The 72,089-nt window shown below is 43.7% G+C and overlaps 1 long non-coding RNA gene across 1 annotated transcript; it reads right to left on the bottom strand.

Moving 5' to 3' along the window:
• Positions 1-13,265: 13,265 nt before the first annotated feature.
• Positions 13,266-71,603, bottom strand: LOC141098460 (uncharacterized). Its single transcript, XR_012234244.1, has 5 exons — positions 71,165-71,603; positions 20,663-20,800; positions 20,421-20,577; positions 18,456-18,551; positions 13,266-13,578 (listed from the first exon to the last, which is right to left on the bottom strand). It is a non-coding gene; the product is annotated as an uncharacterized lncRNA (long non-coding RNA).
• Positions 71,604-72,089: the final 486 nt, after the last annotated feature.

The raw sequence follows: 72,089 nt of genomic DNA, 5'->3' as shown, positions 1-72,089 counted from the left end.
GGGGGACTCCCAACCCCAGCTTCATGTTTGTCCAGCATGGGTGGGCTGGAGAGGAGGAGGTGGAGGAGGAGAGTCAGTGTGAGGAGAGGATGGGTTTTGTTCCTCCTTCTGGGGCCACAGAACATTTGCCTCTTTGCAGTTAGACATGAACTGTGCCATGTGTGCCAAACTATCTGTCCCAAGACCCTCGCATGATCCACATTTTCAACAGCAACCTATACTGGTTGGCCACCTTTCTAGACCCACGGTACAAGGACAAACTTCCTTCACTACTGTTGTAGTCATCGAGGGGTTTCACAATTGAATCCTTCAAGATGGCCGTTGTTGATCATTTCATGAGGCTGCGCAGCTGACGTCACTGATGCTGCGCAGCCTCCCGGCCTGACCTGCAATGACCTCTGCAGTGTGGGAAAATGAACTGTCACTTAGCCACACTCAAGAGTTCACCTTGGGTCTGGCTGGGAGGCTACGCTGAAGTTACTGATGCTGACGCCGGCAGCTTCTCATTTATTCTTCAGTGGTTTACAGCCGGGAGGTAGCATTAGCACCGCTCCCGCTTGTAAATAATTTAACCCCCAGATATGAATTACGCCATGGGACTGTTCGCCGGACAGGTATGGTATATTGTTGTTTTTTATTTTTTATTTGTTACATGAGATCGTGGGCATCGTTTGGATTAGCAGAAGAATAAAGATGGCAAAACTGTGCGTACTTTAATTTCATTAAAAGACTTTATTCTGCATGTGTGTGTGCGTTTATTTAAGCCTTTACAAACTTTAAGATTAGTAATGGATAGATGTCTTATTGACACCTATACAAAGGTGACATTAACCCCTCATTACCTCATATGCCACCGCTACATGGCAGTGGGAAGAGAGAGGCTGGTTCAAAGTACAACTTTGATTTGAAGCAGTATCAGATATCCATGGAAGGCAATTGTAACGCAGCAAAGATAAGGAATGCCTTTAGTATGTTTGCTAGGAAAGGAAAGAGTTTAGTTTTTGCAGTCAGCTATGATTATCTGTTATATGTGTTTTGGAACCCACCACTCTGCCCCCTACTCGGTATCAGCATGGTGATTTCCAAAGGGGGGGAGAAAGGAGGGAATCCGCCATTTTGTCCGCCACTTTGATATCTGCCATCTTAATAGTAGATCATAATTTCCATTTTATTTTTAAAAATACAAGAAGGGTATCTCTCACTAACCCAGATGTTGAGTTTCTTTTCGGAAGGTCCAAGAACTTGGATATATGGTGATCACACAGCATGAGATAGTAGAAAGCAGAACCACTCCTCCCTCATAACTCTACAGGGGAGATGGAGTTGATGGCACTCATCAAAGCGTTTAGGGGGCCTTAAGGTAAGCAAGACACTACATATACAAGTTCCAGATATTGTTTCAGGTGGACCAACAACTACGGCCCCATATGGGGAGGAAAGGTTTTTCTTTCTTACATCAGCAGGCCCTGAACGAGGTTGCCATAGTGAAGGTGAGGGTACATATGAAGAAGAACCAATGGAGCACGAAGCAAAAAAGGCAGCTGGGAACCAGCCAGAGAGCCAAGACACTGGGAGACCCCTGAGGCACCTCCACTGGTCATGGTGAGCATTAAAATAACCAGTTAGGCTTAAGTATCTTACAGGCTCTGACTCGGCCACCAACCGGGAAAGAGACTGAAGTCTGGTAGGAAGCTGGAGCTCAGAACCGTGGATTGCGGGACAGCGGGTATGTTCTGCCAAAATCCTTGTACCTTGTGATGGCTCTTGACTCAACGCACGTGAGTGAAGAAGAAACTGTGTGCTCTGCAGATAGATATTGGGTCGCACCTGCTTAGCTTTACACTGACAGAGATTAGACGCGCACAACATAGATAGAATAGAGAGATGTCATAAATGCACACGCACACCTGGGCCCTTCTACATGTTTCAATGACTGCAGATTGACTTCATACAAGCTACCCGAGGTAAAATGTATGAGGTATGTGCTCGTGTGTGTTGATCTCGTTTCAGGGGACTGGAAGCCTTTCTGATGTCAGAAACTACTACAACTGAGGTACTCCTTTGTCCCCACAGATGTTGCCACTATGCGACAACCTCTTCAGCAGGTTCAGGAAAGAGATTCTCATTTGTGTATAAATAAGTGTTTGATTCTATTCCAGACATTGGTTACTGACCAAAAGACACGAGGACCACTGGAGCCACTGGTTGATGGTCCCTGCTAAGCCACGTCCATAGAGCCTAAAGAAAGACCAATCCATGCAAGTCACTCTGAGGTCCTGGAGCGGAAGAATGAGGGTCCTGCTCCTGATAATGCTGGCAGCTTTACTACAAGAAGGACAGACGGTTGAGATACCTCAAAATAACACGTCAGTAATCTTGTGGTTTAACAGGATAGCAACAGCTACATTTAGGGTGGACTTGTGTCAGATAGTCAAGTGTCAATGGAATCTTAAATTTGGGAAAAAGAGTAGTAACCCCAACTACAAATATCTAACAGGAACTGAAGGGGCGGTGGTATACACTCACTGGCCACTTTATTAGGTACACCATGCTAGTAACGGGTTGGACCCCCTTTTGCCTTCAGAACTGCCTCAATTCTTCGTGGCAGAGATTCAACAAGGTGCTGGAAGCATTCCTCAGAGATTTTGGACCATATTGACATGATGGCATCACACAGTTGGCGCAGATTTGTCGGCTGCACATCCCTGATGCGAATCTCCCGTTCCACCACATCCCAAAGATGCTCTATTGGATTGAGATCTGGTGACTGAGGAGGCCATTTGAGTACAGTGAACTCATTGTCATGTTCAAGAAACCAATCTGAGATGAATCGAGCTTTATGACATGGCGCATTATCCTGCTGAAAGTAGCCATCAGATGCCTGTTCTTAGCTGAGAGGAGTGGTACCCAGTGTGGTCTTCTGCTGCTGTAGCCCATCTGCCTCAAAGTTCGACGCACTGTGCGTTCAGAGATGCTCTTCTGCCTACCTTGGTTGTAACGGGTGGCAATTTGAGTCACTGTTGCCTTTCTATCAGCTCGAACCAGTATGCCCATTCTCCTCTGACCTCTGGCATCAACAAGGCATTTCCGGCCACAGAACTGCCGCTCACTGGATTTTTTTTCTTTTTCGGACCATTCTCTGTAAACCCTAGAGATGGTTGTGCGTGAAAATCCCAGTAGATCAGCAGTTTCTGAAATACTCAGACCAGCCCTTCTGGCACCAACAATCATGCCACGTTCAAAGGCACTCAAATCACCTTTCTTCCCCATACTGATGCTCGGTTTGAACTGCAGGAGATTGTCTTGACCATGTCTACATGCCTAAATGCACTGAGTTGCCGCCATGTGATTGGCTGATTAGAAATTAAGTCTTAACACACAGTTGGACAGGTGTACCTAATAAAGTGGCCAGTGAGTGTATATCTGTGTGACTAGACCTGGAAATGAGAACTGTAATTCTTGGTCAGATGCAGCTTGGAACATGGGAACTCCATGGGGGTATAAGCCAGAGGAAGCCATGATTTGTGTTAGCCTATCAGGTAAACCTCTTCTAAAAAGGATGAAGATTGCTGCACCTCTTCCAAAATTGGCTTGTGACCCAGAGGTTTTGGACTGGAGATTCTCTTGTAATCCTCTCCTCATAACTCTGGACGAACCCTCTTTTGGAGATGAAGGTCTCTATGTATTAGGAATATATATCCCAAATAGACAAGTTCAGCAATGAGTATTTTGGATAAAGGCTTGGGATACAGATACACAACATGGGAAGGACAAACCCCAGAGGTCAGGGGAAATGTTGGATGTTGATGGAATTGGGGAACTGGGCCATGAGGAGAAGTTAGCCATAGAAACGGGCTACACAGAGAGGAATGAATGGTTGCTATGGATGAAGTACACTACAGAGAAAAATAACAAATTTGATTGTATTGCATGTGCAACTGCCAGGCCCCATTTAGGGACTATTCCCCTCAGGTATTCAGAACAGGACCAAGTAGATTTACAGTGTATTCTAGCTCTGTATAACACCACATATGACCCTAGTGATAATGCTCTGTGCCAATCTCTATCAGCCCGTTGTTATCCAATAACAAAAATTGATCAAGTGCCACCTAGAGTTTACGCATATCCAGGTGACTATACTTGTATCCTGAGGACAGGACCAGGAAGATGGGTAGGAAATCTAACTTCAGCATTTTGTCAAATCACCATCCCCATAAATATAGATACAGGGTTTTTTAAAGCCAGCTGGTTTCATAATCATACTATAGCAAGGAGTGATATATGGTGGTTATGTGGAGATATGAAATTAAGGCCCAGGTTGCCACCAAGTTGGATTGGCAGCTGTGCTCTAGTCCAGGTGCTTATGCCATTCAAAATAATTTCATCAGAAGAAATAAAAGGAGGTGGAATGAATATTGAAACCCTACACAGAAGTAGAAGGTCGGTACCTGCTGGGTCCTTCGATCCTAGAGTTTACATAGACAATATAGGAGTACCCAGAGGGATACCTGATGAGTACAAAGCTAGAAATCAGAGAGCGGCAGGTTTTGAATCAATTTTCTTCTGGTGGGTGACAATTTATAATAAATATAATTTATCCAATCCACATTTTTATTATCAGCAAAGATTTATAAATTACACGAGGGATGCAGTAAAAGGGATAGCTGAGCAATTAGGCCCAATGTCTTTAATGACGCACCAGAATAGAATGGCTTTAGATATGTTGCTAACGGAAAAGGGGGGCGTCTATAAGATGTTTGGAACATACTGTTGTACGTTTATTCCCAACAATACTAGTCCAGATGGTAGCATCACAAAGGCGTTAGAGGGTCTTACATCCCTGTCCGAAGAACTGGCAGAAAATTCTGGCATCAACAATCCGTTCACGGACTGGCTGGAATCCTGGTTCGGTAGATGGAGTCACCTTGTGTCCAGCCTGCTCATCTCTCTAGCAGTAGTAGCAGCAGTACTTTTGACCTGTGGATGCTGCTGCATACCGTGCATCAGAGAACTACTTCAAAGATTGATTGATGCGTCTATTACAAAAGCTATGTACATTGGATTCAAACCCCATGGTGATGAATATGAGCAAATGGTGTAAGGTTGAGAATAAGATATGATCTCCCTTCCATATGGGGAATTCGGCAGAAGAAAGGTTAGGAAGTCCGACACTGGCATTAGGCCTTTGAATGTACCTATACGCGAAGGGTAGAGTCATATCTGTTCTCAAAAGGGGGGACTGATAGGGAAACCCTGATTCTATGGGGTCCCTTCATACACTCTTAGGGTCTTACTCTCCATACTTCTATGATATTAGCTGACAGAGAAGAGATCAACTCTCACCTAATCTTGTATTTCACCTCTATACCTCTTATGATTCATGTAACTGAAGAACATATCACGAGTTCCACGTAGGCCTAATGTAGATAATGAGTACATAGTCTTAGAATCAGATGAATCACCATAGATAAAGGGGCTATGAACCCTTATTAGGACAGGAATGAGGCTAATGTTAGGGTATTGTATAACCAATACCTGCTTACACCTTTTTCTGGAAATTCCCGAATGTATCTAATGATTAACAGCCGACGACAATCTGATTGGTTACCGAATATGAATATGATTGGTTGAAACCATTTATGTTTACTGTTGAATAATCAACTGTCCAATGGAATACGATGATGTAATGTAACCGCCTACTCAAAAGAGTATATAAACTTGATCTGATTAAAACAGCCGTGTGACATTTGCAGATACATAACCTGTCTCTGTGTATTTGTCCACCACTACTCGAGTAGGCCTCAAACCGATAATCTGGCAACCCTCCAGTATATCGATCTCCCATTGAGAGATAAAGATCAAATATCAAACTCATCAATCAGCTCCAAACTTTGCTTCCCAATGGTTTGAAAGTTGTGGTAGAGAAAGTCTGAATAATACTGTAGAAGGGACAGTATAATGGTTTTGATATTGGTTGAATACTTTTTATGATGATTATGTTATTATAAATATTTGATTGTTTTTGAGAAATTGAAAGGAGACAGAAAAAGGAAAAAAAGAAAAAGAGCAAAGTTAAGACAAAGAAGGGATGAGTGAAAGAAAGGAAAAGTAAATTTTTTTTGGGGGGGTTAAAAAATTGAAAAAAATGTATGCCTTTTTATTTTTATGGTATTTTATATGGTAGTTCCTTATACACAGTGTATATACAGACACAAGCAAATTAGTGCATTAATGAGAACATGTCCTGGGAGCATTTGTCCCTTCGGTATAAGGTTTTTTTTTTTTTTAAATTTATCTTTAGCGCTCCCCCAGTACTAAACCCTATTTGATCCTTTGAAAGTTAAATGTATAAAAAGAAAGTGTGGCTGATCTTTTCATATTATTTATTTTTTGAATGACCTGAAGAAGACTCCAGGGTGTAGGAGTTGAAATGCGTTGTCCTGTAATTTTTTATTACCTCAGTAAAGCAGATATTTATATATAACATTTATGAGAGTCTCTATATGGGAGCACCGGCTACATACTGGGATTTTCCTAGCTATCTATTGTTTTGCCAGGATGTCTAAGGGCCTTTTTCGTGTGACAAGTCAGCTGAGCTGCAGACCGTTCCCCTTGGATTCCCCATCAATGCTTCATTTTCGCCTTTGACTAGGTGAGTGCAATTATACAAGCGTGCAATTTACACCTAGTTTCTCCTGCACTTAGATCATGTGCGGCATTGTTCCCTTTTTTCCCCTATCCTCAAGGTCATTTGGATTGAGGTGACTTGATTCATACGTCCTTAACCAGCCTTGCTTAAGCATCCCCAGATCATCACTGATCCTCCACCAAATTTCACAGTGGGTGCAAGACACTGTGGCTTGTACGCCTCTCCAGGTCTCCATCTAACCATTAGATGACCAGGTGTTGGGCAAAGCTGAAAATTAGACTCATCAGAGAAGCTTACCTTACTCCAGTCCTCTATGGTGCAATCCTTATGGTCTTTGGCAAACTTCAGCCTGGCTCTCCTTTGCTTTTCATTGATGAAAGGATTTTTTGTATTTATACATGACTTGAGCCCTGCCTCTAGGAGCCTTTTACAAACTGTTCTTGCAGTGCACTTCACCCCAGCTGCCATTTGCCATTCCTTTTGTAAGTCACTTGATGTCATCCTGTGGTTGCTGAGTGACATTCGAATAAGATGACAGTCATCCTGGTCAATGGAGAGTTGTTTTCGCCCTCTACCGGTCTGTAGCTTTGTTGTCCCCAATGTCTGTTGCTTGATCTTGTTGTAATGGACTGCCGTCTTAGAGGGATACAGTGAAAGTCATGTTGCCTCCATTCTTAAAATTTCTGCTAGTAAAGCCAGAATTGGGCCCTTCTTTCCTCACTCAAGACTTTTCTTTTCAACTCCTTTGACATGTTTAAAAGTTAGTTTTTCATTCTATTACTTTTCTGATGTTACTAGCACTTGTTTTGCCATCCAGCTTATCCTATTGCAAGAGGATTGTGAACACCACAGCAGGGTTTTTTATACTTTCCTTCATTAAATAAGATTTGGTTCAGGTGATCACCTAATCAGTAGCACATTAAGTAGAATGAGATGTAGTCTGGTTGGAATTCAACTGACACTGGAATGGAAAGGCTGTCAGACATGTAGAGAAGCTGACTTTTATAAAACTGTGCTGTGGTCTCTTTGCCAGTGTTGTATATATATGCAATTTTTTCTCACATAGCACTTGTCCATATTCCTCTCTAGTGTGACTCCAGCCATAGCTAGAGATCCGTAGATTGGGATCCGTAGACTGGTTAGGAACACACTTGCTATCCTGCAGCCTCACAATGACAACATCTGTGTACATTATAGTTTATAATTACTTTGTTAATGCTGTATTAAGCCATGGACTGCAGCCATGGTAGAGATAGGATAGCATACTGTAGATCTAGTAATATATTGAGGTTAATCAGCCGAGAGGGCAGGTTCTAGAATTTGTAATCTTATTTAGCATAGAAATAACACAAGCTTACTACAGTAATTTTAATTAGTATATACCATTTTTTAAATAAACACAAAATTCATGTTTTAATACATCCTTTACAGCAAATCTGTCAGCAGGATTTTGCTAAGTAACCTACAGACACTGTCAGGTTGGCAGTGTCAAACTTATTAAAATGATACCTGCTGTGAAAAAAAATCTGTGTTGTGGTTGTTGTGTAATCAGTGTTAGAAGTTTGTAGCTAATGATTAGACTCTGCCTACAGTACCGCCGCAAAGCACGAGCATATCTTCCTGGTGTATTGCCCCTACTTCGGAGACATGGTATCCAAGGCGTTCCTCAAATGCTGGTCTTGTGGGCTGAGTAAGAGCCCTGAGCAGTGGGCTCCTTTCCAGGTCAATCGGATGTTAGCGCCCCTAGAGATCCTGATGATTGATTATGTACAGATTGGGTATACTGCCTCCGTGCACTCCTAAAATGGTCTGTCATGACCGGACAGTATAATATATGTGGTGGCCGTACCCATAAGGGATCAGATGGCAGAGTCGGATGCTGAGGCGGTCTGCAAGCCTTTTATACAAATGACTGAGCTGTACCAGCTTTACGGCATTGAGCACTCCCGTGTAAGCGGAAGAGATTCTTTGGATGCAGTGAAGAGCCGGAGGCAGAGAAGAGGTTAACAGGATTTACTGAACAGGTTATTATACAAGGAATACTCCACGCAGGGAGACAAGATCAGTAACGGCAACAATGGGAATTGCATACAAACGCAGTGCTTGAGAACAAGATATACAAAAAAAGGTAACTTATCGCTTGCAGTTCTTGTTGGAAAAAGGCTGGAATATCTCCCGAAGGCGTTGCAGATCGTGGACAATGTCTCTGGCTCTGTTACGGAGGAACGAAAAGCACCATCTCCCGACGGTGCCCATGTATCCGGTCCTGCTTGGCTTTGGTGCGCTGGAACATAGCAACAGTCCTTTATGTAGATTCCTCTGGAAAGGCGCTGAACACGAACCATGAGCACGCTCACATACCGCGGCAGCATGCGGTCCTCTGGAGTAGTCTCTAAGAATGGAGCAAGTCAGCTTATCTGCGACTGCAGGCAGGAATGAGCTGTCCAGCTCAGTAGTGACACAGTCAAGTTTAAAGTCAGAGCTCTGGGGGATGTATGATGTGGAGTTAGCAGTTGGAGCAGTGGGAAGGGAGTCTACCTCCTCCTTGTTCTCCTGTCGCTTTCCCACCAAGTCTCTCCCGTTCCCGTGCTCAGTCCCTTTTATCTCCCCCGTGTCCCCAGCTGTCCAGTGCAAAAGTCCTCCCCTCCAAGAAGAACCTTCCCCCCGGCAACAGTGGTGACAGTCCCTATAGTTCTAACCCCAAAGTGCACCGGAAACCGCTGACTCTGTCTCGGCTCATCTTCTTACACCCGCATGACCCCGTACCACCCCCAAAGGGAATGGCGAATGTGAGCGGTTCAACAGCACTTTGCTCCAGATGTTGCATACACTGGAGGATAGCCAAAAGACCTTGTGGCCAGAATATCAACCCAAATCGATGTTGGCCTATAACAACATGGTACAAAGGACCACCAGCTACTCACTAAATAAGCTAATGTTGGGAAGGGCAGATTGGGAGATCAGCGATCTCCATATGCCTGATCCACCACCGAAATACCAGTGCATGGGCAGAAGAGCACCGCCAGTAGAGAGCAGTGCACAAGGTTGTGGGGGAGCACCTGAAGCAAGTGGTTCACCTCAATCCGAGACCAGTACAGAAGGTTGAGCATGCTACGGGCGAACAGGTGATGGTCAGGGCCAAGGGGCCGTACATGAAGTTAAATGGGCGGTCGGAAGTGGCCTCAAACATGGAGAAGAGAAGGGTGTACTCTGGCATTCTGGTTTACGAGTTGGAGTCAGTAGGGGCAACGGGATCCTCGCAGAGCCTACATCGTAACATGTTAAATTGCTGCACTTTTGAAGAGCCCCTGGCTGTGAAGGACGTGCCTACCCATACTTTGAGTACAGTGGAACCCCCCATACATGGTGAATGATGGATTTTCCCAGTGCAGACAGCAACGAAGATGCCGGCTTTGGTAATCTTGCCACCTGGGGAGGTAGTTACACAGCTGGCAGCCTCTCTCAAAATGAATGTGCCTAATGTCCCGAATCCTACAACTCTGCATATGATGGGCAGGCCCAACACTGGTGTACCTCCACAGTGTTATGTGCAAGACAAATTTGTATAGGGAGGGTTGTTGAGGACGCCATCCTCTACTGGGGTGGCATGTGAGGTGATGGAAAATATGCTGTTGACCATCACCCACCATTAACTGTTTGCATGTAATTTGCTGCTGCTATTCTGTTTCAATAGTAATGTACATGGACATTGGGAACACTGATTGCCTGTGACGCGCCACAGAGGCCGTGGGATACTAGCCGCCGGGCCCGTTAACTTCAATGGGAAATGTCACAGTGGCGGTGACCCGGTCCGTGGCCTCAGGCGGTCATGTAAAAGGGGTTGAATTGAGTGGGAATAAAGTCTATGAAGTGATTCGTGACGCCACCTGTGGTTTCTGGTCAGATTGACCAGCGCTGCGGTGTTGCTTCTCTGGGACAGATGTTGGGTGCAGCTGAGATGTTGAAGCCCTCCACAGGTAGAGCTGTAGTCCCAGGGCAGATGAGTTGAGAGGAAGATGTAGCAGTGCTGGATGAGTGGCGCAGAAAGAATGCTGAGGACACAGTGGCATGTAGTTCAATGGGCTTTACTCACAGTTCTGCTGTACACACAGGTGCCCGCTTCAGTGCTGCATCCTCCAGGTGAGGGGTCTAGCCAACTTCCAGATAAGATGAAATGCACATTTCCAGCTTTCCCAGTCAGTGTGTGCCTTTCCTGGCCATCTCCAAACAATATGCTGCTTAAACTCCTTCTTTCCACTCCAGCACTGCACAGTTATCGTTCTGGGCCAGCAGCTGCGAATCCTGTTCAGACAACGCCTCACCGTTACTGTGACTCTATATAGCTGCCTTTCCAGTCAGACTAACTGTGGTAGGGGCGATGGTCCATAAAGTAACCAAAGCTATCGGCTTGCTAGTGGCACCCTGAAAAATACGGTCTAGGCTAGGGGCCGTTCCCTTTGCGACCAGTTTCTCCCTCCACCTGACCTGTAGTCAGCATGGATAAGGGACCCACCGGGAGTTCGCTCCAGCCGTGTCCCAGAAGAACCTTCTTTCCTAGGGAGCTTCCCTTGTATTCCAATCTGTCCAGCAGTCTCTAAGCAGTAGAGACAAGTCCTTCTGCTTTCCCTCCCTCAGAGAGATCTGATCTCACTTTCTATCCTGCTCCCGCTCTAAGCTAAGCTCCGTCCACCTCTCAGCACTCTTCGTGTTCCAAGCAGGGAGCCATGAAGGGTGCTCTGCTACACTACTAGTGTGTGTGGGGTGTGGGTGTTGGAATATGGTCGGGTGCACTCACTTACCTGGTAGTGGGGTACCACACCTCTGGGTGAGGTGCAGTACCTCTGTGGCGACTGGACCCTCAGGGGCACCACACCTGCAGTGCTAACTACCATCCACAGAAGGCCACTGTTTCCCTTGTAACTCATCTATGACTCTGGCTGAAACTTGGGTGCAGGAAATATATAGAATTGCATGTACCCATTTCTGTGAGGAGACATAGAAACAGCTCCTCAGTTGGCAAAGACTTGTGCCATGTTAAATGGACTCTGGTCTTCTGGTTCAAACTGCATTTTGACAGAACCAAATGGAGCCCCATGGCAAGGCTTGGGGGTGGTGCAAACAATAAGAAGGTAGTAAAGAACAGGAAAGGAGTTGTTTGGTGGCCATCTTGAGGGAGAAGGCGGTGAGAGCTAGAAGAAGGAGGACGTGTTCTGTCTCCATCTGAGGGATTTTGGTGAAGTGTACACACACACAGTTAGTTTGGTGCCAAACTCAGACAGTTACAGGTACTTGAAGGCATCAGTGCCCAGCAGAATTAGCTATTTGAACCACAAGTGCCTCATAGAGACCACAGCATGGTGGCTCAGTGGTTAGCACTGCAGCCTTGCAGCGCTGGGGTCCTGTGTTCGAATCCCACCAAGGACAACATCTGCAAGGAGTTTGTATGCTCTCCCCGTGTTTGCGTGGGTTTCCTCCGGGTACTCTGGTTTCCTCCCACACTCCAAAGACATACTGATAGGGAATTTAGGTTGTGAGCCCCATCGGGGCCAGTGATGAAAATGTGTGCAAACTGTAAAGCGCTGCGGAATATGTTAGCACTATATAAAGATTAGTATTATTATTAACCCTTTTCCGACATGTGACGTAGCAATACACACATATCGGACTCCTCCCAGAGCTCTCACCTTTTCCTGGGAACATAGTTTGGTATCTACAAACTCGAAATGCCCTGGGGAATCATAATGGCAGGTCAGTTTTAGCATTTAGTGAATATGGTAAATAAAAGAAAAAACAACAACTGTGGAAGTATACTTTCTTTGCAATTTCACCACACTGGGAGTTTTTTTTCCCATTTTCCAGTACACGATATGTTAAAACCAATGGTGTCATTCAAAACTACAACTTGTCCCTCAAAAAACAAACCCTCACATGGCCATACTGACAGAAAAATAGAAAAGCTATGGCTCTGGGAAGAAGGGAAGCAAAAAAGAAAACGTAAAAATTGAAAATGGCCCAGGGGTTAATGGGTCAAATAGGAATCTCCCGAAGTGTACAGATGTGTTCTCAGGAGCGTCCATCGTGGTCCTTAACACAATGGTGTATAATTCAATAACTGGGTTCTATCTAGTGAGCTTTAGTCATTTTGTTAAGTTTGTGAGCTGCTGTGTTGCATCACCAATAGGCCACATTCATTTGATTGTTCCAGAGTTCCAGGCAAACACTCGGTAACCACACTAGGCGGGTGCACGAATTGTTAAATTATAGTATTTTAGCCACCATTTCCTTGCCTACTGAGTGATGCAGCACAGTGGTCCCGGTCAGTCCTGACTAGGTCTGTGTGTAAATTGTTTCATTTTGTTGGTTACCAAAAACACACTAAATTTAGCAGTAAAAGTTAATTTGGCAAGTTTGGTGTTGGCTGTTTTCTTTGTACACGGCTTTGCTGAATCCTGGGGAGTGCACCCCAGTACACGGCTTACACCTGAACTAAACTTACTTTTGAATGTAAAAATAGTGCATAGCAAAATAACTTGCGCATAGATACAAACTCGCCATGAACGAACTTTATTGGTGAAAAGCAGTTTGATGCTAGATACCTAACTTTGTGTGAACATTATTATTATTTTTTTATCATAGTTTTTTCATAGTAATGGTAAGCTCGGAATACACCAGGAAAAGTTCTGTATTAGTACTCCATTAAATGTCAAAACAACATTGCTGTTCACATGTTCCGACTTAAATCACTTCTTTTATCCATTTTAGGGTTCGGAAACATTGAAACTGTTTTTTGCATTCAAAAAGTCAAACGGTGCTCCTTCCTTTCCAAGCTCTGCTGTGCGCCCAAACAGTGGTTTTCTCCCACATATGGGGTATCGGTATGCTCAGGAGAAATTTCACAACAAATTTTGGGGTCCATTTTTTCTGTTACCCTTGTGAAAATAAAAAAACATTGGGTCTAAAGTGAAATTTTTGTGAAAAAAATGAAATGTTCATTTTTTCCTTCCACATTCCAAAAATTCCTGTGAAGCACCTGAAGGGTTAATACATTTCTTGAATGTGGTTTTGAGAACTTTGAGGGGTGCAGTTTTTAGAATGGTGTCACTTTGGGGGACTATATGAAAGAAAATTCCCAAAGTAACTTCAAATGTGAAGTGGTCCCTGAAAGAAAATGGTTTTGTAAATTTTGTTGGAAAAATGAGAAATTGTTGGTCAACTATTAACCCTTATAACTTCCTCACAAAGAAATATGTTTCAAAAATTGCGCTGATGTAAAGTTGACATATGGGAAATGTTATTTATTAACTACAGTCATGGCCAAAAGTTTTGAGAATGACACAAATATTAATTTTTACAAAGTCTACTGCTTCATTTTTTCTAATGGCAATTTGCATATACTCCAGAATGTTATAAAGAGTGATCAGCTTAACAGCAATTACTTGCAAAGTCAATATTTGCCTAGAAAATTCACTTCATCCCCCAAAACACATTTCAACATCATTGCAGCCCTGCCTTAAAAGGACCAGCTAACATCGTTTCAGTAATTGCTCCATTAACACAGGTGTGGGTGTTGATGAGGACAGGGCTGGAGATCAATCTGTCATGATTAAGTAAGAATGACTCCACTGGACACTTTAAAAGGAGGCTGGTGCTTGGCATCATTGTTTCTCTTCTGTTAACCATGGTTATCTCTAAAGAAACACGTGCAGTCATCATTGCACTGCACAAAAATGGCCTAACAGGGAAGAGTATCGCAGCTAGAAAGATTGCACCTCAGTCAACAATCTATCGCATCATCAAGAACTTCAAGGAGAGAGGTTCCCTTGTTGCCAAAAAGGCTCCAGGGCACCCAAGAATGACCAGCAAGTGCCAGGACCATCTCTTAAAAGTGTTTCAGCTGCGGGATCGGGCTACCAGCAGTGCAGAGCTTGCTCAGGAATGGCAGCAGGCAGGTGTGAGAGCATCTGCACGCACTGTGAGGCGGAGACTCTTGGAGGAAGGCCTGGTCTCAAGGAGGGCAGCAAAGAAGCCACTTCTCTCCAGGAAAAACATCATGGACAGACTGATATTCTGCAAGAGGTATAGGGAGTGGACTGCTGAGGACTGGGGTAAAGTCATTTTCTCTGATGAATCCCCTTTTTGATTGTTTGGGACATCTGGAAAATGGCTTATTCGGAGAAGACCAGGTGAGCGCTACCACCAGTCTTGTCTCATGCCAACTGTCAAGCATCCTGAAACCATTCATGTGTGGTGTTGCTTCTCAGCCAAGGGAATGGGCTCTCTCTCAGTCTTGCCTAAAAACACAGCCATGAATAAAGAATGGTACCAGAATGTCCTCCAAGAGCAACTTCTCCCAACCGTCCAAGAGCAGTTTGGCGATCAACAATGCCTTTTTCAACATGATGGAGCACCTTGCCATAAAGCAAAGGTGATAACTAAATGGCTCAGGGAACAAAACATAGAGATTTTGGGACCATGGCTTGGAAACTCCCCAGATCTTAATCCCATTGAGAACTTGTGGTCAATCATCAAGAGACTGGTGGACAAACAAAAACCTTCAAATTCAGACAAAATAAAAGCATTGATTTTGCAAGAATGGACTGCTATCACTCAGGATTTGATCCAGAAGTTGATTGAGAGCATGCCAGGGAGAATTGCTGAGGTCCTGAAGAAGAAGGGTCAACACTGCAAATATTGACTTGCTCGATTAACTCATAATTGCAATCATATTATGAGTAGCAAAAGGTTATATTGACAGTTAGGATATTTCTGTATGTGATAAAAACATCTGACAAACACACATAAAAACCAGAGGGCAGCAGATCATGTGAAAATATAATATTTGTGTCATTCTCAAAACTTTTGGCCATGACTGTATTTTGTGTCACATAACTCTGGTTTAAGGGTATAAAAATCAAAAGTTGAAAATTGCAAAATGTAAAATATTTTCATCAAATTTCCATTTTTTTCTCAAATAAACGCAACGCAAGTCATCTAAAAATAATTATATCACTATCATGAAGTACAATATGTCATGAGAAAATGATGTCAGAATCAGTGGGATCCATTGAAGTGTTAATACCACATAAAGTGACAGTGGTCAGAATTGTAAAATTTGAATTTGTCATAAAGGTGCAAACAGGCTTGGTGAGTAAAGGAGTTAAAATAGTTATTTAATAGGGATTACAAGTATTTTGTAAATCAGAACATCTGGCAGTGTTTATTTGAAGCGAAAACGTAATCTTTCCTAATGTGTCTAAGTCAATAGGAAAATATGAAAAAGTATAGACAATGTGTTTTTTGTGCCATTTTTGATGTTTTTGGTGAGTTTTTGCTAATGGTGTTATTTCATATGTTTTCTCATAGGCTTCCTTATAGAAACAAATAACTAAAAATGCGTGTGCATTTTTCACATCTTTTGGGGTCATGCATAATGCTCTAATGACCTATGAAAAATCGGTTTTGTTCCTGACGTCGTGATCGGGAGCAAAAAATTGAAGTGATCAAAAATTGTAATTATGAAAACATAATGCTTGCTTAATGATAAATAAAAACATTTAAAGCTTCAGTTATAGATACTGGAATATAGAGGTATACATTAGGGATGCAATATTACTTTCTCTATATCTATTAAAAAGCTATGTGCACTGACTCATAAGGTAGATTATAAACAATAATTAGACAAATAATTTCTAAAGTGCCGATGCATATAAAGATAGGTGTTTATTTAAACCTTTTTTTATTAACCTGTTTTAAGTGCTAATGTTGGTCAAAACTAATTAATTTCAGGAATAACCTGATTAAATGAATCAATAGTGTCAAAAAGAAACACAAAGTGCTATTTTAGCGATTGACCTCTAGATGCACTACTATACCATTATTCTAAAATAAAACGAGAATGTGGAAGCCACAAAATATTGCCACCAAAAATCCATATTGCTGAATATATAAATCACTTTTTTTTTTATTAAACAACAGACAAAATAGGACAAATGAGGGACTTGTGCAAACAGCAAACAAAGTGCAGCAGTGCAAAAACGCACAGGACTTAGCCACGGTTAAACATAGGCTGTAAACATAGCTATTACCAAGATATTCAAATCTATTAAAGAGGCATATATTGCACCCAAATGGGCTAAGAAGATTTAAATAAATAGTTAAACAGTGTAAAGGATGAGCTACCATACATCACTAGGACAGCTGCGCATGTCCAATTCAATGATCATCCCACTAAGAGAACTAATCCCCATCAGATATTATCCACATGTGCTGTACACATCAACCGGCTAAAAGCCAGAAAAAATCTAATACTGCTGCCACAAGGCACGACCAACTATAACATTGAAACACATGTTAACAGAGCAGCTCATTGTTCCTACCACGGAGGGGATATATGCATAGCCCACCCAGATGGGGTTAATACCCCGAAAAACCATTCCCGGGCGGTCCGCTCGTGTCCCCGCAGCTGTCCTAGTGATGTATGGTAGCTCATCTTTTACCATTTATTTAAATCTTCTTAGCCCATTTGGGTGCAATATATGCCTCTTTAATAGATTTGAATATCTTGGTAATAGCTATGTTTACAGCCTATGTCTAACTGTGGCTAAGTCCTGCGCGTTTTTGCACTGCTGCACTTTGTTTGCTGTTTGCACAAGTCCCTCATTTGTCCTCTTTTGTCTTTTTTTATTAAACAACAGTGATTTATATATTCAGCAATATGGATTTTTGGTCGCAATATTTTGTGGTTTCCACATTCTCGTTTTATATATTATAGCGATTAATCCGTGATTGTCCAATTGAATAAGCACCTGTGTGTTAATTCATGACATACAGGATGCGTTTATATACCGTTGCTATTGTGTTTTATCATTATTCTAAAATGCAGGCGCATGAAATTTCAGAAATTTTGGAAATAGTATGAATTAATCAAAGTTGTGATCTAAGGCCAGGGTCACACTAGCGTATGGCATGTGATGTGATAGCATCGGATGCGACATGGTAATGACCCTCAGCTCCTGTTCTGCTGCGAGCGGGAGCCGAGTGTCATGCGACTGTGCTCCGAGCCTCTTGCACAGAGCGGATCAGTGCACAGCTGCGGAGGAGGCAGAGAAACTAATTTCTTCATCTCTTCCATTGCCAGGGTCGGCGTATATCGCACAGCACTCAGATGATATCCGAGTGATGTGCAATGTCTCCCTCGCACCCATAGACTTATATGGATGCGAGTGAGCCGAGACTCGGCCAAGTGTCAATGACAATCGCAGCATGCTGCGATTTCACTCGCATGTAGAATACGGCCGAGAAAAAAACGGTGATGAGAGCTGTCCCGTAGATGAATACTGACCTGAGTGTTATGCAATGTTTTATCGCATAGCACTCGTCCGTATTCATCGCTGGTGTGACCCTGGCCTAATGTAGGACCTCCTCATCATAGGCTAGACTAAATAAGACATTATAGTTACAATACATGAATACTGTGGGCCAGGAGGTTATAGCTTCACAACATCTCTATACTGCAGCGGATTTGTGGTATTGTATGCTTTCCCATTTCAACTTTTTAATAATGGCTTTACACAGAGTTTATTTCCCCCTAAATTGACTGCTATAGACATAAGTATTATGTATGGATAATTTGTGATATTCTTCTAGTGATGTATTGTTTGTTTGTTTTTTTTCCATATTCAAGGTTATGAGAAAGTATCTAAAAAAGCATAAAAATCAGGGTTTTTTTTAGCCAGAAAAAACACTCCAAAAATCTATGTGTGAAGAATTCATAAACAGTAGCCCAATTATTGCCCTCTATACTCACCTTGAGAATATATTTTCCTGGGGGCACATCAGTAATATCAATCCACTGACAATCAATGTTGGCGTGATAAGTGTCATAACATCCTGGACTCAGACCCTGGAACATAAATGTGATATTTTACTATTAATATTTTTGGACAGTATATCAATTAAAAAATGAAATTCCTAATTTTGGCTGTGTATGTACTGTATGTACTATTTTATCAGTGGATTTGGTTAAATATGGTCAGGAATACTGAAATCACACATTGAATCTCCATGAATGTTTCAAGTTGAAAGTCTTTACATACATAAATTGTGTACATTTTTAAGAATAAAATGACATATGAATAGTCAACAGAAACCAAATAATCAAATGATGGCTGCATTCCAAATAACCCTGAAAAGCAAAGTAAAAATGTAGTGTGTACGATCATCAAATGAACTCCAAAAAATGTCTGGGTATGCTGGTAATGGAACAAAGGATGGCTTTCTGGAGGATCTTCTCCCTGACTTGGATCAAGGCATCAATGAGCTCCTGGACAGTCTGTGGCACTACTTAGTTGCATCTCCCAGGGGTTATCAATTGAATTTAGGTCTGGGGATTACGAGGGTCAGTCAATGGCATCAATACTTTCATCAAAAGACTTGGGTATACTAATAGATCACAGACTGAATATGAGTCAACAGTGTGATGCAGCAGCAAAAAAGGCAAATGCAATTTTAGGATGTATTAACAGAAGCATACAGTCTAGATCACGTGAAGTCATTATTTCCCTCTACTCCTCTTTGGTCAGACCTCATCTGGAATATTTTGTCCAGTTTTGGGCACCACATTTTAAAAAGACATCAACAAACTGGAGCAAGTTCAGAAAAGAGCGACCAGAATGGTGACCGGTCTGCAAACCCTGTCTTATGAGGAAAGGTTGCAGGATTTGGGATTGTTTAGTTTGCAAAAGAGAAGACTGAGAGGAGACTTAATAGCTGTCTACAAATATCTAAAGGGCTGTCACATTGTAGAAGGATCAACTTTATTCTCATTTGCACAAGGAAAGACTAGAAGCAATGGGATGAAACTGAATGGGAGGAGACACAGATTAGATATTAGAAAAAACTTTTTGACAGAGAGATCAATGAGTGGAACAGGCTGCCACGAAAGGTGGTGAGTTCTCCTTCAATGGAAGTCTTCAAACAGAGGCTGGACAGACATCTGACTGGGATGATTTAGCGAATCCTGCTTTGAGCAGGGGGTTGGACCAGATGGCCCAGGAGGTCCCTTCCAGCTCTACGATTCTATGATTCTATGATTCATTCAGGAACTGCCTATACACTTGGGCCATAAGAGGTCAGGCCATTACCCTACACCAGTGTAAAGTTTGACAGTCCCTTCAAGGATATGCCTCGATGGACCATCACCATCAGGCAGCATAATGTTTATCGTGGCATTCCCAGATACTTTCACATCTGTCACATGTGCTCACTGGGAACCATCTCTCATGTGAAGAGATAGGGGTGCCTAACGCCAACTGGTGTTCTCTGGTGATGCCATTCAAGCTGCAAAATGCTGGTCTGTAGTTCCCACTACAAGACATCAGGAACTTCTGCTCCTCCTCACTCAAAAGGAGAAGAAATTGATCCTGCTGCTTGGCTGATGGACTTTTATGGACCTATCTGACTCTCCTTGTATAATGACCCATGTTTGGGATTTGTTCAATGCTCTTGAGACATGATTGATTTCCACAACTGAGCACATCCAGAGGGCACCAGGAAAAGGGGATTGGTGGGGGTGTCAGGTGCTGCACTCACACAGATCAGGTATTTATGAATTACCCGAAGAGTCATACATCAATGTAAAAGTCTTGGACAACCCCTTTAAGTGTACACTTTTTCATGTAATTTTTGATTCAATGCAGTAATTTTATTACATACACAGCGATTTATAATATGTAAAATATTATATGTACCTTCTTCTACTATTAATAATCACCTGGGTGTGTGCCGTACAGGCATAGCGCCTCCTCACTCCTAAATCACATGAGGTATCCTCCAAGCAGAAGCTGGCCTTGTGTCCTTCTGCCACCTTTCTATTAGTTGCTGAGTCCAGGAGATCATAGTGACTAAAGGAATCCATACTATGATAATGCCTTTAAATGGATAAAATAGGAATATAAATGAGCAAATTGATCAAATGCATATAATACTATATGTATAACAAAAATCAGTACTTACTGGTGGCAGCTGTGCCATTCCCATGTATGCCTTGGCTTCACTGGTAAGAAGTCTGCAGTGCCACGGTTTTTAACTCTTTGAGGGAAACGGAGTAAAACTCTGGAACTTATTTCTGAAATACCGGGTGAATACGCTGATCTAGAAAATTGGAATGAAATGTTTTCTTTTCCCCTCACCCATGACAGCAAACAAGAGATCCGCCCTTATTACTGGTTAGGACGCACAGAGCACAAAAAACAATCAACTCTCATTTCCTCCTTTAATGTGGTTTATGTCCTCTGGATGTAGGAGCTTTGAGCACATGGCTGGAGCAGTTGTGAATCAAGGAACACCATAGTGTGTTCCATAGCAACCTTTAGTAAGAAGGTAGTGAGTACAGGGGTCCATTTGGGCTCTGAAATGCTAACATCAGTCTGCAAAAATCTACATTTATAGCTTCAGTGCATACCTATGTTTGATGTTTGGCCTAGAGCTTGTGATTTGGTAACACAGCCTGGGAAGGTGGCTTACAGCCTGCCGTTTCTCACTTAGACTCTTTTAGCCATCTAAGCCAAAGCACTTGTCTTGTCAACAGAACCTGTGTTCAATTTTTGGTAATGTCTTGCATAGCCTCATCTGTAGCTTCATATCTTGTGCATTCAGCCTGCCACCTCATTACTGGCCTCATAGCTTTTGTATTGATCCTCATGACTGGCCTAATAGCTTGGGTATTGAGCCTCATATCACTGAGCCTCAGTACTATGAGCCTATATAATGAGACTCATGGCTTGTGCATTGAGACTGACGACTTATCGCGGCCTCATGGCTTGTGTATTGAGCTTGTCTGGTCTCAAGGCTTGTGTATTGAGCCTTGTGACTGGCCTCATGACTTGTGTATTGTGTCTCGTGACTGGCCTCATGGCTTGTGTATTGGACCTCATGACTGGCCTCGTGGTTTTGTGTATTGGGCCTCGTGACTGGCCTTGGGGCTTGAGTATTGGGCCTCGTGACTGTCCTCATGGCTTGCGTTTTCGGTCTCGTGACTGGCCTCGTGGCTTGTGTATTGGCCTCAAGACACGAGTCCAGTCACGAGGCCAATACACAAGCCACGAGGCCAGTCACGTGTATTGGGCTTTGTGACTGGTCACGTGGCTTTGATATTGGGCATCGTGACTGGCCTTGTTGCTTGTGCATTGTGCCCTGTGGCTTTGGTACTGGGCCTCGTGGCTTGGATATTAGTCCTTGTGACTGATCTCGTGGCTTGGGCATTGGCCCTTGTGACTGGCCTTGTGGCTAGGATATTGGGCCTCATGACCGGCCTCATGGCTTTGGTATTGGGCCTTTTAACTGGCCTCATGGCTTGGTTATTGAGCCTCATTTCTCATGTTTGGTGGTTGGCCTGCCACTTCATGTCTGGCCTTATGTCTCATGGTTAACATGCCACCTCAGGTCTCGTGTTTAGCCTGACTGAAGGTTTTCAGGCCGCTTCATAGTTGTGGAAGAGCCTACCAGGTTAGGTCTAGGATTAATCTCGGGTGTGTGCCTCATGACTTGATGGGGGCCTTCGGTGGAGTATGACTTTCAGTGGTACAGGTGCATCTCACAAAACTAGAATATCATCAAATAGTTAATTTATTTCAGTTCTTCAATACAAAACTTTAAACTCATATTATATAGAGTCATTACAAACAGAGTGATGTATTTCAAGTGTTTATTTCTGATAATGTTGATGATTATGGCTTACCTCCTAACGCAGGTGCGAGTCGGACTCACCAATATAAGGGACTAATAAACCACCAATTGTCCCAATTTCTTCTCATGGTATGGAGTGGTAAGGTATTTGATCGTGCCAAGTGGGATGGCACTATATTGGACTGCCCTCCTAAGGGAGGTTCGCGTTATACTCTTAGGCTGGGTTCACACGTAGCGGAACTCTCGTGGAAATTACCACGAGAGTTCTGAAATTCCATTCCGCGGGGAAATCGCATTTTAAATTTCCGCGATTTTCCCGCGGAAAAACTAGCATTTTGCAAGCGCAATTACCTTGCAAAATGCTAGCGTTTTCCAAGCGATCTGTAGCATTGCTTGCAGAACTGATTGACAGGTTAGTCACACTCGGCAAACATAGTGTTTGACAAGTGTGAACAACTTTTTACTACTGAGGCCGCCTATGCCATCTGCAATTGTTCTGCTTACTTTTCGCATGGTGTGCACACAATGATCATGCTGCGGTTTTTACCGCAAAGCAATTGCGCCGCGGTAAAAATCGCAGCATTAGCACAGCGTTGTGGAATCCCATAGGAATGCATGGGATGCTTATTTTTCGTGGCAAAATCGCGCGGTTAAAACGCGAAAAATACGCCACGTTTGAACTCAGCTTTAAAGATACATGTTATCCTGAGGAAGAAATTTGAAACGCGCGTCAGGGGGTACTTTGTGGCGGCCTCTGGACATCTGGTAAATATTTGCACCTCTACTTTACTTTTTGTATAGCACTTAGCATTATTTATTTGTTCCATTTGCATGGATTTTCCAAGCATGTTAGACCATGGTGTGCAAAAAAAAAAGGGACTTATAGGCTGTGTACTATATTTATGAATAACGATTGGTGCAATCTTTATTTTGCAAATCTGCATAGATATTGAACCTTTGACCCTCTTGGATTGGTTTTGTGCCCTTAGCTATGTTTCGTAATTTTTAGACTTCAAATGTCTGTATTTGCATTATTATATACTTATTGGCAAAAAATTATTTTGGATTTTGATATCTATCAGCACATATAGGGCAAAAAAAACATTTCCTCTCCGCACAAAGTTTTGCATTTATTTTTTCTCTGTATGTCATCATCCCTTTTTTAACTTGTGTAATGACATTGTTCAATAAAAATCTATTATTAAAGTATAAAACTTCTTGGAGGGCCTGTTTCCTTATATAGGTTGTTTGTTGTCCATGGTCCTCTGTGTTGATTCTTTGGGGCAATTTCCTCTGTCCAGTACCATATGAGGTCTATATCTCTTTTTGACTGAGTTGCTTCCTCAGGGAAGAAAGGGAAGGAAAAAAAAGTGGTGTATCAGAGATAATGGTTATAATTTGGCTTTCTTAGATGGCATCAATTCTGCAACTTAGAATTTATCCTATTCTCTATAATAGTATCCATTTATCATCCCTGTATAAATATTGGTTCCTGATTCTTCTTTATATGGAATAGCTTAGATATGTGGTTTGACCATTCTAATTGTGTCAGCTCTTAGTACTTGGCTAGGATGGGGTATACGGAAATTTCCAATGATGGAAATCTCAAACTATAAGTGATCATTTGGCCTAAATACATTTCTTGGGTGATCTTAACATTACATCCTAAAGGATATAACAAAGTAATACATTTTTCTGCTGGTTTCTGGAACCCCTTTGTCATTCTGGCTATGTGCGCATGTTGAGTATTTGCTTGCAGAAATTTCTGCAAGATTTCTGCATCTCTTGGCAGAAAAAACACATATTTTTGGAGCGTTTGCATTTTTATGCTTTTTTTGCATGTGTTTTTGTACAGCAATGAATGTTTTTTTAGCTAAATAAAGATATTTCAACAAAAAAAATTTTGATGTAATTTCTTGGTTCAACACCACCTTTTTCATTCTAATGCAGTATTTCATCAGGGTAATGTGATTAAGGCTTGGTGTCAGCAGCTGTCATTGACATCAACCCTAGGTTTAGTAATGAAAAGGTGTCAGACCGACACCCTCATTACTAAGCCAATAAATAAACACAAACACATATTATCACCAGCCTATGTAGGAGCATAAACAGAACGAACCTACATAGGCTGCAACTAGGGATGAGCGAGCATATTCGTGGGTATTCGGTACTTGGCGAGTAATGTGGTATTCGGTACATCACGAGTATTTCACTACTCGCCTCGCACTATTCGGTTCTCCCGCCCAGCAGTTGCCAATCACAGTAATGCCGCACCCTTCTTGGTCGGCATTACTATGATTGGCTGGCCGCCCAGTGTCCTATGAGTCATCATAGCCTAGCACTAAGCCCTGCCACCGCCATTTTCTGCACATTGCATGCAGAACACAGCTAGTGTAGGGATAGTGTGAGCAGCTGCTAGGGAGAGTTGTGTTTTTTGGTGCAAATCATCCAGAAATCCTTTGTGAAATACCTTCAGCTCTGAAAAGAGCTTTTGGGTAAGGTCAGGGACTGAGTACTGACCATTTTCCCATCTTTCTGTGAGGTCACATTTACCCCTGCAGGGCATTTTTTTTTGCTGTTGCGGTGCTGTGTTCACAGCGAATAGTACGCACGCACGGTACTGCACAACTGACACGCAGCCAACACCGCTGTCTTGTGTGGTGTCTGGGGTGCGTATTCTTGCCTTAAACCTCAGCACCGCAACAGCACAAAAAAATTGCCCTGAGGTTTAAGGCAAGAATACGCACCCCAGACACCACACAAGACAGTGGTGCTGGCTGCGTGTGAGTTGTGCAGTACCGTGCATGAGTACTATTCGCTGTGAACACAGCACCGCAACAGCACAAAAAACCTGCCCTGTGTTCACAGTGAATAGTATGCACACACGGTACTGCACAACTGACACGCAGCCAGCACCGCTGTCTTGTGTGGTGTGTTGTGAGCTCATTTTCTCCATCACCTTTGATGTCCAATGAACTCCCTCTGCTGGTGAAAGGAGGTGGTGAAACTGATTTGGATGGGAGAAACCTGTCATCTGAACAGGTGGATTGCGATTGGACATCCGGAATCTGAGTGGATATAAGGCTGCCGACGCCCTTGTAAGGTTGCTGGTGATTTCTCTGCTCTGAGCTCTGGCCTCCAGTTCAGTTCCTGTCTTCTGAAAGCTAAGTTTTGCTCTGTTATTGTTTCATGAGATTTTGTCTGATTTGCTTAGTTTTGTGTTCAGCATCCCCGGCTAGGGCTTTGCTGAATTTCCATTTTTGTCCCTGATCGGTTAAGTCTCTTTTGCTCTGTCTTCAGAATATATTGGAGTGCTGATATGGGGATTTTGAAGTCTGGTGACTTCGGGGCCGTTTTTCTTATCAGACGTGTTGGGACATTTTTGGTGGGGTTTTTGTGGATTGCAGCTAGCATCTTTTCTGTCCTTTCCTATCTAGTTAGTTGGGCCCCATCGTTTGCTCTGTCTTTCTGTCTGTGTTTGTGTTTTCATCTGTTTTCACTGACAGTACATGTTGGGGGCTGTCTATTGCTTTGGGGTCTGCTCTGGGGCAGTTTAGATTTCCCCTTTCTTTCTTTAGGCTTATGTAATTCTCCGGCTGTGACGAGGTGTCTAGGATCACCGTAGGAACACTCCACGGCTACTGTTCGTTGTGTGAATAGGATCAGGGGTCTGCAATCCGTTAGCTACCAACCTCTCCGGTTTTCTGGACTTAGCTTGCATTTTTTGAGTCCTCCGGTGACTCATTCATAACAGTGGTGTCTGGGGTGTGTAATCTCACTTTAAACCTCAGGGCAATTTTTTTCTGCTGATGCGGTGCTGCTTGTGGAAGGTAGCACTACAGCCTAGTACTGCTTTGTGTTTTACAAAGCACTAACTGCTTCTGATTTCTGCATCTGAACATCTGCAACTATGGCAGAAAAATCCAAAATTCCTAAAAAGGCTGTTGTGAAGGGACAGGGACGTGGACGTGGGGTTGTTGGTGCCCAACAAGGCACATAGTCTGGGAGATCGAAGAAGGTTGATGCATCTAGGTTACTGGTGAAATTTCTGGAACATAAACTGGCCTGGAAGCTAGAAGAACAAGAACAGATACTGTCTTGGATGGCTGATAAGGCCTCAACGAAAAGTTCTAGCAGCACCCAATCATCTATGAAAAAACAGTCTACTGTCCATACGCTGGGTCATCCTATTCTCAACCTGTTCCTAGTTCATCACCTGGTCAGGAGTCACAGGAAACATTTGACCCCAAACTTAGATCAAACAGATCCTCGGAGTGACCATTTCCTTGCATTGCCTCTGGTCTCTCACCCCACAACATTGAAGAGGAACGTGAGGGGGTATCATCTGTTGATGATGGCCAAATATTTGAAACCCCACGTCCAGAAGAAAGCCACTTTCATTCATGTGATATACCGGGTGAAGAGGTGGTGGCTGATGGTGATGACACACAGTTGACATCTGGCCAGTCGCCAATATCAACACCTAAGGAGGATGACATGGACGACGAGGTGGTCGGTGATGAGACCACCGATCCGACATGGACCATTGGCACGCATAGCCAGCACAGCAGCAGAGAGGATGATGGTGGATACGTATCCACCAACATATAGTCCACGTGTCTGTTGTAAGATGGACCTAACTTGTGGCCAGGGACGATACATCTCTGTCCCGGCACACTGGCTCAACCTGGTGGAAGGTGTGACAAAATCTCAAACTGTACCATCAACACATATCCTACCCACGCCACGAATAGCGGGCCCAACCTCAATCAGGGTTTCTGCCTCATCATATACGTCCAGTCTCCCCTCTTCCTCCTCCACCTCATCATCCTATGCTGAATTACCCTCCACATTACTCCCAAGTTGGGAGCTGTGCAGCAGCGCATCGGCAAAGCAGCAAAACGCTCTGCTGAAGCTGATCTGCTTAGGTGAAACACCAAATAAAGTCCGTGGAGCCTCATTTAAGAGTCTCAAACACGGGACTAGCCAGATCTTCCTCCAGGAAAGGACCTAGCCAAGGAGTGGCTCCTTTCGGAAACCACCACCACCCTATCAAGTGGCCCTTTAAGTAAACATCCAGCTCTAGGCATTGCTCCCACCTAGCCAGAATCCTACTCCACACTGATGAGGGGCAACACCATGAAACAGTTGTCTGATGATGGATACCTGGCCTTGGTATTTCCCTTGTCATATCTGTGGACTCGTAGAGAGCTGGATGTTGACTTAAAGGGCCACTTGATATGGTGGTGGTGGTTTCCGAAAGGAGCCACTCCTTGGCTGGGTCCTTTCCTGGAGGAAGATCTGGCTAGTCCCATGTTTGAGACTCTTAAATGAGGCTCCACTGACTTTATTTGCATATTCGTATTTCCCAGGGAGCAATGCACCTAGGATTTCACTGATTGAGCGCCTTTGCCGGCTGCCGCAGTGTTTTCTTTGACTGGTCTCCCTGAGGTCAGTGATTGTTTTGTGATGTAGGTGAAACACCACACACTGCAGCAGAGCTGTGGCAAGGAATAAAACAGACCGATCAGTGGCTCTCCCCACTGCAACTCCAACCTGGTCTGGTTGTCTGCGACAATGGGCGTAACCTGGTGGTGGCTTTAAAGCTCGGGATGCTGGTACACGTACCATGCATGGCTCATGTGCTGAACCTGGTGGTGCAGAAATTTATAAAAACATACCCTGACTTGCCATACCTACTTGAGAAGGTGCGACGTATTTGTGCCCATTTCTGCCACTACTCAACCGCTGTTGCCGGTCTTGCAGCGCTTCAAAAGCAATTTAATTTGCCAAACCACAGACTCATTTGCGACCTGCCAACACGGTGGAACTCAACATATCATATGTCGGCAAGGGTAAGTGAGCAGCAGAGGGCACTTGCTGAATACCAGCTTAAAATGCCCGTCACATTGAGACTCAGCCAAGACACATAACAACTGTTGAGTTGTTGTGGATCGCTGATATTTGTGAGGTGCTTGATAACTTTGAGTACTGCACCAAGCTTGTGAGTGGTGATCAGGCTATTATCAGCGTAACCATCCCTATGCTATGTCTGCTGAAAAAAATCGCTGCAGAATCACAAAATGGAATCTTTGTGTGCCCAGCAGCTGGGTATGGAGCAAGATTTCACAATTGGTGATCCTACCCTGCCCAGCCAATATCATCCGGTAACATTGGGGGATGAAGATGATGATGAAAATGAGGAAGGAGAGGACTTCTTTTTCAGTGGTACAGAGGGGACACCTCATGCTACAGAGGGGAATCCCAACCATAGCTTCATGTCTGTCCAGCATGGGTGGGCTGAAGAGGAGAAGGTGGAGGAGGAGAGTCAGTGTGAGGAGAGGATGGGTATTGTTCCTCCATCAGGGGTCACAGAACATTTGCCTCTATGCAGCTTGGCACACATGGTACACTTCATATCTGACTGTCTGTGCCAAGACCCTCGCGTAATCCACATTTTCAATAGCAACCTATACTGGTTGGCCACCTTTCTAGACCCACGGTACAAGGACAAATTTACTTCGCTACTGTTGCAGTCACTAAGGGGTTTCACAATGGAATCCTTCAAGAAGGCCGTTGTCGATCATTTGATGGCAACAGCACCCTCAGACACCACTGCTAGCAGAGATACCAGCTCTGTGCAACAGCATGCATTAATGGGGAGAGATACGCCAAGCAGGTCCAAAAGAGGTGGTGGTAAAATGTCCACAAACTGGGCCATCTTCAATTAACCGCCTCATCACCATGGACTAGCTGGAACAGTAGCAATGTCAAGGAGGGAGAAGTTGAACAAGATGGTCAATGACTATCTAAGTGTCCATACCTGCGTTCTTCCTGACGCTTCTGTACCATTTAATTACTGGGTATCCAAGCTGCATAGTTGGCCCGACCTCTCCTTCTGTGCCTTGGAGGTGCTGGGCTGCCCTGCTGCTAGTGTGATGTCAAAGCGTGTTTTCAGTGCCGCTGGGGCAATCATTACAGATAAACACACACGTTTGATAACAGAGAATGCAGACAGGCTGACTCTGATAAATACTGTTGCGAAATCCAGTCCTTGTTAAATTTTAAGCCCTCCAGATGACAGTATCCCAACCTAAAGTCACCCAACATGTATGGGAAGGGATGGATGTGATCACCAATTTAAAAAAAAACAAAAAACAAGTCCCTTTTCTTCTTCTTACACATGTTTTCAAAACCTGCTTCTGACACATGTACCTCATGGTCAATAAGCTAAAAACAATGTTACATTAATATTTCCCATCAGAGGCACTTGTGATGAGAGTGAGACCCTTCTTCCTTCATCAACTATGATACAGCCCCTTGGGCTAATTTTTTGAGACACTATTGCTATGCCTGGACACTGGGCACTGCCACCTCTATGGTAGTACTCCTGGCTTTATCATAATTGTTTAGCCCTAGGGGCTGTATCATGGTTGATGAAGGAAGCAAGGCATGTCTGAAGGGCCTATGTTTTGAAGACACCATATCTATGCCTACACATTGGGCAGTGGCACAACAAGGTGTAACGCTCAAGGGATTGACTAAGTCCGAGAGTGGACCCTCTGGGTCACGGATCTGGAGCCCCTGGATCGAGCGCGCCAGGTGATGACCGACCCCTATACAGGGATCGTTAGGGGCAAAACCACAGAGGACAGAACCACAACAGCCGGTACCAGGAGGGACGGCTCAAGGACAGAAACCAGAAGGTGGCCAGGTCACAGGACAGAGACAGGAGTGCCCGAGCAGGTTATAGGAAGCGGGGAACACTCAGGCGGCAGAGGCAAGTGGGGAGAGCAGGAATAACCACGGGGGCAGGAGGTATGCAAACGAGGGAGACGCCAGGGAGGGTAAGGGTGACGATAGGCTGGAGGAGTGGAAAAACAGGAGAGAAGGAGAACGAGGGAGGAAGGCAGGACAACACGGGAGCTGACAGGAGGAAGCAGGAGAATTAACTGGAGTAACTATAGAGGCTAGAGCGGCCAGGAAGACGTGGGTTAGCACAAAAATCCTCAGGCGTCCTCTCAACAGAGAGGACGCCTGAAATACCTTAGGAACCGGAAGGAAGATGACAAGCGCCGCCCTCAATGTCGCCCACCACCAGCAGAAGAGGAAGCGCTGGCGCGCGCCCGCGGCTTAAGGAAGGGGCGCAGGAGCGCCGTAGTGCTGGAGGCAGGACGGGAGTGCGTGCTGCGGCGGAGACGCCGGTAAGGGGAGGCGGCGGGCGCCGCTGCAGAAGACGCGGCCGCCGATGTTACACAAGGACAGTAGTCAAAGCTTTATAATTGTGAATCCCTTGTGATGAAGATTATGATGGGTGGCTTCTTCCTGCGTTAACCATAACACAGCCCGTAGGGCAGATTGCTCTCCTTACACCACTTACACACTTAGCTGTCAGAAGATCGCCTCCATCATCACTCGCTCTTACGCATTGCCATTGATATATAAGAAGTGCCGTAAGTGGCGTATGAGTCCCGCTCTTCCGGCAGAAAACCACAGGACTTCAAATAGTGTTTTTACACCACTGCTTCACTAGAATGTACAAACAATCGTGCAGCCCCTGACCAGGTGCCCCCATGTTATATACATTTGTTTACAGCATACATTTTTTAACATTTACACATTTATTAGCCTTTTCCTCAGCCCCCAGACCGCTTTGTAGGGTCCAGCAGACAATTAGTCAATGGAAAATGCGAGTATCATTGGACTCGCTATTCATTCCGAATACCCGAGTATTAAGGTATACTCAGTACGAGTATAGCGAGTCTGAATACTTCAGTACTCGCTCATCCCTAGCTGCAACCAAACAGCAACTGTTGCTATAAAAGAAAAAATGTAAAAGAAATTGCGTGGGCTTACACATAATTTTAATAACCAACAGAGGGAAAGCCGATGGCTGAGGAGGGCTGATGTTAATATTCTGGGAAGGAGCCAATAGCCATAAAGGTTCCCAGGATATTAATATAAGCTCACAACTGTTTGCTTAGCTGTCATTGGCTAAGCATTCTGGGGTCCCACTGTAAACTAGCCATCATTGGCTAGTTTACAGTGGGACCCCAGAAAAAAATTTACATAGGGTTCCACTATGAAGTCTAACCAGCAAACACTAGGCAGACAGCTGCAGGCTGATGTTTTTAGTCTGGGAGGGGGCCAATATCCATGGCCCCTTCCTAGGCTATTTACATCAGCTTTCAGCTACCCCAGAAAAGGTGTACCTGTAAGATGCGCCAAATCTGGCACTTAGCCTCGCTCTTCCCACTTGCTCTGTAGCGGTGGCAAGTGGGGTTCATATTTGTGGTATTGATGTCACCTTTCTATTGTCAGAAATGACGACTTATAGACGCCTCTCCATTACTAACTCCATTACTAACTGGTAGGCTTGATGTCACCTAACACCATAGTGATATTGTATGAAAACACACACACCCAGAATAAAGTCCTTTATTGAATCTTGTCATTATTTCAAATAAAGGAGTCTAATTAAACTCACCGAATGCCTAATCCACTGACGCCAACGTCTACAAAAATAAAATAATAAACCACAATATTCCTCACCTGTCCACAGAGAAGATGAACCATAATGTCCCACAACCATCCTGATGTGACTGCTCTCAAAGACAGCTGGCGATACACTGACAGGAGGTAATCGCTCCCATAGTGTAACACAGCTGCTGTTAGAGATTCATCGGAGTTCATCAGCTCCAGTGATCTCCCTTACACAGCGGTGCTGTAAGTGAGAGCACTGGATCTGCTGATGAACTCTGGTGAACTCTCTCATGGCAGCTTAGTGATACACTGCAGGAGTGATTACCTCCTGTCAGTGTATTGCCAGAAGCCAGATAGAACGGTCACATCACTCAATGTGACTGTCCCACAGAAATCTTACCTGTAGAACAATCGGGATTACGTGTGTTAGGCGTCGAGTTTCCCCCACTGCACAGGGGGAATCTCAAGCCATGTCCTCTGTGGTCTCCCATTCCTCTGCAGCCACAGAGATTCCTGCTCAGCAGAGATGTTAGTCTCACCATCTTTCCCAGGTTGATGCTAGTCATCTGGTTGCTCTTTCAGGCTCTGCTATAACACCATGCCTGAGTCCGCAGCAAGCAGATGCTCCTGGGACTAAGTCCTGTCTTTTGTCTACTGAGCATGCCCGTGGGACGACCTCTCCTTGGAGGTCAGAGGTCACATGCGTAGGTCCCATTCCTGCTCAGATTGGTCCACTGGGAAGGTCCCGGAAGGACGCCACTATAAAAGGGTCGCATGGCCACTTAGCCTTAGAGTTTATATTAGCGCATGGCTGAGTTCACACGTGGCGTTTTTTTCGCGTTTCCGCGGCTGTTTTAACCGCGCGATTTTGCCGCGAAAACGCGAAAAATAAGCATCCCATGTATTCCTATGGGATTCCGCAATGCTGTGCTAATGCTGCGTTTTTTACCGCGGCGGAATCGCTTCGCGGTAAAAACCGCAGCATGCTCATTAATTTGCGGAATCGCGGCGATCCCGCACCCATAGGAATGCATTGTTCCACTTGTGCACAGCCACATGCGGAAAGTAAGTGGAACAATTGCGGATGGTACCCACGGTCCGGAGGAGAGGAGACTGTAAAAAATATTTTTTATTTTTAAATTCTATTGTTATTCTTACCTTCCGGCGTCCCGCGCAGTCTTTCCGCTTCTCTTCACGCTCCCGTTCCCAGTAGTCCTTTGCGAAAATGCCCGCGATGGCGTCCGTTCTCGCGGGATCGCGAAGTCTCGCGGTCATTCGCGCGACGTCATCGCGAATTACCGCGAGACGTCGCGATCCCGCGAGAACTGACGTCATCGCGGGCATTTTCGCAAAGGATTACTGGGAACGGATGCGCGGGACGTCGGAGGGTAAGAATAACACTATTTTTTATTTTTTTTTACATTCTATCTTTTACTACTGATGCTGCATAGGCGGCCTCAGTAGTAAAAAGTTGGTCACACTCGTCAAACACTATGCTCCAGATCGCTTGGAGAACGCTAGCATTTTGCAAGCTAATTACGCTTGCAAAATGCTAGTTTTTCCGCGGGAAAATCGCGGGAATTTAAAATGCGATTTTCCCGCGGACTGGAATTCCGGAATTCTGGCGGTAATTTCCGGGAGAGTTCCGGTACGTGTGCACTTAGCCTTATGGGTAGTTGTGTGTGTGTAGATGGATGCATGAGACTGGTGACTGATGCATTATGATCACCTCCCTTTGGTTTTGTATGGTATAGGGGTTACTGAGTCAGAGTCAGCGCCAGTAGTGGCTTAGTCTATGTGCCACAGAGCATCCCATTCTCCACATGAGCGTTAGCATCACACAGTGCCATCCAGCATAAGGCACCTTTGCACCGCACTGGCAGCAACGTTCCTTATAGCGGTGCCGTGCGCTAGCTAAGCACTTTCCTCCCTGCTCTGGGAGGTTAGTGGCGTCTGCCGGAGCGGTGCAGTGCGTACTCGGTGCGATTAGTATTAATCCATTCTCTTGCTGGCACCGCAGCTGCGGCACCGAGTGCTAGCGGTCTAGAGGGACTCCTGTGTCTCTGGAGCAGAGTTCTGTGACTGTTGCTAGTGCTCACCCAGCCGAGCTCTGTGAATATTAACAGGCTCCGTCAGTTGTTTCAGCGGCTCTGTGAGGTAACAAAGTTCGCTCCTGTGCACACCAGGCCAACGGATACCCTGCCGGTGTTCACTTAAAACTGCTGCTCGGTAATGGCAGAGAACTACCATCTCTGAAAGGTGGACACCGGGCTGGGAATGCACCTTATACCACCTTTATTATTCTGTGTGTTCCACAAGCCCCTAACAACATGGACTACGACAGACAGGTAGGTATCTTGTGGTTTATTACTTTGGATTATTTCGAGGAGATGAGGGCATCGGGGATTGGGCATTAAGGCGAGTATATAGTGTTTTTTTTTTTATTTTACATTTTTTCTAGGAGACGAGGGCATCAGGGATTTGGTGCTAGGTGAGTATAATGTGTTTTTTATTTTTATTTGACTGTGGATATAATTTTATTACATGTTGTGTTTTTTTAACTGTGAGCACAGGTGCCGGCTGATGAGACTATACCTTACATCAGGCTATCTCTGCTGTCACTGATAACAGTGATGGCAGGAGCTACTGAAGGGAGATGTAGTCTCTTAGGCTCATGCCTGCTGACCTGCAGTAAGCTTTTTACTGTGGGTCACAGCTGTGGGTCACAGTCACAGCTGTGGGGTCATGCTGACATCTGACAGCATGAACCCGCAGCGCTCTGACCGAATTTTGGCCCACTCATCTTTGCAGAATTGTTGTAATTTAGCCACATTGGAGAGTTTCTGAGCATGAATTGCTATTTTAAGGTCGTGTCACAGCATCTCAAAAGGATCAATGTCAGGACTTTCACTAGGGCGATCACTGTTCTGCTGCATAACTCGTGTGCTTCAGCTTGAGGTCACGAACAGATGGACGGACTTTTCTCCTTTAGGATTTTTTGGTAGACAGCAGAATTCATGGTTCCATTTACCATGGCAAGTCTTCCAGGTTCTGAAGCAGCAAAACAGCCCCAGCCCATCACACTATCACCACCATACTTTACTAATGGTATGATGTTTCTTTTTTTTAAATGCTGTGCTACTTTTATGCGGATGTAATGAGACATACACCTTTCAAAAAGTTCACATTTTGTCTCATCAGTTCACAGAATATTCTTCTAAAAGTCTTGGGGATCATCAAGATGTTTTCTGGCAAAACTGAGACAATCCTTTATGTTCTTATTGCTCAACAGTGGTTTTTGTCTTGGAACTCTGCCACAATTAGAGTCATGAAAACTGACCTTATCATATAAAAGAGACTGGGCAAAAATGGCTTGCATGGCAATTGAGGCCTGCAGTTCTTTGGATGTTGTGGGGTCTTTTGTGACCTTTTGGATGAGTCTTCATTGCACTCTTGGGGTGATTTTGCGCCATGTTTTGTCCCATGTTTTCACTATTTGGAACTCCAGCGAACCACAGTGAGATCTATTATTCACAAAGCTTTAGAAATGGCTTTATAACCTTTTCCAAATTGATAGATCTCAATTAATTACTTTCAGTCTCATTTGTTCCAGAATTTCTTTGGATCATGGCATAATGACTAGCTTTTGAGGTTCTTTTGGTCTACTTCACTTTGTCAGGCAGGTGCTATTTAAGTGATTCCTTGAATACTACCACACCAGGTTCTCAATCAGCTCTAGGTGCGGCTAGGGAATTTGAACTCAGCTTCCCGAAGATGAGACAAACCACAGTTAATGTTTTAAGGGGGTGGGCAATCATTTTTTCACACAGGACCCTGTAGGTTTGGATTTCTTTTTCCCTTAATAATAAAGACCTTCATATAAAAACTGCATTTTGTGCTAAATGTTTCAAATCACCAAACAAGCGTGTTATCTTTGTCACACTTAACTTGTAAATATTTTACAAACATTCAAAAGAATAGGAAATCAGAAGGGAGAAAACACTTTTTCACACAACTGTATGTGATCATTTATACTAGAAGGGTTTCTTATGCACCAGATCTTGGCCTTAAGAAGGGTCTTCAATGGAAAACGTCAACAATATTAGTGTAAAAACCCTATTCAAAGTCTTGTTAAGGTTACCAGGTTCTTTGAATCACTTAACTTCTGCTTCCATTAGCATGCTCAGTCTTAGAACCAGTTCCTATATACTTCAGTTGTTCATTAGGTGAATTAAGAAGAACAGAATATCTAATCATATCTGAGGAAGATAACCAACCATACATTTAAGTGAAGTCTCTAAATGTAGAACCTTTATGGAAAAAAAGAGGAAATAGTGGTAAATAGTAAAAGTATTCCTTTTTTTTTACTCAGGTTGGTGCTTTTTTGTTGGAACTCCAAAACGATAGATATTATTCAATCAAGATAATGTTTCTAAAACTTTCACAATCTTCCTTCCTGAAGCTCTCTCTATTATACTTGGATATTCTTTCTTCAGGTGTAAGATCTTATTGGGTTGCCCCCTCCCTATTAGATTATCATTTTTCCCCTCACCCATGACAGCACGAGACACGATAAATATTTATTCTTTGGTCACCAGTGATTTGATTTTCCTGGAACCCATGACAGCATCTTAATTTTCCCTCCCTCTGGCTTGTGGTTGGCAATTCTCAATCTTCTCTTCTCACAATGAAGAATGGGCTTAAGTGAATGTATAAATAATAATAACAAGAATAATGATGATAAATTGGGTGACTCTTACTTGAATCCTTGGAAACCACATTAAAGGAAGAATTGGAAGTTGCCTTTTTATTTTGTGCTCTGGGCTTCCTGTCAAGTAATAGGGGCAGATTCTACTCTCTCATGAGCCGTCATGGGTTTCAGGAAAATCAAGTTACCGGTAAAGAATTGTAATTTTTCCTGGCAAAAAAGCAATGAATTCCAAAAAGCAATCTTGAAAGGGGTTGCCCAATACTAGTTAACCCCTTTCAATGACACTAATGTGTCTGCTAAAATAAAAAAGCATTCTTCCTCCCCTGCTCTGAGTCCTGTGTCTCCTAATGATCTGGTGCATTGATTATGTCACTTAAGGTTGTAGCCGTTGAGCGCTGCAGCCTATCACCATCTCTTAAGGGTATGTTTCCACGCTTCTTAGTAGCAGTGCTTTAGACGCAGCGGAAAGCTCACTCCGCCCAAAGCGCTGCCCCCTTTTTTTACGTGCTGTGATAACGCATATGTTCATTGAACACATGCGGAATCACCGCATCCTATCCATGGACTGGGCTATTTATCTTGCGGAGACCGAGCGTCTCCACAAGATAAATAGACATGCCGCTGTAATAACACAGACGCCGGGGGTAGCCTCATCAGCCACTCCGGTACTCACTGTGCTGGAGGCTGCTTCATTCCTGGTACACTGCTCCCTCTTGGGGTTCAAAAGAATGGAGGCAGAGGCCGGAATAAACTTAAACAGTTCAACTTTATTTTCCTCAAGACACAGCACATCCATCACACCCTTAGGAATCTTGACACGGTACCAACAATACATCTTCCACAGCAGCACCTTGCTTCTTCAGCTACAGAGGAGTGGACCACAAAATGACAACGCAACGAGGACCCTGGTGAAAACAGCACTTCAACCTCTCTTCCTGCAACCGACTTCAGCCCACGAAGGTACCGTCTACTAGGTCGTTCACCCCCTTTTGATTATCCTGTCCATGCACTCGGCTGATGGCCCACTCTACTACTTGATCAGTTTCCACACTCTGGCTGTCATCTCCACAGGGATTCTTCTACTGTACACCCTGTCTCAACAACTCCCAGATACAGGCTGACATCTTCCACAGACTGGCTTCACTGTCAGATCAGCTTCCAGATACAGGATGACGGTTCCCCAATGACTCTCCCACTGGCTTCACTAGATCATCAGCTACTAGTCTCAGACTGACGGCTCCCAAGTGGCTCGCCAACTGGCTGCTGCTGTAGGCAATACACTCCACTTCTCTACTCAGGATGGCTGAGGGACTCTGCTGCACTCCTTGTCTGTCTGCTAGGCTTGTCAGGAATTCTGCCTCCTCACCAGTACCAGAGGCTACCCCCGGCTGAACTGAACTACATCCGGAAATCTATCTCCCCTTTGTTCCCAGATAACCACTCCTCTAATGTCCCCCTTATTAACCATCTAGTGTCCTCCTAGTGGCCCCAATATGGATGTGATCAGTGGCCCCATCTTTTGTCCATTCTCTATAACTACTCCATCTCTGCCAAGTATATCTATATAATGCCAAATGGCCGCAAACACATATGTACATGTTACATATAATGCACACAAACATGTCAATTATAACAAGGTAAACATTGACAGCAATATCTACAGAGTTAAGCCCTGGCACCTTCTTACACTGCGGTCTATAAAGACGCGCCGCATGTCCGGTTTCGTGGGTGTGTCACTCGCATCTTTGTATGCATAGTGGAGCCGGGATTTCATAAAATCCCCTCCACTATGCTGTAACATCTGGACGCTGCGGATTGAGCGGTGTGACTGTACGCAGTGTTCAATCTGCAGCAAATCCTGATGTATTATGCCACGTGGAAACATACCCTTTGTTCTAGAAATATTTAATAAAACTGTCAGGCTGCAGCCTTCACAGCTCCACCAATCAAGTGGCCACTAAATGATGTCAGGAGATTGCCTGAGCCAAACAGATTGGAGCAGAGGAGTGGTACTATTTTGGGAGGTAAGTATAATAATTTTTTTTAGTTTTACTAGGTATGTTACAGACAACCACTTTATGGACACTACTGTACATGCTTATTATATTTAGCATATTCTTAACAGGAGGAACTACACTATGTCTTAACCCTGCAGGTATGGACCACTGATTCTGGGACAGTTTCTGTTATTGTTCCGTACCCCTCCATTCCAAAGATGCAAAGAAAAAGAAAATCTGTTCCATAATGAATGGAAATTGGAGGAGGTATCCATAAAAAGATCCTCTTTAAATGTGGCTTGAGACGCAACATGCAAGGTTCTCCTGTAAAATTTTAGACTGTGCATTGGCATTATTGTATTAAAGGGAGTATTTTACCAGGTTTTTACCACCTAAACTGAGAGTAAAATAAAGTAGAGACTGATCCTGATTCCACGAATAAGGATTTCCTAGGCTTTGGAAAAAAAAACTGTTCTACAATACCAAATACAATTCAAGTAGTTATGCTTTTAGGCAGAAAGCATACACTTTTCTTGTTTTTTACAGTCCTTCCAAGGATAAGAAGTTTATTTAATAGTTCATATATAAATGTGTGCATTTATCATATTTAATCTGCTACTGAAGTAGGGATTTTATATGATTTATTCCAGAGGTAGGAAAGGGGAAAATGGTTGATCAGCAGTTTGCTTGCTTCTTGCAGGGGTGTACACAAGGAGGTTACAGGTGAAAAACTCACCCATAATTTGTGCCCTTAGTGTCTCCACATCACAACTAGCTGTCCAAGATTTGCCTTGCTGATCATTCTGCTGCTCAGTAATCATATCTACCTTCATGGAAAAAAATCCAGTAGGTAAAAGTAGGTGTTTAACCTCTTTACTCCCAAGGGTTGCATGTTAATGCCTGGGCCAATTTTTACAATTCTGACCAATGTCCCTTTATGAGGTAATAACTCTGGAACGCTTCCATGGATCCCAGTGACTCTGACAATGTTTTCTTGTGACATATTGTACTTCATGTTAGTGGTAAAATTTCATTTATATAACTTGCGTTTATTTGTAAAAAAAATGGAAATTTGGCAAAAATTTTGAAAATTTCACAATTTCCAACTTTGAATTTTTATGCTCTTAAATCACAGAGATATGGCACTTATTAAGTTTTTTTTTTATTAAGTAACATTTCCGACATGTTTAATTTACATCAGCACAATTTAGGAACCAACATTTTTTTTTGTTAGGAAGTTATAAGGGTCAAAAGTTAACCAGCGATTTCTCATTTTTACAACACTGTTATGAATGGGTCACCGAGGAGGATAGCAGGCCTAGGCTAAGCCACAGAAAACCAGAGAGGTTGGTAACTAAGCGGATACAGACCCCTGATCCTGTCCACATAACTAGCAATAGCCGTGGAGCGTACCTACGATGATCCTAGACGCCTCGGCACAGCCGGAGAGCTAACTAAGCCTAAAGCAAGAAAGGGAAAATCTGAATTGCCCCGGAGCATACCCCAAAGGAATAGATAGCCCCCAAACATATATTGTCATTGAGACAAGATGAAAACACAAACACAGGCAGAAAAATAGACTGAGCAAACGATGGGGCCCACACTAACTAGACAGAACAGGAAAGGAAAGACACTGTCTGCAATCATGCAGAAAACCCTGCAAAAACAGTGAAGTCGCACGACTTCACCCCCACTATATCAGCACTCTGGTATATTCTGAAAGCAAAGCAAAAAGACACCAATACAACAGGGGACAAAACAAACTGGCACATGCAGTAACATATGGGTGGTGATTCAGCACAGCCCCAGCCGGAGCTAGCTGACCCGCACAAAGCAGAGATAAACAAAACCAGATCAAATGCAAACAGAATAGAAAATGAACCACCTAGCTGAACATGCAGGGAAAGAGCAGGCGACAAGAGACCTCAGACGTCAGGAGGCACAGGAAGAAAATCACCAGAAGGGATAGAGGGAGTCAGCTGTCTTAAATCCCGATCAGAAACCCCAGATCTCCAATTGTCTTCCTCATTATCAGGTGGCAAGCCTCTGTCAATCAGATCAGCTCCACTACCTCCAGTAACTACCAGAGGGAGCCCAGAAAGAGAACGCTCAATCTGACCTGCTCCACTATCTTCAGTAATCACCAGAGGGAAGCCAGAGAAAAAATTCACAACACAACACCATTTTATTTTTAGGGACCACATCACATTTGAAGTCACTTTGAGGGGTCTATATGATAGAAAATACCCAAAAGTGACACCATTCTAAAAACTGCACCCCTCACGGTGCTCAAAACCAGATTCAAGAAGTTTGTTAACCCTTCAGGTGCTTCACAGGAATTTTTTGAATGTTTAAAAAAAAAAATTAACCTGAAGTAACTTTTTTTGTGCAAAAAAAGGTAAATGTTCAATTTTTTTGTTTTACCAAGGGTAGTAGGAGAAATTGGACTGGAAAAGTTATTGTGCAATTTCTCCTGAGTATGCCGATACCTGATATGTGCGGGGGAACCACTGTTTGGACGCATGGCAGAGCTCGGAAGGGAAGGAGCGCGGTTTGACTTTTACACTGCAAAATTGGCTGGAATTCAGATCGGATGCCATGTCAAGTTTGGAGAGCTTCTGATGTGCCTAAACAGTGGAAACCCCCCCACAAGTGACCCCATTTTGGAAATTAGACCCTCCAAGGAACTTAGATATGTGGTGAGCACTTTGAACCCCCAAGGGCTTCACAGAAGCTTATAACGTACAGCCGTACAATTGAAAAATCATATTTTTTCCACAAAAATTATCTTTTCACCCCCAATTTTTATTTTCCCAAGAGTAACAGGACCCCAAAAGTTATTGTGCAATTTGTCCTGAGTACGCTGATACCCCATATGTGGGGGTAAACCACTATTTGGGCGCATGGCAGAGCTCGGAAGGGAAGAAGCGCCATTTGACTTTTTTGGCTGTTTGCCAAAACAGTGGAAACCCCTGAATTCTAACTCCAACCCTAACCCCAACACACCCCTAACCCAGCCCTAACCCTAGCCCTAACCCTAAACCTAGCCCTAATGGGAAAATGGAAATAAATAATAAAATAAAAAAAATATATTTTTCCCTAACTAAGGGGGTGATAACGGGGTGTTTGATTTACTATTTATAGAGGGTTTTTATTTTTGGCAGCTGTCGCACGCTAAAAGATGCATTTTATTGTAAAAATAGTTTATGCATCACCACATTTTGAGAGCTATAATTTTTCAATATTTTGACCCACCGAGTCATGTGAGGTCTTATTTTTTGTGGGACGAGTTGACGCTTTTATTGGTACCATTTTTGGGCACATGACTTTTTTGATCGCTTTGAACAGCGATTTTTGGGACGTAGAATGAACAAAAACCAGCGTTTCATGAATTTCTTTTGGGGGGTGCGCTTACAGCGTTCTGCATGCGATAAAATTGATAAGGCGGGTTTATTCTTCAGGTCAGTACAGTTACAGCGATACCTCATTTGTCGTTTTTTTATGCTTTGACGCTTTTATGCAATGAAAACAATTTTATATAAAAAATAATTATTTTTGCATCGCTTTATTCTGCGAGCTATAACTTTTTTATTTTTATTCGCTAATGATGCTGTGTGGCAGCTCGTTTTTTGCAGGACAAGATGACGTTTTTAGCGGTACCATGATTATTTATATCCGTCTTTTTGATCGCGCGTTATTGCACTTTTTGTTCGGCGGTATGATGATAAAAAACGAAGCAAAAAATTAAGCTTTATTTTTATTTTTTAAGGGGTTCAATAAAGGGGTTAATTAGTGGGACAGTTTTATAGGGCGGGTCGTTACGGCCGCAGCAATACCAAATATGTGTACTTTTATGTTTTTTTTATTTTCAAAAAATGAATTAGGGAAATTTTTTTTTTAAATTTATTTCGCGATTTCTTTAAAATTATTTTCACACTTTTTTTTAACTTTATTACATTGTCCCAGGGGGGACATCACTGTCATGTGACAGATCGCTGATCTGTCACATCAGCACTGCCTGTGACAGATCGCTGATTTGTCACAGTGATCTGTGGAGGCTTCCTCATACCGGCGCTTTGCAGGCATGAGGAAGCCGGCTCCCTGCAGGCCCCCGAAGGTCCCCGCCTCCATATTGGATCTGGTGACCTGCAGGGAAGGAGGCCCCCACAGCAGCGTTGCACATTGCGCTGCTGCAGGGGTCTCAGGGAAGTACGGAGGGAGCCCCCTCCCTGCCGATGCTTCCCTAAACTCCCGGTACACTGCGATCGTGTTTGATCGCAGTGTGCCAGGGGTTAATGTGTCGGGGGCGGTCCGTGACCGCCCCTGACACATAGCTGATTATCACAGCTGACACCCGGCACTGACACCTGGCCGCGATCAGCTGCGCTCCCCCTGTGAGCGCAGCTGATTGCGCTAGACATACTATTCCGTCCTTGGGACTTAGTTCCCAGGTCACATGGTCAATAGTATGTCTAATGTAGGAAAGGGGTTAAGGGGGCACTACTCCACATTGTACCTTTGGTGCCCCTAACATAATAATCCATGTGAACTGAATCTTATTATTAATATGCTCTTGAACTTGCTGTCAGGGAGTAGCAAACTGGCTTATATTGTTATGCTGCCAATGCATTTTGAGGCCAATAAGTCATTTTCTTGTGTGCTGTTTTTTTGTGGGTGTATCGCACCTTTTGATGCTTGCACTGTTTCTAATGGCCACTGACTTACATGTGAGTGCTGTAGCCTATTGTGCAGAGCAGATGCAGTAACAAGTAGCACCGCACAACGTCCACAGTACTGTAATGCAATGTAATATTTTGTCAGGCTAAAGAGAAGTGTGTCATGTGGAGACAGTGAGGTCTGAGACTTTCTGTGAGTAGTGAGCTATGGAGACTTCTTGGATCAAGAACTGCCATTCTGCTCTGACTAGGGTAGGTACATGAAACAGCTTGAGTGAGTGAAAGTATTAGATTCTGTGCATCTAATCTGCAAAACAGTCTCTGGGGGGTACTCTGCAAAACAGCCTCTAGGGAGGTACTCTGCTAAACAGTCTCTGTGGGGGAGCCACTCCTGGTTCGTTTTAATGATTGTGAGCTTGTGCACATAGACAGGCTGTGGACAGTTGCATGCACCTGTGATCACACCTCTTGCCGTGCTAACACACATTCCAACAACACACTTACAGCAGGGCAAGCCAGCACCCCAAGGCGTAAATGGAAAGCTCAGGTCATGTGTCCAATTTGGAGACCCAGAAGTTAAATGTGGCAGAACCATCACTTAGCATGTGGAGATGTGTGCACACCATGTGGTTGAAATTCTTCCTCCTGCTAATATTTGTAATGAATAAACAGTTCGTGGGGATGCAGTGAGTAACCGGAGACAGAGAAGGGGTTAACAAGGATTTACTCATACCTCCCAACTTTTGAAGAAAGGAAAGAGGGACAAGGCTGTGGTGCAAATTTTAGGCCACGCCACCGACCACACCTACAATATTTCAACAACTAGTCACACCCATTTAGCACTGCTGATCACACTGACTGGTACTGAGGGCACAGTGGCTGGCATTATGGGCACAGTGGCTGGTACTGAGGAAAAGAAAGAAAGAACAGAGAGAGAGAAAAAGAAAGAACAGAGAGAGAGGAAGAAAGAAAGAAATAACAGAAAGAGAAAGTAACAGGGGAAAGAAACAGAAAGAAATATTCTATAAAGATACTCTTTCTCTATAGCAGCTCGGCTCCCTTTGTAGTGCCCACCTGAGCCTCCTGGTGCAGGACATATCATGATGTGCTCACATGGCTGGCATCCCTAATTCCAAGGTGATCACGCTGTGCGCGCTGTCGGAGGAGGATACGGTGATGGATCTGAAGCATTCCCTAAAGTGCCTCCATGGTTCCGTCACAATCTCCTCCCGAAATTACCTCATTTCCGGTCAGCTTCCATCACATCACTTCTGGTGGAACGTCACGTGCATGTTTTAAACTGCTCCTCAGGGCTCCCCCATGTACTCCTGTATCTGCGGGAAAATTAACCTCCTGGCCGGGACAGCGGTGGCAGACTCTCAAAATCGGGACTGTCCTGCTAGATCCGGGATGGTTGGGAGGTATGAATGCTCCCCACCATACACCTTGTACACGCACTGCTCCGCATACCTCATACACACAAGGTTCCGCTTTATATGCCTCGTACACACATGGCTCCACGGCATAACCACCTTATCTGGAGTGTCAATTTTCTTCAGCAAAGATACATGAAAAACTGAATTAATTTTCCAGGACGAAGGAATGTCCAATCTCACCGCTGCCAAGTTGACAATCTGAACCACTTTTAGGCTATGTGCCCACGGTGCGTGTTAAAACGCACACCAAAAACCGGACTCCTTCCCAGAAATTGCGTGTTTTTTTCTGCGCAATTTCACCGCGATTTTACCGCGATTATGATCGCGATTTTGCAGCAATTTTCGTGTGCGATATTCAAGCACTTTCCAAGCGATTTGAAGCATCGCTTGGAAAGTGATTGACAGGTTGGTCACACTCGTCAAACATAGAGTTTGACAAGCGTGACCAGGTTTTTACTATTGAGGCCGCCTATGCGGCCTCAATAGTAAAAGATAGAATGTTAAAATGCTAAAAAAAAATAAAAAAAATCGGTGTATATTTACCTTCCGACGTCCCGCGCTGCATTCCCGGGCCACAGCGTTCCCAGTAATGCCTTGCGAGACCTGTGATGACGTAGTCTCGCATTGCTATAGCGATCTCGCGAGACCGCTAGAGTCACGCGAGACTACGTCATCACTGGACTGTGCTGCAAGGCATTACTGGGAACGCTTAGGCCGGGAATGCAGCGCGGGACGCCGGAAGGTAAATATACCCCGCTTTTTTATTTTTTATTCTTTTTTTTACAGGGGTATGGTACCCAGGGCCTGGAGGACAGTCTCCTCTCCTCCACACCGTGGGTACCAACCGCACATGAGACGCTTAACTTCCCGCATGGTGGGCATAGCCACATGCGGGAAGTAAGCGATTATTATGCATTCCTATGGGTGCGGAATCGCCGCAATTCTTTGCGATTTCGCACAAAAGAATGAGCATGCTGCGATTTTTTCCGCGATGCGATTCCGCCGCGGAAAAAGCGCAGCATTAGCACAGCATGTGCGGAATGCCATAGGAATGCATGGGTGGCGTTCTGTACACGATTTTTAAACGTTTTCGCTGCGTTTTCGCGCCGAAAATCGCGGCAAAAACGCTTAAAAATCGCTACGTGGGCACAGGATTTCATTTTTGGGATTTATCTTATCTCCATCGACTATTGAAATGGACCCGGCCAAGGTACAGGCCATTTATGATTGAGTTCAGCCTACTTCTTTAAAGGTCCTCCAGAAGTTTTTGGGTTTTGCTAACTTCTATCGTAAATTTATAGGTAATTTGTCTGGTATTGTCAAACCACTGACTGATCTGACCAAAAAGGGAGCTGATGTGCTGAATTGGTCTCCTGAGGCTGTCTCAGCATTTCAGGAGCTTAAGCAGAGATTTACTTCAGCTCCAGTTTTACGGCAACCTGTTATCTCACTTCCATTTCAGGTGGAGGTAGATGCTTCTGAGATTGGTGCAGGAGCTGTTTTGTCCCAAAAAGACCCTGTGACTTCTAAGATGAATCCCTGTGCCTTCTTTCCTCGAACGTTCTCCCCATCTGAATGCAACTATGATGTGGGGAATCGGGAATTGTTGGCCATGAAGTGGGCATTAGAGGAGTGGAGACATTGGTTGGAGGGAGCTAGACATCAAGTTGTGGTCCTCACCGATCACAAGAATTTAATTTATCTGGAGTCTGCCAAACGCTTGAATCCTAGACAGGTTAGATGGGCCTTGTTTTTCACGCGTTTTAATTTTGTGGTCTCTTTTCTTCCGGGCACTAAGAATGTTAAGGCAGACGCCCTTTCTAGAAGTTTCTTTGCCGATTCTCTTAGTGTGACCGAGCCTACTACCATCCTAGGCGAGGGGGTAGTTCTTCCTGCCATTTCGCCCGATTTGAGATGTGCCCTGGAGGAATTTCAGGAGGATAAAGCTGAGCGTTGCCCTATGGGAAAATTGTATATTCCTGACCAGTGGAGAAAGAGAGTGATGTCTGAAATTCATTGCTCCGCATTGGCTGGTCATCCAGGTATTTTTGGTACCAGAAATTTGGTGAGTCGGTCATTTTGGTGGCCTGCCTTATCTCGTGACATCAGGAATTTTGTACAGTCCTGTGGGACTTGTTCTCGGTCTAAACCCTGTTCTCGTTCTAGTGGGTTGCTGATGCCCTTGCTGGTGCCCAAGAGGCCATGGACCCATATCTCAATGGATTTTATTTCTGATCTTCCTGTCTCTCAGAGAATGACTGTTATCTGGGTGATTTGTGATAGATTTTCGAAGATGGTCCATCTTGTACCACTCCCAAAGTTGCCATCTTCTGCTGAGTTGGTGGCCTTGTTTTTGCAACAGGTGGTTCGGTTACATGGGATTCCTGAGAACATTGTGTCCGACAGAGGAGTCAAGTTTGTTTCCAGATTCTGGAAAGCCTTTTGTTCCAATCTGGGAATTCAGTTATCCTTCTCCTCCGCGTTTCATTCCCAGACCAATGGACAGACTGACAGAACAAACTATCAGGATCCTGACAGCGCCAGCGTACAGCCTCCGCTGAGCAGGGACTCACCCGCACTGTAGGGACCCCTGGGGACCAAGATAACTAGAAAGTATTGGTGACCTTAGTGATGAAGTTCAACAAGCCGGCACGGGATCTACGGTCATGTGACTGCCAGGGGGCGTGACAAGGCATCTGCTCTGACATTTTTAGATCCTGGCCAAAAAGTGATCGAGAAGTTGAATAGGGAAAAAAAAGTGACCATCTAGCCTGTCTAGGAGTCAACCTCTCAGCTGACTCAATATAAGCTAGGTTAATGTGGTCTGTAATTACAGTTATAGGATGGACAGCCCCCTCCAAAAAAATGCCTCCATTCTTCAAAGGCCAACTTAACGGCCAGAAGTTCTCGATTTCCCACATCACAGTTTCTCTCCGCAGGAGAGAATTTCTTTGAGAAAAAGGCGCAAGGTCTTAAATTGGTCAAAGTGGTGGGTCCCTGGGACAATACCGCCCCCACCCCCACCTCTGAGGCATCTACCTCAACAATAAATGGTTCAGACGGGTCTGGTTGAACAAGAACCGGGGCCGACATGAACATGTTTTCAAAAACTGAAATGCCGCTACCGCTGTGGTTGACCAATTCTTGATATCGGCCCCCTTTTGAGTCATGTCTGTGAGGGGTTTAACCACCTTTGAGAACCCCTTTATAAATTTGCGATAGTAATTGGTGAATCCTAGGAAACGCTGCAGAGCCTTCAAATCACAATGTTGAACCCACTCGACAATGGCCTGCACCTTATTAGGATCCATGAGATACCCTTCAGCAGACACGATGAACCCCAGAAACGACAGTTCCTGAACAAAAAACAAACATTTTTCCAGTTTAGCAAAGAGACAGTTCTCCCGGAGCCTTTGGAGAACTGCCCGAACACGACCAATGTGAGTCTGTTTATCAGGAGAATAGATCAATATGTCATCCAAATATACCACCAAAAAACATCCAATAAAATCAGAGAACAGGTGATTTATGAAGTTTTGGAAGACCGCTGGAGCATTGGTCAAGCCGAAAGGCATGACCGGATTTTCAAATAACCCTTCAGTAGTGAGAAAAACGGTTTTCCATTCATCTCCGTGTCGGACTCGGTTAAGGTTATATGCTCCCCGTAGATCTAATTTTGAAAACCACTTAGCTCCGGACAATTGGTTGTATAAATCAGGAATAAGTGGAAGGGGATACGTATTCCTCACAGTTATCTTATTTAACTCATGAAAGTCGAGGCATGGGCGTAAACCACCGTCTTTTTTCTTTACAAAAAAGAACCCCGCCACCACAGGAGAAACAGAAGGACAAATGTGTCCCTTACGGAGGCTTTCGGAAATATACTCCTTCATCGCAGGCGGTTCTGGACCCGAAAGGTTATACAAGCGGGCCTTGGGCAATTTAGCACCTGAAACAAGGTCAATGGCACAATCAAATGGTGGTGTGGTGGTAAAACCTCAGCCTCTCTTTTGGAGAAAACGTCCGTAGGGTCTATCAGGCACTCCAGAATACCTTCCAGACCCATGGATGACACAGGCACATTATCAAGACATTTCTCAGAACAATAGGGACCCCATTTAACAATGTCCCGACATTCCCAATTAATTACAGGATTATGCAACTGTAACCAGGGGAACCCCAAAACCAGTCCCGCTGGCAGGTTGTCATCACAAAACATGAAATACGTTCCTGGTGCAAGGAACTCACTTTAAGGAGAAACTCTTCAGTACGAAACATAATGTCATTCTTTACCAGTGGTGTTTTGTCAATGGCCACAATGTGAATAGGAGTCTCCAACCTAACTGTCTCTAACTTACACCTGGATACCAAATCAATAAAGTTCAATGCTGATCCGCAATCCACGAAGGCAGAAGTGGATGTGGAGACACTCCCACAACAAAGTTCCACTTGCAACAACATTTTAGAGAAGGCAGAAAGGTACCTGAGAGCCTGGGTGACCTCCACGACAATCACCCGGGCTCAGTCGCTTGGTTAGTGGACGGGAGGGGCACACCTTTCTCCAATGTCCAGAATCGCCACAGTGAAAAGAGCCTTTTCCCATGCGCCGTTGTCTACTTTCACTTTCCTTGAGGTCGATGGTTCCCATCTCCGCGATCTCCAATATAGGACTGGCTCCCCTTCCTTGGGAGAATAAGGTCTTTCACTTTGCATCACTCCCCTCGCCCGTAGCCGGCGATCAATTTGGACGGCCTGTGTCATAGCCTCCTCCAGGGAATCAGGCGGAGGGTGGAGAGCCAAAGCATATTTCAGATATTCAGACAGGCCTCTACGGAACAAACCCCGGAGGGCGGCATCATTCCAACAGACCTCAGCAGCACTGCGTCTGAATTCTGTACAAAACCACTCGGCTGAGTGCTTTCCCTGGCACACACTCATCACCATGTCCTCAGCCATACGCATACGATCAGGCTCATCATAAATATGCCCCAGGGCCTCAAAAAATGCATCTACCGTCATACGCTCAGGGGCCATGGTCGGAAGGGAGAAAGCCCAAGTTTGGGGGGCTCCCCTTAACAGAGACATAATGACCCCCACTCTCTGACTTTCATCCCCAGAAGAGTGTGGACTTAAGGAAAAAAAAGAGTTCAGAGTTTTCAAGGAGGGCTGTAAGCTTTTTTTTATTTCCAGAAAAGGTATCTGGTAACTTCACTCGAGACTCAGGAGAAACTAATGTAACATCCCAAGCCCCCGATGAAAAAAACCCCTGCACAGTGTCAGCGATCAGCTGCTGAGACTGAGCCAGGACTCATTGTTCTCCAAGGAGTTTCTGAGACATCTGGGCCAGGTGTTTAACCTGCTCAGAAAGAGCGTACATAGACACACACACAGGAGAAAGGGAGCAGAGAAAAAAATGGTATTGGTCAGTTATAATATCAGGATCCTGACAATGCTGGCGTACAGCCTCCTCTGAGCAGGGACTCACCCGCACTGTAGGGACCCCTGGGGACCAGGATAAGTAGAAAGTATAGGTGCACAGGACCTTAGTGATGAAGTTCAACAAGCCGGCACGGGACCTACGGTCATGTGACTGCCAGGGGGCGGGGCTTAGCATCCTGCTTTCAGAGAAGACAAAACTCAGAGTCGGGCAAAACGGAGGTCATTCACAGTACGGACAGTGAGGTACAGGAGGGGTAAACAGATGGGAGGTCAGACAAAGCCAAAGGTCATACACAAGAGGGCGACGTGGTACCAAGGGGACGAGCAGAGAGAAGTCGGGTCACAAGCAGAGAGTCATACACGAGAGGTAGCGCAGTACAAGAGGGACAGGCAGAACTCGTAACAAGGACAGAACCGGATCAAAACCAAACAAGCAAGCAAAGATATCAGGCACAAGGCAAACGTACGCACAAGGTCAACTAACTCAGCCGAGGGCAGGAGTATAACTGACACCGGACCTAGGTCCAGTGAGCATTAAATAGCCGCCCTCTGCCAGGGAGAGGCGGAACAATTAACCCCCAATCAGACCAGGATGGGCCAAAGCGAAACCCCGTCCTGGATCATGACACAAACCAGACCTTGGAGTCATAAAACATCTCAAATAAATCTGCTGATCAGGATGATTGGGTCTCATTTTTGCCCTTGGCTGAATTCGCGCTGAACAATAGAGCTAGTTCTGCCACTTTGATGTCACCCTTTTTCTGTAATTTTGGGTTTCATCCTCGGTTCTCTTCAGGGCAAATGGAATCTTCGTCCTGCCCAGGTGTGGACACTGTGGTTTAGAGAATGCAGCAGATATGGGACCAAGTGGTGGATAAGTTGTCACTTTCTCAGGAAAAGGCCCAGCGATTTTCCAACCGGCATAGGACCATTGGTCCCCGGTTTAAAGTGGATGATATGGTTTGGTTGTCATCTAAGAATATTCCTATGAAGGTTGCATCTCCTAAATTTAAGTCAAGATTTATTGGTCCTTATAAGATTTTGGAAATTCTTAATCCTGTTTCGTTTCGATTGGCTTTTCCAGTTACGTTCAAGATCCATAATGTATTTCACAAATCTCTGTTGAAGAGGTTTGTTGAGCCAGTGGTTACTATGGCAGCACCTCCTGACCCTGTGTTGGTCGAAGGCAATGTGGAATATGAGGTAGAGAAAATACTGGAGTCTCCGTCTAATCAAACGAGAATCCAATATTTGGTTAAATGGAAGGGTTATGGTCAGGAGGATAATTCTTGGGTCTCTGCCTCCGATATTCATGCCAATAGATTGGTTTGTGCTTTTCACCGGGCCCATCCTGATCGGCCTGGTGGCGTGGATGAGGGTTCGGTGACCCCTCCTCAAGGGGGGGGACTGTTGTGAGTTCATTCTCACCAGTTGTGAGCTCCCCTTCTGGACTCCCTCTGGTGGTGATGGAAGGGGGTGCGGCTGGTTTGATTTGTGGAAAACTGCCACCTGAGAATGAGGATGATGATTGGATCTCAGGATTCTCAGATTGGATTTAAGACAGCCGACGCCCTATTCAGTTGCTGGTGATTCCTTCTGGCTTGTCAGCTCTTGGTTTTCAGCTCTGTTCCAGTCATCTAAAGCTAAGTTTTTCTGCTAATGTTCACACTTAATAGACCAACAAAATCCAGTTTTTTATGTGGTCTGCCAGCCCCGACTGGGGGCTGAGCTGAATTTCCACTCTTATTTATCAGTATTTTGCCAATTGGCTTTTTGACCATTACTAGTTCGGTCTCTTTTTGCTCTGTCTCAGAATAGTCAAGAGTGATGATATAGTGGGAGAAGTCTAGTGACTTCAGGGTTAATTTTGCTATCAGAAGTGTTGGACATTATTTTTGTAGGGTTTTTTGCAGGTTGCAGACAGTGACTTGCCTTTCCTTTCCTGTCTAGTTAGTTTGGGCCTCATCATTTGCTCAGCCTATTTTCTTGCCTGTGTTTGTGCCTTCATCTTGTTTCACCGTCAATACATGTGTGGGGGCTATCTAACTGCCCCAGAGCAGACCCCAAAGGAATAGTTTTCCCTTTTCTTGCTTTAGGCTTATGTAGTCCTCCGGCCGTGACGAGGCGTCTAGGAACATCGTAGGCACGCTCCACATCTACTGCTAGTTGTGTGGTAAGATCAGGGATCTGCAATCTGCATAGTTACCAACTTCTCTGGTTTTCTGTGGCTTAGCTTGTTTTGTTTTTTTTCTCCTCGGTGACCCATTCATAACATAATTGGTTCTTATAGAGTCAGGGTGCACCTGTCTAATGTGTCCCTGACCAGAGAGTTCTGGCGCCGACCCCTATGCACACAGCCAGGAAACATGCACAGAGCAGATAGGAGACAAGCGGCACAGAGCATGGAGCTGGCAGCAGACAGAAATCACAGCAAGGCCTAGAGCAGTGAGTAAGTTGGTGTGTGGGGGATGGGAGGCCATGCAGTGATGCTAGCAGGGTTGTTACAGCATGGTGATGACACATTTCTCCCACAGAAGCTGATAATAAATTTCACCCAAACAGCGTGTTTCCAAATTTCCCTGAGAAAGCTGATTAAAAGAGTCACAATGGGACACAGTATCCCCACATCTCAAAAATGTTTGCTCCAGTAGCATATGTTACAAATGTGGCAGATGAAAAGCTGGCAGTATGATCTTTGATTGACTGCAGGTAGCAAGTCTCACTGCAGCTCGAATTAAAAATTTCACCCACATTTCATGTTGTTGACACATGTCCCCCACAGCTCAAAAATTTCACACCCAAGAGTGTACAAGCAGTCGCAGATAAAAAGCTCGTACTTTGATTCTGGATATAGCTAACGGTCCACCACAAGGCTTGCTACTACAGTCCCTGCCCCTTTTCCTTGGGACACCTCCCAATGTTTTTGTCTTAGGGTTCCGCAGGCATGAAGTGCTTCCCGTGAAAAAATTAGTGTTCAAAGCAGTCAAGCATACCTGAACACTTCAGGTGGGAATAATGGAATAGTACTGTTTCTCTTGTCTTGTTTGTTCAAACAGGGGCCATTATTAAGAGGGGACCTGGTGGATCACAAAGTGAAGGACCTGGATGCACTCTCAGCCATCCAATCTCAAACCACCTGTTCTGGTTCTGCCCATTCTGTGCAGCAAGACATTTCTTAAGTGCTGTTCCAGCTATGGCCATTAGATGTCATAGTTGCCCTTGTCTTTCCTATTCATGTGTTTGGAATTTTTCCCCTAAATGGTTAATCTGTTCAGAACCGCCCCTTCTTCCTTCCCTGGTCAACAACATGTATCCATTTCTGCTGGATCTCTAAGGAGTTCACATGTGCTCAGCTCCCTGCAAAACCACTGCTTATATCAAGCGGATTCCTGTAAGGGTTTAATGCATTTATGTAAAATATGCTATGCATCTGTGTTAGTTGGCCATAGTGCATGCCTTATGATTTTTACAATGCATGTTAGTTATATGCATCCTCTGTTCAGTGAATGCAAGGCTGGCAGCCATAAGTTGTTCAGATATTTATTTCTCTTACTGCTGTGCATGTTGTATTGCTCAGCATCTATATAATGTATGCTACTAATATAACAGCATCCTGTATCATTGCTACTGTTGTGATATCACAGCAATACAGGGTACTATTATCTGCCAGTACTGACATACTGTATTAACTGTTTCTTATGGTGATTCAGGTAAAAACTATAACTGTGTACAACAACCTCTGATCTCATCTACTACTGTGTTCACCAATTTCATCTACTATACCATCTGTTATCATCTCCCATTGTTGTCCATATCATCCCAATAAATATAGACTTAAGCACCCATACAGTATTGTTACTGGGAGTGGATGAAGGGTTTAGCCGTATGCTGGAATCCACACAGCGTTATACGTGGAAGAAGGCAGAACAGTAAAAATGGAATCTGCCGGTCGCAGGCGGTGGTTACACAGGCCATACAGTGCTGCTATCACCCAGACTGCGCTGCATACAGGTACTACAGCAGCCGCCATACAGCCGCAGGGATTAAGAACCTGGGGCTCATTAAAGAGCCGCCAGTCACACGTGGTGATTGCATAGACTGTACGGGACCGCTAACACTCACACTGCTCCGCATACGGGTACCACAGCAGCCTCCATACAGCCGTAGAACGCCACTGCAGCCCGCCAAGGAGTGATACATCTTTCCCGCAGCACGGAAACCCGCCATACATAGACTCAGTTTCCCGCCAATATACTCAGCACTTTGCAGCTAAACACACAATGTCTCAAAACAGCACATCCTCACTCAAAACAAGGTCACAAGCAAGCTCTAGCAGGTCGACAATAGCAGAGCTCGCTGCTGTCGCTCTTGCCGAAGCCGAAGCGGCCAAAGCAAGATCCTCCTTCGCCGAACGAGAGATGCATCTAAAGCTGAGACAAGCAGAGCATGAAGCAGCAAAGTACATCTGCAGGCAGAGCAAGATGCAGAAGTCACACATTTGCAGGCAGAGAGAGAGACGGAAGCCGCATGTTTGCAGGCAGAGAGAGAGGCGGAAACTGCACACCTGCAAGCTGAAACCGCACATTTGCAGGCAGAGAGAGAAGCAGAAACTACACATTTGCAAGCAGAGCTAGAAAGACTTGTGGCAGACAAAGAGACAGCAGCTACAATAGCTAAGGCAAAGTATTTGGAAGTTATGAAGAATCCTGATTATGAGAGACACAGCAACATTCTCGGACCAGATCTAGAGCAGCAAGATCCAGCGCAGCACGTCACAGAGTACGTTCGTCAACATTCCGGCATGGATGACAGCCCTGACGCATCATAATCGATCAGCATATGCTGATTACCAGTGACCCAACCTTGAACTTCACTACCACAGACAAGGAGACGTCCAGCACAGAGATGTCGACCACAGCTACTGTTCCACTGAGAGGAGAGGGAAAGTAAAAACCTTCCAAAACGACAATAAAGGTCAAAATATATAAAATTGCTTTATTGGACACAGGGCAAGGAACAATACAGATTAGAAGTTATAGCTGATAGCTTGTCACAGAAAGGCACCGTGATCTACATATGCTGCTTCAATATAACCAATATATAAGGGGGACAGAAAGATATAACCCTCATTTCATATGACAAAACATAACATATTCAATTGAGCAGTGATAGCACAAAGAAGCACTAAGGGCAATGAGTACATCCCACATATCAACAAATGTGCAATTGCACACAGGTGAAGTGAGGTCCAATGCCCGCCCCTGTATACTGCTTCAATGTAACCCATATAAGGGGGGTAGAAACATATATCCCTCATTACCCATACAATGACAAGGCATAGCACATTCAATTGAACAATAGTAGCACAAAAAGTGCACTGAGGATACCATATACTAGATAATAAACGTCCTACATACCAAATATGTGCAAGTGCACGCAGGCAAAATGAAAGGTCCGGTGCCCGCCCCGACGCACGTTTCGGGAACCTTCGTCAGGGGGCGCTGTGATACAATATTAGGGCGTGCTATAAATAGTACAGGGGCCAGAAATAGCTCCGATCTTAGTGGCCGGATGTGCGTCATCGCTGCCCCGGCAACCATAGATCCACCCCCCCCCGCACAGCACATGGATGGCCGTGACGTCCGGAAGACGCGGGGCCCCACGTGACCGGACGCCCAAAGCCACCATGCGCCGGCCAGGGGGCCGGATCATCTGGCCGCACTGAGCAGGGAAAGCCGCGCATGCGCAAAAAGATTAAAACAAACATGGGCGCCATATTCACTATAGGCACTAATGCCCTCTGTGCGTGGAACATAGCAGTGCAGTTATACCACCCACAAAGAGGCATATAAAATAACTAGTGCCCAAAAGGGACAGGCTAGTACATAGAGACAATAAAAAAGAGACAAATAAACATTATAATTAATATTCCAGATGGCGCTATATAATATAAATATGTATATAGACGCATGACACACGAATAATGAATACTGCTGACCAAGGCCCACATACGGAGCCAAAGAAGTATATATGACAAGATTACATAATCATAGATGCATGTTACCAGATCAAGTTAGTGATAAGACATATTACATAAAGTGAAACATGGCGAAGAACCATCAAAAATCACCAGAAAGCATATAGATATATATGAACTATCATATTCAGGAGAGAGTACGCAATACTGAAACTCAATAACATGCAGCTCTCCTCATATAGAGAATATGGTAGCCATATATAGGTCCTCCATATAATACAACAAATCATGTCAGGTAAATGCATGTCAAATCATATCAATGCACACAATGTGTAATTATAAGCCATGTCTAATACCACATTAACAATGTCTAAGTCACACAGATGACATATTATTGATGAACCATCACTCTTCAAAAACTGGATAGGTCCAGATGAAGAAGCGGATCCAGATTCACTTCATCCGTAGGCCAACAAGCATCTTAGACTCCAGAAGTACCCATATAGACATCACTAAAAAAAATATATAAAAAATTTTTTTTAAAAAATTAAAAACATATGACAAGGCAGCAGCTATAAATGGAAAAAACCACAAACTGGATTCCTACTCCAAAAATGGGGCAAAACTCAGATTTTCGTTTAGCCCATGAGGATGCACAGTTTTAAGCGTCCAGATCCACCGGGATTCGAGGCGCGCTAGTCTAGAAGACAATTTTCCACCCCTAATGCCCACATCTATCATATCAATACCTTTAAAACGAATTAGTTTACTGTCGCAATTGTGAAACAGTTTAAAGTGCCGTGGAATCGTCTTTAACATGGATGCGTCCGTGTGGTCGGCTGCTGCCTCAATACCCAAGATGTGTTCTCGCACACGCACCTTGAGTTGACGCAATGTCAGTCCCACATAGATGAGCTTACATGGACAGGTGACATAGTATATATCAGAGGAGTCTCACACGTGATGGTCTTTTTGATTTGATATACCTTGCCACCTGAATCCACAAAAGTAGAAGCTCTATCAATATTTGGACAAGCAACACAACGACCACAGGGGCGACATCCATGTTGACGAAATCCAAAGTCCAAAAATGTAGTTTTTGGTTCACCTGCAAATAGACTGTGAGTTAAGTGGTCCCTTAGATTTTTTGCTCTCCTAAAGGACATAGCTGGCTTTGAAGGTATTAATTTAGAGATAATGGGATCTACTTGTAAGATGAGCCATGATTTTTCAAAACCTTATGTATACTGTCAGCTTTAGAATTGCAATTGGTCACAAATCTAATCTGCTGTGACTTCGCTGGCAGAATTCCCTGTCTATTCCCATATAGAAGGGAAGAACGAGAGCTAAATTTGGCCCTATTGTATACCCGCTTAAGAGAACGCCGACTATAACCTCGACTAAGAAACCTGTCAGTGAGTTCACTGGCACGTCTCTCAAAGTCGGAGTCGGACGAACAGATTCGCCGCAGGCGAACAAACTGGCCCACTTGAACTGCTTTGATGACATGTGGAGGGTGACACGACGTGGCATACAACAAAGAATTTGTAGCCGTATTCTTACGGAAAATATCCGTTTGCAATGCCCCAGTCACGTCCCTCTTCACAAGAACATCAAGAAACTCAATTTTATTAGCATCCCACACATAGGTTAACCGAATGTTAAGGTCATTCAAGTTAAGCTCACGTAACAAAGCAATTGAATCCAAATGTGAGCCCTGCCAGATCAACAATATGTCATCAATGAAGCGTGTCCACAACAGGACACGGTCCATTGATGGTTGATGATCTGACAGGAAGAGGTCCTTCTCCCATAACCCCAAGAACAGATTCGCATATGAAGGCGCAAAGGATGCCCCCATAGCCGTCCCTTGGAGCTTCAGGAAGAAGGACCCCTGAAAAACAAAAAAATTGTGTGTTAATGAAAATTCTAGAAGTTCCAGAATAAGTTCACCAAGATGCGGTGACAAACTGGATTGTTCCAAGAAAAAACATACAGCCCTCAACCCATCCTGGTGTCTGATGCTTGTGTAAAGTGACTCGACATCGGCAGTCACCAATATCGTGTCATCATCAAGACACAGAACATCAACCTTCTTAAGAAGCTCCCCAGTGTCCCTGAGGAAGGAAGGCAAGGTCTCAACAAGAGGTTGAAGGTGGAAGTCAATCCATCGATTGACATTTTCCAGGAAGTTACCCCTGTCAGAGATGATCGGTCTACCAGGTGGTACCACACGGACGCATCCATGTTAAAGACGATTCCACGGCACTTTAAAACGAATTAGTTTACTGTCGCAATTGTGAAACAGTTTAAAGGTATTGATATGATAGATGTGGGCATTAGGGGTGGAAAATTGTCTTCTAGACTAGCGCGCCTCGAATCCCGGTGGATCTGGACACTTAAAACTGTGCATCCTCATGGGCTAAACGAAAATCTGAGTTTTGCCCCATTTTTGGAGTAGGAATCCAGTTTGTGTTTTTTTCCATTTATAGCTGCTGCCTTGTCATATGTTTTTAATTTCTAAAAAAAATTTTTTTTATATTTTTTTTAGTGATGTCTATATGGGTACTTCTGGAGTCTAAGATGCTTGTTGGCCTACGGATGAAGTGAATCTGGATCGGCTTCTTCATCTGGACCTATCCAGTTTTTGAAGAGTGATGGTTCATCAATAATATGTCATCTGTGTGACTTAGACATTGTTAATGTGGTATTAGACATGGCTTATAATTACACATTGTGTGCATTGATATGATTTGACATGCATTTACCTGACATGATTTGTTGTATGGAGGACCTATATATGGCTACCATATTCTCTATATGAGGAGAGCTGCATGTTATTGAGTTTCAGTATTGCGTACTCTCTCCTGAATATGATAGTTCATATATATCTATATGCTTTCTGGTGATTTTTGATGGTTCTTCGCCATGTTTCACTTTATGTAATATGTCTTATCACTAACTTGATCTGGTAACATGCATCTATGATTATGTAATCTTGTCATATATACTTCTTTGGCTCCGTATGTGGGCCTTGGTCAGCAGTATTCATTATTCGTGTGTCATGCGTCTATATACATATTTATATTATATAGCGCCATCTGGAATATTAATTATAATGTTTATTTGTCTCTTTTTTATTGTCTCTATGTACTAGCCTGTCCCTTTTGGGCACTAGTTATTTTATATGCCTCTTTGTGGGTGGTATAACTGCTCTGCTATGTTCCACGCACAGAGGGCATTAGTGCCCATAGTGAATATGGCGCCCATGTTTGTTTTAATCTTTTTGCGCATGCGCGGCTTTCCCTGCTCAGTGCGGCCAGATGATCCGGCCCCCTGGCCGGCGCATGGTGGCTTTGGGCGTCCGGTCACGTGGGGCCCTGCGTCTTCCGGACGTCACGGCCATCCATGTGCTGTGCGGGGGGGGTGGATCTATGGTTGCCGGGGCAGCGATGACGCACATCTGGCCACTATGATCGGAGCTATTTCCGGCCCCTGTACTATTTATAGCACGCCCTAATATTGTATCACAGCGCCCCCTGACGAAGGTTCCCGAAATGCGCGTCGGGGCGGGCACCGGACCTTTCATTTTGCCTGCGTGCACTTGAACATATTTGGTATGTAGGACGTTTATTATCTAGTATATGGTATCCTCAGTGCACTTTTTGTGCTACTATTGTTCAATTGAATGTGCTATGCCTTGTCATTGTATGGGTAATGAGGGATATATGTTTCTACCCCCCTTATATGGGTTACATTGAAGCAGTATACAGGGGCGGGCATTGGACCTCTCACTTCACCTGTGTGCAATTGCACATTTGTTGATATGTGGGACGTACTCATTGCCCTTAGTGCTTCTTTGTGCTATCACTGCTCAATTGAATATGTTATGTTTTGTCATATGAAATGAGGGTTATATCTTTCTGTCCCCCTTATATATTGGTTATATTGAAGCAGCATATGTAGATCACGGTGCCTTTCTGTGACAAGCTATCAGCTATAACTTCTAATCTGTATTGTTCCTTGCCCTGTGTCCAATAAAGCAATTTTATATATTTTGACCTTTATTGTCGTTTTGGAAGGTTTTTATCTTCCCTCTCCTCTCATGTCAGTTTGACAACTGGTCTGTGTACAGTCCACAGCACTGTGAGTATTATGGGGTATCTTATTGGTACACTGTCTTTACTATGATATATTCCCCATATAGCAGGTTTGCTGGAGTATGCCACTTTATTTTTACTGTTCCACTGAGCAGAAGGTACAGCTCCCATCCCACCTTAAAGAGCCACCTTCTTCACCAAAGAGGTACTGCACAGACTATCCGGACTCAGAAGTGTCTTACAGGTATGGTGATACACCACACACTAGACATGACTATAACACATCGGCTCGTGCCAGCACTGACGGAGTCACCATGGACTTTACAAGTCCATTTGTAACCAGTTCTTGGCAGGCAAAGAACTTTGCAAAGTTCACTGACAAACCCGAGAACTATCGGTCATGGCGAGCCTCGTTCTGGAGCGCCATTCATGGTCTGGACCTTTATTGTAGTGAGGAGTCTTTTGGCATGCTTGACCGACTCACTTCCGAGCCACTTTACCAGAAGATCTGAGAGACATTAATGTAAAGCATCCTCGCACAGGTGTACGTAAAGTGTGGGAAAGACATGATGAATGCTATGGGACAGTAGAAGTCATAGAAAATGCTTTATATAAAAGAATTGATGATTTTCCTAAGATATGGTCTAAAGGTTATCTAAAGCTTAGGGATTTGAGTGATTTATTGATAGAGTTACAGGTTGCCCAGGAGGAAGGAGACTTGCTCGGATTGGCATACTTAGACACCGCTAAGGGTGTCAATCCGATAGGAAGTTTTTGTACTTACAACCTACAAGAAAAGTGGATTACATGTGGTTCACGGTATAAACAAAATCATAGTGTACCATTCCCTCCTTTGTATTTGTTGATTTTGTCAAAAAACAGTGAATCTAGGAATAGAAATGACCCTAGTTTTGACTTTACTCTGTCATGTTCCACTGCCCCTGGTGCCAAACCCAGTAGGACACACATTGCAGTTCACAAAACTAACATTGTTTCCACAGACCCTACTCACAGGTTAATAAACCCCTCCAGACAAGAACAAGCCTCAGGATGTCAGTAAACAGTGTCCCCTACACAAGAAACCACATCCTCTATTAAAATGCAGAGCCTTCAGAGAGAAGTCTTTGGAGGATCGCAAAGGTTTCCTCAAGGAGAACAACATCTGTTTCAAATGTTGTGCCACAATCTCTCACTTCGCCAGGAACTGTGAAGCTAGCATGAAATGTGTAGAATGCAGCAGCACAGATCACAATACAGCCTTGCACCCTGGATCACCTCCATGAGTGTTGTCGCAAGCAAAGGAGCATGATGGGAAGCAGGAGGACACTGACGAAGACACCATTGTGGTAAGCTCTAAATGTACGGACATCTGTATTAGTAACAGAATAGACACAGCGGAGAGGAAATAAGGTTAATAATGAATAAAAAATAAAAACCATGCACCAATGTTCATATAATCAAATAATTATATTCAACTCAAATAGTGCATACATTCAATTTTTAAAAAGGACCAATCCTCCTGATGTGTCATAAAGATTGAATGGAACCCATTTGATTCTTTAGTGTAAACAAACCACTATGTATGGACAATTAAATTATAAAGACAGGAAGACAAAATATATATAAAAACAGCCTTTAATAAATTGGATTTGGCAATCGTAAACAAATGCTGTTTTTATATATATTTTGTCTTCCCGTCTTTATAATTTAATTGTCCATACATAGTGGTTTGTTTACACATGTACAGACATCTGTAGAGGACTCACAGGAGGAAGGTCCCGTTCAAAAATCTGCCTTGTCCGAGTTTATCCTGCAGGCTGCAAGGACAAAGCCCTCAAGATATATGCATTCCTGGATGACCAAAGTAACAGGTCTCTAGCCAGGTCCATCTTCTTTGACAACTTCAGCATTGTAGGCCCTGGTTCTCTCTACACCCTGAGGATGTGTTCAGGTACCATTGAGATGGTGGGGAGAAAAGCTACTGGATACAAAGTGGAATCCATAGATGGCCAAACCTGCCTATCATTACCGACCATCCTGGAGTGCAACCAGATTCCTGACAACAGGTCAGAGATACCTTCACGGGAGGTGGCGACACATCACACTCATCTAAAGCGTATAGCCCACCTGATACCTGAGATGGATCCAGGAACCCCAATAGCTCTACTCCAGGGAAGAGATATACTATGAGTCCACAAGACTAGAGAAAGTATAAACGGCTCCAGGAATGCTCCGTATGCACAGAGGCTCGACTTTGAATGGGTCATCATAGGAGACATCTGTCTAGGAGGAGCACACAAGCTGGCCTCAGTCAACAGTATGCTTACCAGCACACTAGAAAATGGACATCCATCTCTCTTCCGGCCATGTCACAATAGTCTACTGGTAAAGGAATTGCCAAACAGCACTCCCCTACCTTACCCTTTCTCAGTACCTACCAACAAAGACCACGCCTGTGAAGGTGAGCAAGACCACGTGGGATGTACAGTCTTCCACAGGACTAAGGAAGACGACAAGGTAGCGATGTCCATAGAAGAAAGGATGTTCCTGGACATCATGGATAGTCAAATAGTCAAAGACGAATCGAACAGTTGGGTCACATCTTTACCATTTTGGCCTCAAAGAAGGCGCCTACCCAACAACAGGGAACTGGTCTACAGCTGATTCATCTCCCTCAGGCACAAGCTTCAGAAGTCACCTGAGAAGGCAGAACACTTCTTTACCTTCATGGGCAAAATATTCCAGAACAACCACGCAGAGATTGCACCAGCACTTCGGCCCTCAGAGGAGTGTTGGTACCTGCCCATCTTCGAGGTATACCATCCTAAGAAGCCAGGTCAAATATGAGTGGTATTCGACTCAAGCGCCAAATGTGAAGATGATTTATTAAATGATGTCCTACTGTAGGGTCCAGATCTCAACAACAGACTTTTGGAAGTACTACTCTCTTTCCGCAGAGATACGGTGGCATTTATGGCTGACATACAACAGATGTTCCACTGTTTTCTCGTTAAAGAGGAACACAAACTACTTGAGGTTCTTCTGGTACCATGACAACAATCCGGACAGACATCACAGAATACCGGATGAGGGTGCACATCTTCGGGAACAGCCCTTCCCCAGCAGTTGCTATCTGCGGCCTCCGAAATTCCACCAAAGAGGGAGAAGAAAAGTATTGGTTTTCTACATAGACGACTGTTTGATTGCAACCTCATTTGTTGGTGTGGACTTCAGTCTACTAAAAAGAGCTCAAGAAATGCTCGCTCAGTCTAACCTAAGGTTACACAAGATTTCCTCCAATAGCCGAGAGTTGATGAAAGCCTTTCCCTCTCAAGACTATTCCAGTGATCTAAAGGACCTAGACCTAAGCATAGACTACCTTCCCATGCAGCGGAGCCTTGGATTGCTTTGGGATCTGAAGACAGATGCCTTCACCTTCCAGATCAGCAAAGAGGAGAAACCCTTCACGTGCAGAGGAGTTCTCTCTTTCGTGAATAGTTTATACGACCCCCTGGGATTCGTAGCTCCAGTAACTATCCAAGGAAAAATGATGCTAAGAGACTTCCCAATCAGATGTGTCTTGGGTGATGATCCACTTCCAGTGAAAAAAGCAGACCTGCGGGAAGAGTGGAGTAGTTCTTTCGAGGCCTTGACTGGACTTCGTGTGAAACGACCCTATGCTCCTGTGCCATCCACAGAAGTGAAGACACAAAGACTTTGTATTTTCTGTGACACATCAGTCAAAGCGATCGCAGCAGGAGCATACCTCAAAACCATAGACATGGACGAACAGACCCACATCAGGTTTGTGATGAGCCGGACTAAACTGGCACCACTCCGTGAACACACGATACCCAGACTGGAACTCTGTCCTGCTGTCCTCGCAGTCGAGTTGGCCGAGCTTATCTCAGATGCGATGAATCTGGAGACCAAAGATGCAGAGTTCTACACTGATAGCAAGGTGGTACTAGGATACATCTACAACGAAATGCGACGCTTTTATGTCTACATCAGCAACCGGGTACTGAGGATAAGAAGATCCACCTGCCCTAATCAGTGGCACTATGTGCCTACTCATCTCAATCCTGTGGACCATGCGACTAGATCCATTGCTCCAAGTCATCTTAAGGACACTACATGGTTCACAGGCCCTGCTTCCTTGTATCGTCCGATGCCCCACATCGACAGGCCCAATACATTCAAACTAGTGGATCCAGATGCCAACGAAGAGCTCCGCCCTCAAGTGTCTGCTCTGCATACAGGGATTTCAAGTCATCACCTGGAATCTCATCAGTTCAGCAGGTTCTCAACCTGGAAGTCACTTGTTCGAGCCATCACCTGTCTACTTCATGTGGCCCAGTCCTATAAGTCATGTGACCCAGTCCTATAAGTTGGCACCACTACAAGCATGTGTATACCGCTCTCAACCAATAAAGCCAAATAATGACATCCGTTGATGCCAAGTGGGGAGTGTTCTGCCCATTCTGTGCAGCAAGACATTTCTTAAGTGCTGTTCCAGCTATGGCCATTAGATGTCATAGTTGCCCTTCTCTTTCCTATTCATGTGTTTAACCATTTAGGGGAAAAATTCCAATCTGTTTAGAACCGCCCCTTCTTCCTTCCCTGGTCAACAACATGTATCCATTTCTGCTGGATCTCTAAGGATTTCACATGTGCTCAGCTCCCTGCAAAACCACTGCTTATATCAAGCGGATTCCTGTAAGGGTTTAATGCATTTATGTAAAATATGCTATGCATCTGTGTTAGCTGGCCATAGTGCATGCCTTATGATTTTTACAATGCATGTTAGTTATATGCATCTTCTGTTCAGTGAATGCAAGGCTGGCAGCCATAAGTTGTTCAGATACTTCTTTCTCTTTTACTGCTGTGCTGATATCATCCACAACTTTGTGCAACCTCTGGTCTCATCTAGTATTGTGTTCACCAATTTCATCTACTATGCCATCTGTTATCTCCCATTGTTGTCTATATCATCCCAATAAATATAGACTTAAGCACCCATACAATCTTGTTACTGGGAGTGGATGAAGGGTTTAGCCGTATGCTGGAATCCACACAGCGTCATACATGGAAGAAGGCAGAACACCACCCACAGGCAGAGTTGCAGAGTACACACGTGTAACAGAGAATCAGGTTTCTTTTCCGAGGATGCAACCTGATAAACGTGTACCACATCCAAGAAAGGCAGCAGTCAATCAAGTTAACCACTTCTCAATTGAGTCATCAGCTGATATTGCAAGACAGAATAGCCATCCATGACAATGTAGAGGCTCTGTAAATGGAATGAGTAGTAAAATCCTTTCACCCATTTACCCCCAATTGTGGTTTGCACGTTAATGACCAGGCCAATTTTTACAATTCTGACCACTGTCCCTTTATGAGGTAATGACTCTGGAATGTTTCCATGGATCCCCATGATTCTGACATTGTTTTCTTGTGACATATTGTACTTCATGATAGTGGAAAAATTTCTTTGATATGACTTGCGTTTATTTATGAAAAAATGGAAATTTGACAAAAATGTTGAAAATTTCGCAATTTTCCAACTTTGAGTTCTCATGCCCTTAAAACAGAGAAATATGTCACACAAAATAAATAAATAACATTTCCCACATGTCTACTTTACATCAGCTTAATTTTGGAACCCCTATTTTTTTTTGTTAGGAAGTTATAAGGGTTAAAAGTTGACCAGCGATTTCTCATTTTTACAACACCATTTAATTTTTTAGGTATCAAATCACATTTGAAATCACTTTGAGGGATCTATATGACAGAATTGTGTCACTTTTGGGTATTTTCTATAAACTGCACCCCTGAAGGTACTCAAAACCACATTCAAGAAGTTTAGTAACCCTTCAGGTGCTTCACAGGAATTTTTGGAATGTTTAAATAAAATGAACAAAAAATTTACTTCAGATCCAATTTGTTTTATTTTACCAAAGGTAACAGGAGAAATTAGACCCAAAAAGTTGTTGTACACTGTTTGGGTGCAAGGCAGAGCTTGGAAGGGATACTTTTCAATGCAAAATTGGCTGGAATTGATATCGGACGCCATGTCACGTTTGGAGATCCCCTGATGTGCCTAAACAGTGGAAACCCCCAGTGGAAACCCCCAACAAGTGACACCATTTTGGAAAGTAGACCCCCTAAGGAAATTATCTAAATGTGTGGTGAGCACTTTGAACCAGCGCGTGCTTCACAGAAGTTTATAATGTAGAGCCGTAAAAATAAAAAAAAATCGTATTTTTTCGCCCCCAATATTTTATTTTCTCAAGGGTAACAGGACAGATTGCAAAACAACTTTTGGGGTCCAATTTCTCCTGAGTATGCTGATTCCCCATATGTTGGGGTAAACCACTGTTTGGGCACATGGCAGGGCTCAGAAGGGAAGGAACACCATTTGACTTTTTCAATGCAGAATTGGCTGGAATTGAGATCAGATGCATGTCGCGTTTGAAGAGCCCCTGATGTGCCTAAACAGTGGAAACCCCCCAATTCTAACTCCAACCCTGATCCCAACACACCCCTAACCCTAATACCAAACGTAACCATAACCCTAACCACAAACCTAACCCTAACACACTGCTAATCCTGATCCCAACACTAAACCTAACTCTAACTTTAGCCCCAACCCTAACCCTAATGGGAAAATGGAAATAAATACATTTTTTTATTTTATTATTTTTACCTAACTAAGGGGGTGATAAAGGGGGTTTTAGTTACTATTTATTGCAGGTTTTTATGTTTGCATCACCACATATTGAGAGCTATAATTTTTCCATATTTTGGCCCACAGAGTCATGTGAGGTCTTGTTTTTTGCGGGACGAGTTGACGTCTTTATTGGTACTATTTTCAGGAACATGACATTTTTTGATCGCTTTTTATTCCGATTTTTGGGAGGCAGAATGAACAAAAACTAGCAATTCATGAATTTCCACGTGTGGTAAGATTGATAAAGCAGTTTTATTATTCGGGTCAGTATGATTACAGTGATACCTCATTAATGTTTGTTTATGCTATTGCACTTTTATACAATATAAACTATTTTAGATAAAAAAATAATTATTTTTGCATCGCTTTATTCTGAGAGCAATATCTTTTTTATTTTATTGCTCATAACCCTGTAGAGCAGCTTGTTTTTTGTGTGGCAAGATGACATTTTCAGCCATACTAAGATTATTTATATCCGTCATTTTGATCGCGTGTTATTGCATTTTTTGTTCAATGATATGATGATAAAGCATTGTTTTTTTGGCTTGGTTTTTTTAATGGTTTTCACTAAAGGGGTTAACTAGTGGGATAGTTTTATAGGTCGGGTTGTTACGGGCGTGGGGATACCAAATATGTGTGCTTTTATTGTTTAAATTTATTGCTGGAATAAATATCGATTTTTTTTATTATTTTGTTAAAAATTTTTACAATTGTTAAAAAAAAAAATTATTTCATTCTTACTTTTACACCTTGTCCCACTATGGGACACTCATTTTGCACAGGCTAATCGCTTCTATAGCATGCAGATCTGCATGCTATAGAAGTTGTCAGCGCTGCATGCATTTTACACTGGCCTGTGAGACTTCCTGACTTGCACTACGCATGACAGGAAGTCTCTCAGGCCTGGAGACCTGGATGACATCATGACGACATCGAGTCTCCATGGCAGTGATCGGGACCCTTGTCACGCCGCAGGGTCTCCGATCCAAAGGCAGAGGGGCTGTCAGAGCTAACAGCCCCTCTGCCTGCTCCGGAACGCTGCAATGGTCTAGTATTTGCGGAGCCATGGTACAAGATAACAGATTACAGGTTGCTGCAGAACATCTTTGCTTTAGATCAGATTTACTTCTCTGCTAAAGTGAGCACTTTTATTGTATAGATATGCAAGATACCACTTTCCCTTTAAAAAGGGCACCTATAAGTCTAAAAATTGTGCAATATGAACTGTATCACTACCACACCGATCAGATAGATTCCCTTTAAATTATTTTTTAACACACTGCACTTGATAAATTAACGGTTTGCTGTAAATCACCATAAAGTACAGGTCATTTGATGCGATGGTGAATTCTCTGTGCTCACAAATACTAAAGAAGAATGAAAACACCACAAGTTTAATGAAGTGACAAATGCACTTTTCTTTTTACACGGCAATCACAGACTGCAAATATTAATAAGGCTGTGATTCAGAAAAAAAAGTAGCAGGTTCCTCTTCCAGGATGATAAATTACACATTTAAAAGAGGAAGTCAGATCAGCTGCAATCTGGACTTTCTCTCCATGTTCAGTTTGGCAGAGGGCTGGGACAGTGACGCTGGCGCTGATTGGACACCGGGCTCAAGTGTCACAACTGCATGGGAGCCACAGGACCCTGAGTATTGACACCGCAGGAAAAGCGCCAGCACTGGAGGCGAGTATAAGCTTTTTTATTTTATCTTGGACAAACATGTAGAACAAGAAAGTCATAGGTCATGTCCCTGTACTTCATGTGGGCTCCAAAGCTGCATGTTTTCAGACACATGACAGCTGATCTGATTAGATGTCATTTGCCTTTAACTGTGGGTGGATTGTAATTCCACAGTCATCTGTAAATCTGTTAAATGCCGCTGTCAATCTCCAACAACGGCATATACAGTAGCATGGCCGTGCCGGAAGCGCATGACTAATCTCACCCATCGGTGCCCATGTCACATGACCACAGGGCGCCGATGGGTTGGCTGAAGCCTTGCTGTGTGTAACAAAGACGATTAGATGATCGCAGCTTCTAGTCTCCTATGGAGACTATTGACGCAAGTAAAATGTAAAAAAAACTGTTTTTCAAATTATTAAAAAATATAAAAGTTCAAATCACCCCATTTCGCTCCATTCAAAATAAAACAATACAAAAAAAATCAAAACTACACACATTTGGAATCCCTGAGTTCAGAAATCAGTGAGTTCAGAAATGCCTGATCTATCAAAATATAAATAGAATTAATCCGATTGATTTTTTTCTCTTTACGCCATTTACCAAAGCCGCAGAGTTATGTTTTTCTGGTCGCCGCAACACTGCAATAATATGCAATAACAGGCAATCAAAATATCTTATCTACCCCAAAATTGTATCAATAAAAAACATCAGTTTGGTGCTTAAAAAATAACCCCTAACTCAGCCCCAGATCACGAAAAAATGGAGACACTACAGGTCACCATTTTCTATATACTGGCTAACACGATACAAATATATATATATATATATATATATATATATATATTTTTGCTAACTTTGAATTTTTTTTTTCACCACTTAAGTAAAAAAGAACCTATTACATGTTTGGTGTCTGGGAACTCGCAATGACCTGGAGAATTATAATGGCAGGTCAGATTTAGCATTTAAAAACAAAAAAAATGTCCTACAAAAAAAAACATGGAGGACCGTGATGCAAAAGAAAACCTATGTAAAAAAGTCCTCCAAACAAAAATTATATGAAAAGTAAATAATTTTATTGAAACACACAATTAAAAGATTAAAAATGGACATGTAAACAAACAAAACAGAAACTGAAAAAGAAGCAAACACTGAGCAGGTAAGTAGGTTATGTCCAAAGCTATGCATGGAATACAACACCTTGCAGAATAGACTTTACTTAAATACATTTGCTCGTATACTAAGCAAGTAGTAAGTGCAAGGTGCAGATGACTAAGATGTAATAAAGGACATAAATAAATAAACCCAAGCAATGTCCAGCTTGTCTCAGGTGACTTCTAGAGGAAATGATACCAAAAGTATATCAAACTGAGTAGCAGAATTTTTTGCACACCATAGCTCTGAGTAAAAGTAAGTACATAGTATCACATAAAGACATATACGGTATATAAATCCAAGCCAGAAAGTGTGTAAATAAATACCCAGGATGCAGACAGCTCCGAGTGTACCCCTTGATGCGCGTTTCGATGAACTCTTCCTCAGAAGGGGTACACTGGAGCTCACTGGATCCTGGGTATTTGTTTACACACTTTCTGACTTGGATTTAAGCCGGGATCACACATGCGAGAAACTCGGACGAGTTTCACATGTTAATACCCGGCAGTGCCGCCGACACTCAGGAGCGGAGCGTGCATCTGCCTAAAAATACATGGAGCCGCATGCTCTGCTCCTGAGTGCCGGCGGCACTGCCGGGTATTAACATGTGAGACTCGTCCGAGTTTCTCGCATGTGTGATCCCAGCCTTAAATGTGTAGCGTATTGATGGCTTTCTCCTTATCCAGAGTGTAGACAGAAAGCTGCTCATCAATGGTGTGGGCGGCTTTGAAAGCTGAGATCTGTGTAGAGAACTGGTAGATCTGCAGCAGAGAAAACAGTGGTCATATAAAAGCTGCAGCAAGCAGCCCAGTAGGTGATACATTTTTGGAATCAGGGTCTCTGTCTCTACATTATGTCGCTCTCAGAAGGGGTAGCAAAAACCTGGTGACAGATTACATTTTGTAAAGTAATGGAAATTAAAGGTAGAGTGATTCAGCTTGCAATCTAGTTTGCAGGTCAGCATCCCATTATAAACCCAATTCTGACTGCTGCATAGCCTATAGATTATATATCATCCAGATTGGCTGATTATGGTAATAACTGTATGTTAACCACCAATGGGCCAGTGGTCTGTAAGTTTACAATCTACACAGATTACGGTGAAACTGGGACCACTTAGCAGTGACATTCTGGTATCTGCACAATACACCAATCTGTATGACATGTGAAGCAAAATGATGGCATGCTCCATTGAATTGATGGAAGTGAATGAAGACATGCGAAACCTCCAGATCAGTGCTGGTTGCATCCATTAAATAAAGGTACATACATTGGAAAAACAACCTGAAGTGTTTTCACTGTTTTCATACCTTCATTCTGCAGAATTCATACTGTACCATATAAAACACGCCGTGGCATAGAGCCACAATTTTTCTACAGCAGCAGAGAAAATATTGAACAAAAAATAAAAATTGTTATCATATGCATTTTCTCTCACCTGGCTAAACAGTTTTCTTCTGCTGCACATTGAAGACTGTACAAAGGAACCCTCTGGATATATGTGGCAGTTTGGATGAAAAGAACATCAGGAATCAGATCAGGAAGTCCTATGAATACACAGGCAATAGAGGAGCAAATTATACCCGAATTAGAACAATTAGGGACCAGTACTGTATGTACACATTATCACATATCATTGTTCTGGGATAAGGATTTATTCATTTTTATGTAAATTGTTATCAGCCAAACCAGATCTCACACCCTGCACTGATGAGGGGCAGTACCCCAAAACAGTGTCTGCAAATTGAGCTTCTGGTTTCGGCTTTTATTCTAAGTCATGTGACAAGACTTGTTAAAGGGTCGACATGGACTTCTAGGATTGCTACTTTCTATAGTTGACACTATAGTTCTAGTCCTCTTCCTCTCTGAATAGACAATTTGCATATGTAAATCGTAATTTTAATGAATGTATTCAGAAGATATTTCTTGCTCATAAATTGTAGGCATTCAATGAAAGCATAGCAGATATATTTTTACAAAATGTGCAGTGGGTAAAACAAATCAAGGAAATACTGCATATAGTATCATAGCATACTTTAGGAGGCCTCAGTATAGGCTCCTGTTTGGCCAGGAGAGGATTGAGACAGCACTACATTCAGATGAGCAAAGGAGGCTTTGTGGGAAAGAGGTTCTGCTAATATTAAGATCCAGCCACAACAGGGCCCGTACTGTAACATCCAGATTCCAGCTTTAAAGATCAAATTTAGTGTGAAATAGCTCTGTGTGGCATAGGGATACTAATGTTCAGTTAGCATAATGTAAGGTTGTGTCTCCACATCACCCAAACAGAATTTGGGTGTTCAATACACACAGCACCCTATATAGCAACTGTTTGACAAACTAATATTTATTACTCATTCTAT

The sequence above is a fragment of the Dendrobates tinctorius genome, unplaced genomic scaffold (assembly GCF_039654945.1).
Source record: "Dendrobates tinctorius isolate UK_male_01 unplaced genomic scaffold, ASM3965494v1 ptg000092l, whole genome shotgun sequence".
Taxonomy (NCBI): Eukaryota; Metazoa; Chordata; class Amphibia; order Anura; family Dendrobatidae; genus Dendrobates; species Dendrobates tinctorius.
This window is presented reverse-complemented; position numbering and strand designations above follow the sequence as displayed.